The sequence below is a fragment of the Camponotus vicinus genome, unplaced genomic scaffold, assembly GCF_025532165.1.
Source record: "Camponotus vicinus isolate PSW18456_S1 unplaced genomic scaffold, iyCamVici1.0 SCAF_2, whole genome shotgun sequence".
NCBI lineage: Eukaryota > Metazoa > Arthropoda > Insecta > Hymenoptera > Formicidae > Camponotus > Camponotus vicinus.
Window position 1 is genome coordinate 17,465,383 of NW_028141956.1, and position 72,089 is coordinate 17,537,471.

At 34.3% G+C, this 72,089-nt stretch overlaps 2 protein-coding genes and 3 long non-coding RNA genes across 8 annotated transcripts; 3 read left to right on the top strand and 2 right to left on the bottom strand.

Annotated features, from left to right (window-relative positions):
* Positions 1 to 24,356: 24,356 nt before the first annotated feature.
* Positions 24,357 to 25,127, bottom strand: LOC145966909 (uncharacterized). Its single transcript, XR_014437231.1, has 3 exons — positions 25,047 to 25,127; positions 24,588 to 24,776; positions 24,357 to 24,471 (listed from the first exon to the last, which is right to left on the bottom strand). It is a non-coding gene; the product is annotated as an uncharacterized LOC145966909 (long non-coding RNA).
* Positions 25,128 to 30,739: 5,612 nt separating this feature from the next.
* On the top strand, positions 30,740 to 35,130 carry LOC145966892 (ribosomal protein S6 kinase beta-1). Its single transcript, XM_083091323.1, has 4 exons — positions 30,740 to 30,899; positions 31,024 to 31,232; positions 31,881 to 31,921; positions 32,005 to 35,130. Exons 2-4 carry the CDS (start codon positions 31,146 to 31,148, stop codon positions 33,305 to 33,307), a joined length of 1,431 nt encoding a protein of 476 aa, XP_082947449.1. The 5' UTR covers positions 30,740 to 30,899; positions 31,024 to 31,145; the 3' UTR covers positions 33,308 to 35,130.
* Positions 35,131 to 35,857: 727 nt separating this feature from the next.
* On the bottom strand, positions 35,858 to 39,328 carry LOC145966905 (uncharacterized). Of its 4 annotated transcripts, none has more exons than XR_014437228.1 (5): positions 39,174 to 39,328; positions 38,860 to 38,993; positions 38,454 to 38,674; positions 37,760 to 37,964; positions 35,865 to 37,614 (listed from the first exon to the last, which is right to left on the bottom strand). It is a non-coding gene; the product is annotated as an uncharacterized LOC145966905 (long non-coding RNA). The 4 variants fall into 4 exon arrangements; XR_014437227.1 differs by having other exon boundaries at positions 39,118 to 39,328; XR_014437225.1 differs by having other exon boundaries at positions 35,859 to 37,614; positions 38,860 to 39,328.
* A 20,473-nt stretch (positions 39,329 to 59,801) lies between these two features.
* Positions 59,802 to 61,776, top strand: LOC145966907 (uncharacterized). Its single transcript, XR_014437229.1, has 3 exons — positions 59,802 to 60,001; positions 60,080 to 60,325; positions 60,475 to 61,776. It is a non-coding gene; the product is annotated as an uncharacterized LOC145966907 (long non-coding RNA).
* A 513-nt stretch (positions 61,777 to 62,289) lies between these two features.
* Positions 62,290 to 63,216, top strand: LOC145966457 (uncharacterized). Its single transcript, XM_083090513.1, has one exon. The coding sequence runs from the start codon at positions 62,290 to 62,292 to the stop codon at positions 63,214 to 63,216; it is 927 nt and encodes a 308-aa protein (XP_082946639.1).
* Positions 63,217 to 72,089: the final 8,873 nt, after the last annotated feature.

Sequence of the window (72,089 nt, forward strand, 5' to 3'; positions counted from 1 at the left end):
AAAAAAAAAAATTTACAGGTGAGTGAGCGAATGAGAGAGAGAGAGAGAGAGAGAGAGAGAGAGAGAGAGAGAGACAGACAGACAGACAGACAGACAGACAGACAGAGAGAGAATGTATGTGTTCGCATGTGTGTCTGTATGTGTATAGCGATCAGCTGATCGCAGCAGGCGCCCCGCATAAGCTCCCGCGTCTGACGGTGAATCGCACCACCCTTGCCTGCCTCTTGTATTCGACCCGTCATACGTTAACTATCTCCTTTAATAATTCAAAAACTAAGCTTCGGACGAAATTTTGCCGAAGGAAAAATCGTCTTAGAATTGATTCAAGAATATGTCATTTCAGGGACACAGGGGTTATTTTGAATCACCCTGTATATATATATATATATATATATACACAGGGTGTTCGGAAATTCAATCGTCAAATTTTCAGATTGTCGGGGGCACCATAAAAATCATTTTTTGCAAATGAACCTGGGGTCGGAAACGTGTCATTACATCGCTACAGCATACGGAGTATTCGAAAGAGTCGGGACCTCGAAATATCACAAAAAATAGAAGTTTTACAAAAAATTGTTTTCAACAAAAGTTGTAAGGTGTAAAAAGGTCTATTTACTAGCGCCATGTGTTTGACCTTGGATGGCGTCGCCAAGGTCACGACAAGGCCACCTTGAATTTTTGAAGGGCTACAAGAATATGCAATAAAAAGTGGAAAATTCCATTTCAAAAATTCAAGGTGGCTTTGTCGTGACCTTGGCAATGCCATCCAAGGTCAAACACATGGCGCCAGTAAATAGACCTTTTTACACCCTATAACTTTTGTGTGAAACAATTTTGTATAAAACTTCGATTTTTTGTGATATTTCGAAGTCCCGACTCTTTCGAACACTCCGTATGCCGTAGCGATGTAATGACATGTTTCCGACCGCAGGTTCATTTGCAAAAAATGATTCTTATGGTGCCCCCGACAATCTCTGAAAATTTGACGATTGAATTTCCGAACACCCTGTATACATGTGTGTGTGTGTGTGTGTGTGTGCGCGCGCGTGTGTGTGTGCGTGTGCGTGTGTGTGTGTGCGTGTGTGCGTGTGTGTGTGTAGGGTGTAGGGTGTAGGGTGTAGGGTGTAACTGAAAAAGCACTCACGGAGCAAATAGCATTATTCCTGATTAAAAATCGAGTCGAAACGTCCTGAATCATTTTTTCCAATAATGCTTAATAAAATGGTAATTATTGAGTAAAGTTGTGCCAATAAGCATCTTTAGCCTTCTTATCGAAATTTTCTTTAAGGAAACGCTTTTGACGAAAGAAATATGATTCTTTAATGCAATATAAAGTTTTTTCTCATTATTACGATGTATAAGAATATTGCACGATAGCGGCGTGACATAGTGCCGTAGAGGCGGATCGCTCACGAACACTACCAGGCGCGCGGCTCACTGACGTGCGCCCGGTTAAAAATCGGTGCTTATTAGCGCAACTTTACTCAATAATTACCGCTTTATTAAGCATTATAGAAAAAAATGGTTCTGGATTTTTCGACTCGATTTTTAATCAAGAATAACGCTATTTGCTCCGTGGGAACTTTTTTAGTTACACCCTATATATGTATATATATATAGGGTGTCCGATTCCTGAGTGACCAAACGAAAAGTAGTGGTAGATTGGATCAAATTGAGAAGAAAAGTTCTCTACTATTTTGCAAAATTCGCAATAATTATTAAGAAATAAGCAAAAATGTTTCGGCGCATGAGAAGCGATCTGTCTACCGCTTCTTATACTCTGAGACATTTTTGCCTATAACTTAATAATTATTGCGAATTTTGCAATATGGTAGAGGAATTTTCTTTTAAGTTTGACCCAATCTATTACCACTTTTCGTTTGATCACTTAATAATCACACACTACAAGCGGTTTACCGCTTCTCATGTACCGAGACATTTTTACTTATTGTTTAATAATTATTGCGATTTTTGCAAAATGGTAGAGGACTTTTCTTCTCAGTTTGACCCAATCTACTACTACTGTTCGTTTGGTCACTCAGGAATCGGACACCTTGTATATGCAGGGTGTCTAGAAAGGTAAGGTCAATCGAGTAGGAGGAAAGAGGAGCGTGAGTAGAACACATAATGTAAATGAATGTTTTTCGTATTCCCTATGGTTTAGAAAATACAGCGCTTTATAGGGGTGCATAAAAAGTGTTGAAATCCCTTAATATTTCGAAAAGTATGCATTTTCGAGAAAAATCTTTTATACAAAAATTGTAGGGTTTTAAGTGAAGCATTACACAGAAAAATTAGTATGACCTTGAATAGCGTTCTCAAGGTCACGTAAAGATAACCTAGAAATTTTTAATGGGTATCCTCAGTTTTTATTGCATATTATTGTAGCTTATCCCGAGGACTTTCCAAAACAGTATAATGAAATACGTTTTTGTTACTTTTTGAATTATGAGCATGAAAGTTACAGTACTGCCGGCATTAGCATCACCCAAGGTGTATCACGTGGAGGTTGCACGATCGTATTTACACCTCTGGTGTGTGTGTGTGTGAGTGTGTGTGTATGTGTGTTTGTGTGTGTTTGTGTGTGTGTGTGTGTGTGTGTGTGTGTGTGTGTGTGTGTGTGAGTGTGTGTGTGTATCAGCAGAGATAAGGACCCCACGGTTCGTCACTCCCGTAGTATTTATCGACTCCAAACCCTCTCTGCTGTGTGTGTATGTGTTAGGTTTTATAGCTGCAAAATAAGCATACATTATTGGAAGCAGCTTATAATGTTTTGCTTTTATTGGAGCAAGTGTTCAATATGTGCTCCTCTATTGCGTAAGCATAATTCAGCGCGCACTAGGACTTCATGTTTCAGATTGTCACACATTCTGCGCTGTCGTATTTGTGCTGCAGCTTCATGAATCTTTCGTACAAGATGGTCTCCATTTTCTATCACGATATTGTAAACCATTTCCTTCATACAGCCCAAAAGAAAGAAGTCTAATGGCGTCAAATCAGGGAACCGTGGTGGCCATGACAGGATCTCCCCTTCCAACCCATCGGGCTGAGAAATGCTGGTGTAACCATTGGCATACCGGACGTGTAAAATGCGTGTTTTCTTTTTGTGATCACGATACAAAAGAAACTACACATTAGAGGCGTGCAAATCTGCTCTCACTCCCGCTCGTTCCCGACAGCGAGACTGGATTCTCGAGACTCATATTATCGGGAGCGCTGTTATCGAGAATAGAGGATTGGGAACGAGCGAGTCCCGAGACTCGATGCTCTATTAGATGGAGCGGGAGTAGATTTCTACCCTCACTCCATCTAATAGAGCATCGAGACTCGGGACTCGCTCGTTCCCGAGCCTCTATTCTCAATAACAGCTCCCGATAATCTGAGTCTCGAGAATCCAGTCTCGCTGTCGAGAACGAGCAGGAGTGAGAGCAGATTTGCACGCCTCTACTACACATATATATGTGGATTAACAATATTTATTAACTTGAATTTCTTCCTCTCGATCCACACGGGATTCACACGAGACGGAAAAAGTGGGGATACCCATTTTACTGAAGGTTACGTAAAGATATCCTTGAAATTTAAGGTCACGTAAAGGTATCAATGAAACTTTTAAAAGGAATCTACATGTTTGGTCTCGTGTGAATCCCGTATGGATCGAGAGGAAGAAATTCAAGTTAATAAACATTGTTAATTCACATATGTATGTATAGTTTCTTTTGTATCATGACCACAGAAAGAAAACATGTTTAGCAACGAGGAATATCGCGATACGCATTATCTGTATAGACTTTGTGATGGCAATGCTGCTGCCACTGAAAGGGAATACCAGGTACGATTTCCGCGGCGAAGACATCCTAATAGACGAGCGTTTCAAGCCTTACATCGAAGGATGGGAGAGACAGGTGTACTTCAACCACAACATCACGTTGGTCGTCCAAGACATAATGTGGATCAAGAGGAAGAAATTTTCGATATTGTACATGAAAGCCCATCTATCAGTACTCGACATATTGCGTATCATGTAAAAATCCCGCAGACAGTTTGGGAAATATTGAAGAGACAAGGTTTACATCTATTTTATGTACAGCCCGTGCAAGAGTTACTACCGCTAGATCATCAATATCATCGCGAGTACTGTCGATGGCTGCTACACAAAAATATCGACGAACCAGATTTTCTCAACCATGTGTTGTGGACTGACGAAGCGGGATTCACACGAGATGGAATTATGAATATGCACAATCTACATGTTTGGTCTGATGTGAATCCTCATGCAACGCAACCCGCTTCATTCTAACATCGATTTAGGCCGGTATTCATAGTCCGTTCTTATATTTAAGATCGTCTTAAGTTCATCTTTAGATATTGTATGTATCATTTCATTGGCTATGGATTATCTGAAGATGAACTAAAGACGATCTTAAATATAAGACCGGACTATGAATACCGGCCTTAGTGTGAATGTTTGGACAGGTATTATTGGCAATAATTTAATCGGCCCTACAATAATAGAAGACAGAATTAATGGTGCTAATTATCTCAACTTCCTTGATAAAACACTACCTATACTACTGGAAGATGTGCCCCTACATACTCGCCAACAAATGTGGTACCAATTAGATGGCGCTTCAGCGCATTTTACACGTCCGGTATGCCAGTGGTTACACCAGCATTTCTCAGCACGATGGGTTGGAAGGGGAGGTCCTGTCATGGCCACCACGGTCCCCTGATTTGACGCCATTAAACTTCTTTCTCTTGAGCTGTATGAAGGAAATGGTTTACAATACCTTGTACGAAAGATTCATGAAGCTACAGCACAAATACTACAGCGCAGAATGTGTGACAATCTGAAACATGAAGTCCTAGTGCGCGCTGAATTATGCTTACGCAATAGAGGAGCACATATTGAACACTTGCTCCAATAAAAGCAAAACATTATAAGCTGCTTCCAATAATGTATGCTTATTTTGCAGCTATAAAACCTAACACATACACACACAGCAGAGAGGGTTTGGAGTCGATAAATACTACGGGAGTGACGAACCGTGGGGTCCTTATCTCTGCTGATACACACACACACTCTCACACACACACACACACACACACACACACACACACACACACACACACAAACACACACAAACACACATACACACACACTCACACACACACACACCAGAGGTGTAAATACGATCGTGCAACCTCCACGTGATACACCTTGGGTGATGCTAATGCCGGCAGTACTGTAACTTTCATGCTCATAATTCAAAAAGTAACAAAAACGTATTTCATTATACTGTTTTGGAAAGTCCTCGGGATAAGCTACAATAATATGCAATAAAAACTGAGGATACCCATTAAAAATTTCTAGGTTATCTTTACGTGACCTTGAGAACGCTATTCAAGGTCATACTAATTTTTCTGTGTAATGCTTCACTTAAAACCCTACAATTTTTGTATAAAAGATTTTTCTCGAAAATGCGTACTTCTCGAAATATTAAGGGATTTCAACACTTTTTATGCACCCCTGTAAAGCGCTGTATTTTCTAAACCATAGCGAATACGAAAAGCATTTATTTACATTATGTGTTCTACTCATGCTCCTCTTTCATCTCCTATTCGATTGACCTGACCTTTCCAGACACCCTGTATATACAGGGTCATTCACATACGTGAAAGGTCATCTTAAATTTCTTAAATGGAACCCTCTACTTTTCATTACTTATTCTTGTAGCTTATCTCGAGCGCTTCCCAAAACACTGTAATGAAGTATTTCTTTATTGAATACTTTTCGAGTTATGAGGTTTGAAATAATTTCTTAATTTTACATAAACCATAAAATATCTAGTAAAATATTCATTTTTCGATTATCTTACCTTAATACTTTTATGTACAAAATAATGAGAGGAATCAATTGGTGTAAAGAAAAAACAGTTATTTTTAAAAAAAAATGTGAATTGCAAATTACATATTTTTTTTTTTAACAACTGTTTTTTCTTTACACCAATTGATTCCTCTCATTATTTTGTGCATAAAAGTATTAATGTAAGATAATCAAAAAATGAATATTTTACAAGATATTTTACGGTTTATGTAAAATTAAGAAATGATTTCAAGCCTCATAACTCGGAAAGTACTTAATGAAAACTAACTAATTATAGTGTTTTGGAAAGCTCTCGAGATGAGCTGCAAGAATATGTAATAAAAAGTAGGCGGTTCCATTTAAAAAATTGAAGGTGACCTTCACGTGACCTTCAAACGACTTTTCAAGGTCATACCAATGACACCATCTTATGGCCCTCTTCAAGCCATACAACTTTCGTCTGAAACATTTTTTTGTAACTCTAAGTAATATCGAAATATTTGACTGACAAAAATAAAATGGAACACCCTGTGTATATATACAGGGTGACCCATTTTAACTTAGGCAGCCAAATAACTCGAAAAATAAGCAAGATAGAGAAAAATGTTTTAGACAAAAGTTGTATGGTTTCGAGGGGGCCATAAGATGGTATCATTGGTTTGACCTTGAAGAGTCATTTAAAGGTCACGTGAAGATCACTTCAATTTTTTTAAATGGAATACCCTATATATTTTTGTACATTCTTGTAGCTTATTTCGAGAGCTTTCCAAAACACTATAATTAAGTACCTTTCCGTTAAGTACTTTTTGAGTTATGATGCTTGAAATAATTTCTTAATTTTACATAAACCGTAAAATATCTTGTAAAATATTCATTTTTCGATTATCTTACCTTAATACTTTTATGTACAAAATAATGAGAGGAATCAATTGGTGTAAAGAAAACACATAGTTGTTTTTAAGAAAAAATATGGAATTGTTAATTGCAAATTACATATTTTTTCTTCGAAACAACTATGTGTTTTCTTTACACCAATTGATTCCTCTCATTATTTTGTACATAAAACTATTAAGGTAAGGTAATCGAAAAATGAATATTTTACAAGATATTTTACTGTTTATGTAAAATTAAGAAATTATTTCAAGCCTCATAACTCAAAAAGTACTTAACGAAAATGTACTTAATTATAGTGTTTTGGAAAGCTCTCGAGATGAGCTACAAGAATGTACAAAAATATATAGAATGTTCCATTTAAAAAAATTGAAGTGACCTTCACGTGACCTTCAAATGACTCTTCATGGTCAAACCAATGATACCATCTTATGGCCCCCTCGAAACCATACAACTTTTGTCTAAAACATTTTTCTCTATCTTGCTTATTTTTCGAGTTATTTGGCTGCCTAAGTTAAAATGGGTCACCCTGTATATACAGGGTGACCCATTTTAACTTAGGCAGCCAAATAACTCGAAAAATAAGCAAGATAGAGAAAAATGTTTTAGACAAAAGTTGTATGGTTTCGAGGGGGCCATAAGATGGTATCATTGGTTTGACCTTGAAGAGTCATTTGAAGGTCACGTGAAGGTCACTTCAATTTTTTTAAATGGAACATCCTATATATTTTTGTACATTCTTGTAGCTCATCTCGAGAGCTTTCCAAAACACTATAATTAAGTACATTTTCGTTAAGTACTTTTTGAGTTATGAGGCTTGAAATAATTTCTTAATTTTACATAAACCGTAAAATATCTTGTAAAATATTCATTTTTCGATTACCTTACCTTAATAGTTTTATGTACAAAATAATGAGAGGAATCAATTGGTGTAAAGAAAACACATAGTTGTTTCGAAGAAAAAATATGTAATTTGCAATTAACAATTCCATATTTTTTCTTCGAAACAACTATGTGTTTTCTTTACACCAATTGATTCCTCTCATTATTTTGTACATAAAACTATTAAGGTAAGGTAATCGAAAAATGAATATTTTACAAGATATTTTACGGTTTATGTAAAATTAAGTAATTATTTCAAGCCTCATAACTCAAAAAGTACTTAACGAAAATGTACTTAATTATAGTGTTTTGGAAAGCTCTCGAGATGAGCTACAAGAATGTACAAAAATATATAGGATGTTCCATTTAAAAAAATTGAAGTGACCTTCACGTGACCTTCAAATGACTCTTCATGGTCAAACCAATGATACCATCTTATGGCCCCCTCGAAACCATACAACTTTTGTCTAAAACATTTTTCTCTATCTTGCTTATTTTTCGAGTTATTTGGCTGCCTAAGTTAAAATGGGTCACCCTGTATATACAGGGTGTTCCCGGGTTAAATGGCCAAACTTAAAATATAAAATTGGGACTTCAAAACAAGCAAAAATTTCCTCTGGAAGTTTACTCGCAAACGCTTCGTTCAAGAGATATCGACTTGTTAAGTTATAGAACCACAGGAATGAATAATATCGAAATAATCTAGGTTTATCTTTTTTATTGCTTTACAGTAACCAAAATTTATAATTATTAAATATACCATATCAGCATATTCACTATTAGAATATGTACGAGGCATATTGTACTACTTTACTCCACGAAAGTATTCAATGAACTAACAATTACTTGGTACACAGCGCGAAATCGATTCTGTTTGTGAAAAACAGAAGCCTATGAATGACCTTCAATCTTCAAAACAAAAACAAAACAGAAATATTTCGGTATTATTCATTCCTATGGTTCTGTAACTTAACAAGTCGATAATTTGCAATTAACAATTCCATATTTTTTCTTAAAAACAACTATGTGTTTTCTTTACACCAATTGATTCCTCTCATTATTTTGTACATAAAAGTATTAAGGTAAGATAATCGAAAAATGAATATTTTACAAGATATTTTATGGTTTATGTAAAATTAAGAAATTATTTCAAGCCTCATAACTCAAAAAGTACTTAACGAAAAGGTACTTAATTATAGTGTTTTGGAAAGCTCTCAAGATAAGCTACAAGAGTGTGCAAAAATATATAGGGTGTTCCATTTAAAAAAATTGAAGTGACCTTCACGTGACCTTCAAATGACTCTTCAAGGTCAAACCAATGGTACCGTCTTATGGCCGCTTTGAAACCAAACAACTTTTGCCTGAAACATTTTTTTCTAAAATGCACCGTTTGTGAGATATTTAGGGGTTTCCACACTTTTGACAAACCCTGTATATTGTCTTGTTCACTTGACCTTGATATATATTGTCAAAGTCACTGTCCTGAGTCCAAACATCCAAAAGATTTTAGGCGTCGCTAGTTGTTCATTAAAAAGTTATAAACAAAAGAAGTTTTATAAGGTCCACAGAATTTTTGAACACCGTGTACACGCCCCGGCAGGAATGGTGTCCCAGTATGTATGTGTGGACAGTCGACGTCATACGCACACACGCGAAGCGCGCACGTACGTGAGCCAACAATTTATTCTTCATTAAATTTTATCTTTTTATATAATTTGATTATTATTTAATTTAATAGAATGAATGCCGGCCTTAATTCACGCGGTTAAGCCGCATTTCTTAAAGAAAGAAGAGAAAAGTATGCATATTGATACTAGAGCGCACGAGACACGTGTAGAAACAGCGCGGTCTCCCGCGCGGTATATATGTTTCGCTTGCACTTTCTCGTTCGAGCGTTGAGTGAGAGAGACGGCTACTGGACACCTCTAACTCGGTATCACGTCTTGTAATGCTCTATCTCTCGCTCTTGTGCTGTGCGCGACGGACGCAACATCGGAACGCCTCCCACTACTTTACCCCCATTTTCTCCTTCGCTGCCCGGCTCACGTACATGTGCGCTTCGCTTGTGTGAGTGTGACGTCTGTGAGCGTCAATACAAGCATACCGGGACACTATTCCTGCCGGTACGTGTACAATAAGACTTTTCCTATTAAAAGTTATAAAGGAATAAATGTATTGAAGATCACAATTGCTGAACATCACAATTTCTTTGACCTTTGCATATATATCGATTATAATTGAGGATCTCGTTTTGTGTGGAAAGTTGCAAACCTATGTGGAAGCGTACAATAATAGACCTCGCTTGTATGTATTTGTAAACTTTGCTTTGTGTTGCAAAGTACATGCGTGGACACCGCATGTTCCGCCCTCCCTACGGGAGGGCTCCACTTTCGGAAGATATAACCTAACCCAACCTGTGTTTGAAGTGTAGGAAATACCTTGATATATGACATTTCGCTTTACATGGTTTATTTGGTTTATATAAGTTTGCAACTTTCTATGCAAAGGTATATTCCATACTTTAGATACGGGTTGGGTTAGGTTAGATTATATCTAGGTGCGCGAATCTTTGAGGTGAGTGACCGAGCACCAAAAGAAGGCTGATGCGCTCGCAGAGCGCATCAGGGAGGTTCTGGCGGATAAGAAGGGAGTGCGAGTGGCACGCCCCTCCCCGACGGCAGAGATCCGGGTCCGTGACCTGCACGACGTCGTCGACGAGGAGGACATCGGAAAGGCGATTGCTTCTGCCGGCAAGTGCGGACTTGGACCTAATTAAGGTAGGTCCAATAAGGTCGACCGGCCTCGGCACCGCCTGGGTGTGGTCCTCTGGCAGTGGCCAACCAATTGGTCGCTGTCAGAAGACTTAGGGTCGGATGGATCGCCAGCATAGAAGCACTGGAGGCTAGGCCCCTCCAGTGCTATAAATGCATGGGCAAGGGCCATGTGAGAGCCCAGTGCGAGAGCACTATTGACCGCACGGCACAATGCTACCGGTGCGGTCAACCCGGATACATCGCGCGGGACTGTGAGCAACCGGCCAGCTGTCCAATCTGCAGGGACCTTGGTTGCCCGGCGGCGCACAGGGTAGGCTCGAAAGCCTGCAACGTGCCAAAGAGGAGGAATGGTGGAGCAGGAAGCGCCAACCAGCGCAAACCCGCTGCCTCACAGAAGGGGGAAACAAGAGAACCCCTCTCCCGCAAAAGATACGGCAGAAGCCTCCACCCTCTCTCAGAACGGAGAGGGGGTTGTGGAGTGCGACCCCCTTCCGCAAAGGGAGCAGAGAGAAAGGGCGGGCAGCAAACCCGCGAAATGCTCGTCACAGATAGATGTGACGGGCATACCGATGGAGGTGGCGTAGGAAGAGCCGGGTAACCGTGACTAAACATGGTTACACGGCTCCTTTAGGCCAACCTAAACCACACCTGTTAGGCGCAGCATTTGTTTATGCAAAGCTTGGCAGAGCGTGGTGCCGGGTTGGCGATTGTCGCCGAGCCTTACAGAGTCCCCGAGGATAATCCCAATTGGATAGGGCTCGACAGAGACTCGGCGGCAAAAGTGAGGGTTGCGGCGGACTTATCCTCTGAAAGTTATAGAGAGAGGAGCGGCTTATGTCACAGCTGAGTGGGGGCCCATCAACATTGTGTCATGTTATGCCCCCTCCGCTGGGATTTTGGCGCGTTTGACTTGCTCCTGGAGCGAGTGGGGGGGTGATCGTAAATGATATCCGAAGCGTCACACCCGACGCCCAGATAATAGTTGCCGGGGACTTTAACGCAAAGTCCCCGGCATGGGGCGAAACGCGCTGGGACGCCAGGGGAAGGTCCCTGGTGGACTGGACGGGCTAGCTTGGCCTCGAAATACTCAACAGGGGCCAGCACGTGTGTTCAACCACAGGGAGAGTCCATCGTGGACATCACGATGGCCTCCCCAAGTGTCGAACACAGGATGATCGACTGGCGCGTAATCGAAGACATGAGAGGCGAAACCCTTTCAGACCACCTCTACATAGAGGTGGTCATGGAGACCACACGTAGGCCGGTGCCTCGCTCGTCCACTGGAGGGGGCGATAAGGGATGAGCCCTCACTAAGTTAGATAGTGAGAAACTCGAGACCGCACTTCTGGCGGCCTCCAGGAAGGAGAAACGGGGTGGGACATCCACCAAGAGGTGGACTGGCTTCGGGACAAAATGCAGCGCGTCTGTGACGAAGCAATGCTCCGAGTCAAGTCTCCCCTCATCGAGCAACGTACTGGTGGACGGGCGAGTTAGTCGAGTTGCGGCGTTCGTCCGTCCACGCTCGACAGGCTCTCTCCCGGTTCTCGCGAAGCGGGAACGCGGAGGAGAGAGAGGAAGCCCTGGCCGCATACAGGGAAGCCCGTTGCGCGCTCAGCCGCGCAATAAGGAAGTCTAGGGCAAAATGTTGGGACGAGATGCTCTCGTCCCTAAATACGGACCCATGGGGGCGTCCTTATAAAATTATGCTCAAAAGGCAGAGACGCCCTCCGCGACGCCGTCCCTGAAGCCTCGAGTCCTCGAGGAAGTGATGGATATCCTCTTCCCACGCTGGGTGGAGGGATCCACCTTGGAGTGGGATCCAAATTTAGACGGACCCCACGAGCTAACCGAGGACCAGGAGGTATCCGGGGACGAGCTTTCCCGGGCCGTCCGGAGAATAGGGTCACGAAAGGCCCCCGGACCGGACGGCATACCGGGAAAGATCTGGGTCCGTGCCCTAGGCTTCCTGGGCGGACGCCTGAGGCACACGTTCACCAAGTGTCTCAGGCAAGGGGTGTTTCCCCAACAATGGAAGAAGGCCAAGTTGGTACTTCTTCCAAAAGCAGGCAGAGAAGCGGGTACTCCATCGGCGTACCCGGCCGATGTGTTTGCTGGATGAGGTAGGCAAAATTTTCAAGAGAATTCTCGCGAGCCGCCTCAGCCAGCACATGGTGTAAGGAGAAAGATGAACCATTCCGATAGATGCGCAGTAGGTTTAAATAAGTGGGGGACAGTCAGCCAATTACGCTTTGAGCTTTTGTGCGAAATTCAATATGGCTACTATATCTGTCATTAAATGTGCTGAAAATGCCAGTGTGCTGCATTAAAAATTGCAAGAGCTGGACCGGTCGTAATAACAGAGAAAATTACAACGTATTGTTGTATTATTTTCCCAAAGAGCCTGAACTAAGAAGACAGTGGCTCGAAGCTTGTCAAAGAAAAGAAGAGGATATAAAACTCAGCTGTGGTGAGTTTATGTTCCAAATGCTTTCGTTTCTCATGTTGCAAAGATTATTAAGATATCTTATTTTTAGCTGCAGTATGTGAGCGACATTTCGTACCGAATTGCATCGAAGACAAATGGACACAACAACGTTCGAAGAATCAGCCACGAGTGATTCGACGGTTGAAAAAAGGCTCAATACCAACGGAATTGCTGAATATTCCAAAGGAAACAATACCACAGTTTGATGAACCAAAAAAAAAGATATCCCGGTAAGTTCGGAAATATACATGTTACCCATTTAATCTTTTGTATATATTTTTCACAAATTTCTGTTGTGCAGTTTATAACAGTTTCGAAATAATACCGAAAACTGAAAACCTACCTCAAAATTTGTATTAATAAGATTTATTTAATAATGGTATTTATTCTCTCGTATAGTAAATCCAAAATACCATCTTACGACGAACTTGTTGCTTATGCAAGGAGAAATACGGAGATGGATGCTAATGCCGTGAGCACTGAAAATAAATCAGAAAATGATGAACGAGATGAACAATCAAAAAGTATACACGATGGTTTATCAGTGGAACTCGTTGAAGCAATGAATATGTATGTATAAATATGTACATTTAATTTAAATAATTAACAATATACATACAGTATACATATAGTATACATACATACATACATAGTGTTGAAATTGTACAAATGAAATCACTGAAGCATTTTCGATTAATATTTATTAAATATATATTAATATGTGTTTTTTACAGTGCTGAACAATTAGACAATCAGCCGAATAAGGAAACTGAAATGCTCCTGAAACAGCTGGAAAAATTACAAGAGGAAAATAAACAACTTGCTAGCGAGAATATGCAGCTCTCTGTTGCAAATACACAGATCTCTATCGCATTTAAGCAACTTGCCGAAGAAAAAGAACACTTGGAAAAAGAACAAAAGAAACTGCAAAAGAATGTTGAAAAAAATGCAGAAACAATAGCGTTCAACGCATTGCGTATGGTCTTTACATCTGGACAAATCAAAAGGATTATGTCTCCAAATAATAGCCGTATGACATGGTCAGCTGAAGACATTTCTTCTGCTATTGCCCTGCGATCAGTAAGTGCCAAAGCATACAATTATTTACGGACGGTGAAAAACGTACCTTTGCCTTGCGTGCAAACTCTCCGAAATTGGAGTGCTCATTTTAATGTCAAACCGGGCATTCTGAAGGATGTTATACAAATAATGCAGAGTAAGGGACGAGACTTGTCTATGATAGAGAAATTGACTGTATTGTCTTTTGATGAACTTTACATTTCTAATAAAGTAGACTTGGAACGTCATGAGGAAAAGATATATGGACCTCATAAAACAAGCCAATTTATAATGGCTCGAGGCCTTATCGGAAACTGGAGACAACCGATCTTTTACGACTTCGACCCATGACAAAAGAAATTTTAATGGAAAACATAACACATCTACAAGACGCAGGTTACACTGTTGTTGCGGTTACGAGTGATTTGGGACCTACAAATGCACGTTTATGGAGATCAATGAACATTGGAGTTGAGATCTCAACTAATAAGAATTCTGAAGTGATAGGAAAACCAGACGAAGGGAAGCGATGTTTCTTTTTGCACCCATCAGACAAAAATTTGAAAGTGTTCGTTTTTGCTGATATTCCGCACATAATTAAATTATCTAGAAATATAATTTGTTTGATTCAGGATTTATTATCGACGATCAGTTAATAAACAAGGAAATTTTGGAAGAGTTAGTTGCGCTAAATTCCGGTGATTTAAAAATTGCCTTTAATCTCAGTAGACTTCACTTAGATGTTAAAGGAAACCAGCGACAATCTGTAAAATTAGCTGCACAAGTTTTTTCTAATCGCAATGCAAAGGCAATTGAATATTGCGGGAAACAAAAATTTCACACAATAATTGGCAAGTAATGTCAAAAGTCTTAAGCCTTTTTAATGACTGGTTCGACATATTTAATTGCCATTCTAAATTTGGCAAACACAGTGGTTTGCGTGCGTACGGAGTTGATTTGCAGAAACAAGATATCATTCTTGATCAAATGGATGAACTTGTTAGCAATATGCGAACTCCAAAAAGATCGACATTACTTCCATTTCAAAAAGGAATCTTATTGAGTAACCGTTCATTAAGGCAATTACTTCAGTATGTGAAGGAAAAATATTCGACGGATGCATTAACAATTGATTTCATCGAGAAGACTAAATCAGGATATTCTCGAAAATTTTTTTTCATACATAAGAGCTATGGGATATGCAAATGATCATCCTTCGCCGGTGGAATTGCAGAACCGTTTAAAATGGTATATCCTTGGAAAGCATTCTGGGCATGCTTTATCAAATAAAAAGAATACGGCAAATGCTCTGACGTCGGTTTCCTTCATGGATATAGAAGATGTACACGAAAATGCTTCTTGGACATCTGACTGCTTAGACATTCAAGAAGATGATCTCGCAAAAGAGGCGAAATTGTTTATGCAAATTGATAACGTTGAAACATTTACAGTAAATGAAGACCACGAAGAAAAGGTTGATGAGGAATATGAAGGTACTTGAATCAATATATAGTAAATCTGTTTTTTTGGCTGAAGTGGCTGCACTAGTTTAGAATTTATCTCTTTTACTACACATTGGAAAAAGATACTCTGAACTAGTGCAGCCAGTTCAGCTATAAAAAACAGACCTGATTTTTATTTCTGACTTCATGCCTCATTAATCTATAATTGTCATCTCCGTCGTCTGTGACGTCAGAAATTATTATTATATACAATATACAACAACGTAAACAATATACAATAAGAAATTCTACAAATATTTAGTTATACACAAATAATTAGAAATAAATGAAAGAAAATATTAATAAAAGAATACAAAAAATACTACTATTTTGTTTTATATTCCTTTCTCAGGAACCCAGATAGTTTATACTACTCCAAATATTAATGAGTTTAGGTTGCTTCAAGAATTTGAAACTTCAATAGGTAATCTAACAATTGAAACAGAAGCTTTGATTTATATAGCTGGCTATGTTGCACATAAGTTTCGGCATAAATACCCGGAGTTAGGTGTTCCTACGAAGACTCTTCCTCTGGCAGATAACTGGCTATCTTTCATATCTAGAGGAAACTGTATATATCCCTCCAAAGATTTGCAGACAGCGGCCAGTATTATGAACGAAGAATTCATAAAATTTCATGGGCGCTCATTTAGTAAAGAAAGTGGTATATTTGATAAGTTAACAAACATGATATGTACAAAAGTTTCTTTTCCCGCTTGTGTAATCGCGTGCCTAATACGAACCCGCATGTATATACGCCTGCGTCAGATTAATCTAGAAATTAAACAACAAAACTGTACTAAAAAAGAAAAAAGAAAACTCAAACATATGTGCAATAAACAATCTGTATAGTAATACTTCGCTTCTGTTAGTATTATTATAAATATTTATAATAAATACAACAAATTTTTAACCAAATAGCGTTAGATACAATCTCATTTCATTTTTGAAACTTTCAAATAGCGCGCTGCATAAAAGCTCAAGTTCTGATTGGTCAAGATCTCAGACCTCCGCCATTATGCGCAATGGTTCACCTTTCTACTTACACCATGATCCAGCATATGTCCCGGAACGAAGACCTCCACGAGGAGCAGTATGGCTTCCGCGAGGGGAGATCGACTGTAGACGCGATCAAGCGTGTCAGATTCCTCGCGGAGGCCGCAGTATCGGAGAGCAGGGTGGCTATCGCTATATCATTAGATATAAAAAATGCCTTTAACACCCTGCCCTGGGACCTGCTTTGGGGGACGCTCTGCGAAATCGCGGGGTCCCCCACTACTTCGTGGGGATCATCCGAGAGTACTTCCGGGACCGAGAATTGGAATATATTGGTCGGGACGGGCACCTACACCAGAGAAGTATCCGCAGCGAGGTCCCACAGGGGTTTGTTTTAGGCCCCCTGTTGTGGGACCTTGCTTACGATCAAATTCTCTGCCTGCCCCTCCCTCGTGGCTGCCACGCCATCTGCTATGCAGATGACACACTCGTGGTAGCCACGGGGGACAGTTGGGGGAACACCGTGGCCAGGGCGAAAACAGCAGTGGCACGCGTGGTACAAGGAATCACTGATATGGGACTCAAAATGGCGGCACAGAAAACCGAGGCTATTTACTTCTACGGGAGAGCCTCCGGGGTGCCGCCACCGACCTATATCAGTGTAGGAGGTACCTCCATCCTGGTAAGAGACCGAATCAAATACCTCGGTCTCCTATTGGACGGCAAATGGACGTTTGGGCATCATTTTGATGCCCTCGCCCCCAAGGTGGAGAGAGTTTCGGCGGCGTTAGGCCGACTTCTCCCTAACCTTGGGGGTCCAGATGGTCGGGTGCGCCGGATGTACATGGCCACCGTAAATTCGGTAGCGCTGTACGGCGCACCCGTGTAGGCAGCAGACCTGACGGCCAGGAGATGCGCGAAAGATAAATTTCGTCGCATCCAGCGTAGCATGGCCGCCAGGATCATTAGAGAATTTCTTGCCGCGATGTACGCGGAAAGATACCGCAGAGAGCGGGAAATCCGGGGCGGCACGGAAGGACAGCTGCCCACAAGAGGAAGATCATCCGGATCCAAGCCCGGCAGTCACTATTAGACAGATGGAATGCCCATCTCTCAGACCCGCACACTGCGGGTCGTCGGACTGTCGGGGTCGTCCGGCCCTGTTTATCGGAGTGGGTAGACAGGGCTCAGGGGGAGGTAACATACCGGCTGACGCAGGTACTGACGGGGCACGCGTGCTTCGGGCAGTACCTGTGTCGCATAGGCCGAGAATGTACTACGGCGTGCCACCACTGCGAGGAGGCATGCGACATCGCACAACACACTCTCGCCAAGTGTCCGGCGTGGAGCGAACAGCGTCGGGCATTGACGGGAGTAGTGGGAGGAGGCCTCTCGCTGCCGGTCTTAATCACCCGTATGGTTTTGTCTGAAACATTTTTGTTTGCTGGGCTTAGTTTTTGAGATATTTTACTGTCCAAGTTAAAATGGGACACCCTGTATATATATATATATGTTATATGTATACCCACACGGAAAAATTTATCTAATATCTAATAAATGTCTCAGACAAAAGTTGTATGGTTTTGAGGGGGCCATAAGATGGTACCATTGGTTTGACCTTGAAGAGTTATTTGAAGGTCACATGAAGGTCACCTTCAATTTCTTAAATGGAACCTACTATTTGTCATTGCATATTCTTGTAGCTTATCTCGAGAGTTTTCCAAAACACTATAATTAAGTACCTTTTCGTATTATATCTAATAAATGTCTAAATGTCTATATAAGCATATCCTCTATAGATAACTAGTAGATGTACATATAACATCCACATATCTATATCCATTAAGTAGCTACCAGAAATATCCACTAGATATACACATGTTATCCACATATCTACATTCACAAACAAAAAATACGGGCTTTTAAATTTTAGCACAATTTTTTAACATCTTTCAATAACAATAATTCAGCGAAAAATCATCGTATTAAGATGAAACAAAACTCAAATTAAAGCTTGAACATTTCTTTTAAAAAGCAAAAGCACAAATTTGAGTTACAAAAAATATTTTACAAAAAATATTTTAAAATGACGTTGAAGATAGACTTTGAGAAGTGAGAAACAAATTTCTTTTTTAACTGGTACAAAAATTTTACAAAAATCTTTGTTTCCCGGTACAAAAATGTATGAGTTTTTAAAAAAGCTCATTTATTTCCTAATAAATTCATATTTTAATCAATTTTCTACGATCTTTTTTGATAAAGTTATATCTCGTTTTGAGGAAAAATTTAAATCTGACCGTCTATCTCTATGTGAAGCATCTTGGAATCAAGTTACACTTAAATTCCTTTTTTGAAAAAGTTTTCCATGATAATTTGTTTCTGAATTGCAGATTTTACAAGGAGTTTCATTTTGTAACATTTTCTTCAAAATGGTATAACTTTATCAAAAAAGGTCGTAGAAAATTTAGTAAAATATGGATTTGTTAAAAAATAAATAAGCTTAAAAACATTTTTGCGCCAGGGCGCCGATTTTCCTGAGCAATGCAGCAGTTTAACCCTTTCGTACCTCCGGCTTTTCCAAAAGAGATGTCTTTCATATGAAGATAGTTTTACAGGTTTTTGGGGATGCTGATTCCAAATTTACCATCAAAATTTAAATTCAAAATGACAGATTCAAGATGGCAACAATAAAAAGCTTAAATCAATATATCAATATATCAATATATTTAAAATATAAGCTTTGATTTTATTTTGATTTTTTTTAAAATATATATGTTTTTTCCTGAATATACACACACATGTTCGACTCATAGCGTTGTTATACATTTCTTTTTGCAAGCCGCGCATCTGCCGCGAGACTTGGATGCCCGTCGCACGCGTCGTCTTACTTTGATTACACATATAAATTATTATAATATTTACCATAATAAAGTTGTAATTACATTTAAATAAAACTAAGTTTATAATTAGCGCATAAATTTTATGATTTTTCGATTAATATACGGTTAATCTTCATCCTCTAAAAGTTTGATTTTTTGCAAAGTTTAGATAATTATATTGTACTGTAAACATTACATTTCAAAATGCGCGATTTTTTTACATATAGCTTGAACCTTTTTTTTAAAACAAGCCAAGGTAGAAGTCGATAGGATTATTTGTTTAAAAGTTACGAATTTTTTCGTAGGTGGGACATATATGTCCCGGAGGTACGAAAGGGTTAAGAAAAAATTGTTTTCTATTTCTCAAAGTCTATCTTCAGCATTCGTCATTTTGTAAAACATTTTTTGTAACTCAAATTTGGCTTTTTAGTTTTTAAGAAGACTGCTTAATTTGAGCTTTATTTCATATCAATACGGTGATTTTTTGTTGATTTGTTGCCTTTAAATATGTTAAAAAATTTTACTAAAATTTAGTAGCTTTTTTTTTGAGTGTGAGTGTATATTCACCAAGTAGCTACCAAAGATATCCAATGGATATTCATATATTTTCACGCCTTGCCGCTAGGTGGCGAAAAGGAAAACGCCTAGCCCGAAAGTGAGATCCATTTAAGACAATATATAAGGCACAGATCCCGCGAGTCATGGCTTATCGGTCAAAGAGCGCATTTGCTCGAAGACTGTTATAGCCGTATCTCTTCTGTCTTTTGTGAAAGGAGCCTCAGAGCTCCAAGAATTAATCGCAGACGATTAATTTTTTTTATGGCAAATTCCGTCATATATGTATCATAGACGATAGAATAAATATCCGTGCAAAAATAAATATTAATACATAATAGTAAATGTATCTATATTAATAAATATATCTGTATAAATATCCACTGAACGTTGTACGGATATCTACAGGATATTGATTTACATATCTTGTAGATATTTATAAAACTTGGAATTGCAGACATTTGGATATCTACAGCATCTCTAATGACTGTTTTTCTTATATTCATGGATATCCTTAATGCCCAGGAAGGATATCTAGTGGATATCTAATACCAATTATTTTCCGTATGGGTAGTTATTATTATTATTCTTATTATTATTATTATTATTAAGGCTTAAAAATAAAACATTAATTTATAATTACCCACACAGCACAAATGGCTATTTGCCGACTGATAGTCGACATTTTTTAGTCAACTTGTTGAAGTCGTCTCTTTAAGTCGACATTTAGTCAACTATTTCTGTAGTACGGTTTATTGTCGACTTTAACTAGACCATGAATCGACTTAAGGTCGACCATTTTCAGAATATTAAAAGTCGCCTTTCGGCAAAGCGAAAAGTCGATTAAATTAGGCATTTTCAATTAAATTAGACATTTTCAAAGACTTGATTGATTTAATTTCATTATTCTTTAATTGTATTATATGTAACAATATTATATAATTAAAGTATTTACATCAGGGAGCCGATTTTCCTGAGCAATGCAGCAGTTTAAAAAAGAATTTGTTTTCTATTTAAAGTTTATTTTCAGCATTCGTCATTAGTAAAACATTTTTTGTAATTCAAATTTTGTTTTTTTAGTTTTTAAGAGGACTGTTTAATTTGAGTTTTATTTCATATTAATACGATTTTTTTGCTGATTTGTTGCTATTGAAAGATGTTAAAAAATTTTGCTAAAATTTAGCGGCCTGGTTTTTTTGTGTGTGAGTGTATATTCATTAAGTAACTACCATATATCCAATGGATAAATAAAAATATTCATATAGTTCCACGATCTTCACGCCTCGCCGCTAGGTGGCGAAAAGGAAAACGCCTAACTCGAAAGTGGAATTCATCTAAGACAGTAATATAAGGCCGCGGCACACGGCCACAAATCACGGCTTATCGGTCAAAGAGAGCGGACTATTATAGTCGCATCTCCTCTAGCTTTTGTAAGGAGCTCCAGAGCTCCATGTAATTAACCGCAGATGATTATATTTTTTAAATTCCATCATATATGTATCTATATACAGAACATTAAATCGATCAAGTTTTTGAGAATTGACATAAAAATAAAAATTTAGTAGTTAATGGACATGATATTAAATTGACTGAAAATTGACTTATAATCGCCATAAAGTTGACTTCTAAGTCGACTTATTAGCTGACTGACAGTCGACTGACTCGACTATAGTCGAGTCATTTGTCGGCTGTTAGTCGACTTTAAGTTGACATTCAGTTTGACTTTGAAGTCGACTTTAGACTTCTTCTGCCGACTGACAGTCAACTAACAGTCGACTTGGTGCTGTTTGGGTATACATACATATAAGAGTATGAAGTCCCCCAGCAAACACAGTTAAATAACTATTATATTGTCGTAATAAAATGGAAAATAACACAGACGTATATATAACATACAACACGTAGACAGACATATACAGGGTGTCATAAAAGTGATCATTATTTAAAAAAGTTAAGGTAGATTGGCTCAAAGTTAGAAGAAAAGTCTTGTACAGTTATGCAAGATTCGCAATAACTAACGAAAAATAAATTAAAGAAAATCGGCCAATGCGCGTGGTTAGAAGTGCGTGGCGGTGAAGGCGGTCTCACTGTAACATAATGGCGGCGCGCGGCGAAACGGTGATTGGGGAGGGGAGGAGCGATGAGTGTGTAAGCACGCGGCGAAGGCTCTTCCCCTCTCCAATCACTGCTTCACCGCGCGCCGCCATTATGTTACAATAAGACCGCCTTCACCGCCACGCACTTCTAGCCACGCGCATTGGCCGATTTTTTTAAATTTATTTCTCGTTAATTATTGCGAATATTGCATAACTGTACAAGACTTTTCTTCTAACTTTGAGCCAATCTACCTTAATTTTTTAAAATTATGATCACTTTCATGACACCCTGTATAACACGAATATAGCATAGACGAATATAACAAACGTATATAACAGACGTATATAACACGAATATAACATAAACGTACCATGTTATGTACACGTTAGTAGTAATTTCCCACTCATATATATTATCACTATATAACGTTAATATAACTATATAACGTATGTAACATGTTACATAATCTTAAAAAAGTTACCGAACAGTTAAATAACATATATATAACCGTGATGTAAATTATGCAATTATTATATTACTAATATATTTCTTATTACTGTATAGTTACAATTAACTTTAGAATGAAAAATTGTAACTGTTGTATACTTATTACAAATGTGAAAACATATCAAAATACTCAATAAATATCAAGCATTTATTTAATTTTGCTTAGAATTAATTGAGCAATTTGATAATGATATTCACATTTGTAATAAGTATGCAACAGTTACAATTTTTTGAATCCTTATAAAGATTTCCAGTAAGCAAAATGTTAGCAGGTTGGCAGCAGATTGGCAGCAAATTCGATCAGATTTCCATATCAGAACCGTAGCCATCTGTGTCCGCATTAAGCTTTTGTTTTGGCGACAGAGTCTGTAAAATATAACCTGTCAACAGACTGTCGGCAGAATCTGTAAAACCTAACCTGACAACATATTGTCAGCAGAATCTGTAAAACATGATCTGACAACAGATTGTCGGCAGAACCCGAGCAGAATCTGTGCACGCAATCTGATGGCAAATTTATAGCAGAAACCGAGCAGGATCTGCGCGATGCAATTAGATGTCAGATTGCCAGCAGAAACCGAGCAGAATCTGCGCATGCAACCTGATGGCAAATTGACAGCAGAAACTGCACAAGATTTGCGCTTACTTTTATTAATATTATATAAATGCAACAAAATTGATTATTACAAGTGCTAAATAAGAATATTATCGGCAAGTTAATTACAATTTTCTTCTAAAATGACATATGTCATATGTTATATCGTAATATATGTTAATGTAATATATGTTATATCGTAGTTATATCTCATATAGCGAAGGACTAATTTAATTTAATTAAATTAATAATAAAGTAAATGATAAAAGTAAATGTAACTTGTAAAACTGGAGATGTAATTTATTTAGAATTAAATTCTTGCTTTATGCCTCAAATAGGCAGTACATGAATAATTTTCCATTTATCATATTGATTCCAATCAGTTTAATATTCTGAATCTCATCTGCTTGTATCAGATATCAGAAATTAAAGTGATAGAAATTAAAATGATAATTACTATATTTTTAGTCTTTTCTTCATATTCGCGATTTTATATATATTTCTGACAGAAATTAGATTACGAGAAAGTACAGCTCACGTAGCGGTAAGTGAAGGAACTATCGAATCATGCAAACTCTGTTCCGTTTCTGCCGTCAATTTGCTATCAGAGATTGTGTGCGCAGATCTTGCTCGATTTTTGTTATCAATTTGTTATCAAATTGCGCCTCACAGATCCTGTTAAATTTCTGCTATCAATTTGCCGTCAGTTATATCTGCAGGCTTTACTCGATTTCTGTCGATAATTTGACATCAAATTTCATTGCGCAGATCCTGCTCGGTTTCTGCAACCAATCTGATATCAAACTGTGTTGCGCAAATCTTGCTCGATTTCTGCCACCAATGTGCCGTCAGTTACATCAGCAGGCTCTACCCGATTTCTGCCGACAATTTGATATCAAATTTCATTGCACAGATCCTGCTCGGTTTTTGTTATCAATCTGCTGTCAAAATTGCGCCGCACAGATCCCGCTCGGTTTCTGCCATCAATGTGCCGTCAATTATATCAACAAGTTCTGATCGGTTTCTATTGACGATCTGTTGTCCAGTTATGTGAATAGATTTTGTTGTATGTCTGCTGACATGCTGGCAACATGATCGAATATATCAATTCCTCTGTGCAAACTGTAGTCTTTCTGCCTTTAAAATTTGTAATGGGTGTTTGACGAAAATCTGTTTTAACAGATTTGGCTATCTGGGTTTATATTAATAAAGCAGAACTTTTTAAATTTTTTTGTACAATATTTTATTGTATTATTTTATTATACAATTCCCATAAAAAACATTAGATTAGTTCTTCCTGTCTAACAGATTGTATTCTGTATCCTGTCGAACAGATTGTACTAACTCTAGGTGAGGCAACAGTTTTTGGAATACTGCGGAACACTGTAACAGAAATAAAATCACTTAAATAATTTAATAATTAATATGCTTGCAGAATATTATTATTGTTATTAAAATTTAAGAGCAAAACATTATAATTAATTTATAATTATACTTACCCAGGAAGCAAGCACACGTCATTTTGACGTTTCAAATTGGTCATTCACTGTCTATTCTTGACGTCACAAATTGACGTTTTTATGACGTAAAAGTGACGGTCTGATGTCACAGATTCTTGACGTCATGATATGTACCGCTTTTTCTTAGCATAATAATATATTTAATAGTGTTGTCGAATAAAGCACTCTCTAAAAGTGAATCTGTGTATTATCATTGAAAAACAGTAAATAGTCACTGATTACAGCAGTTATAAGTACAGCACTGTAAATCAGTGATATTTTATTGAAAAAATCAGTTAATAATTTTGACTATTTCAATCAGTAATATCTCAGTAATATTTCTCAATATCAGTAATATTTCTTTCGTTATTGCCAGTAATATTAAACTACAATTCATCTCTCTATCTATTTCATAAATACAATATTATATAATTGCAGATATTTGTATCATTTATTTACGTGTTTGCAAATTTGTCTTCAATAAAATTGTTGAAACAGCTCATAAGAGACCAGATTAGCAAATAGCTGTTACGTAGCTGCAAAACGCTGTAACAAGATATTTAAAATATATTAACGATAGTTACAGGCAATTATGATTTATGATTTTAAATGTTTTATTATATAAATAGACATAGTGATAATGTCTATCACTATAATATAATTGTAAACTAAATTATAAATTAAGATATTAATTGCTATTTTTTTTAATCATCCTAATGCTTCATTATTAATCCAATAAACAATATTATTAACATATATGATTTCTGGAACATATTTTTACTTCAATTAATAGATTTAAATTAGTGACTAATGTCTTATATGTAAATTAACGAAACACATCGATAGCATCATTTACCAGTCAACCGGTAATGAATCGGTCTGTTCTTTTTAGCTGCACTGCTGTACTAATGCAATAAGTTGAAAGAGATAAAGGGTACTTTCCGATTCACGCATGATGCGCATGAAGTGACAGAAAATGTATAGTTCATGTCACGCATATTATATTTTCTGTCACTTCATGCGCATCATGCGTGAATCGGAAAGTACCCAAACATACTTTCTTTCACTCTAACTAATTGCACTAGTGTAGCAGTGCAGCTAAAAAGAACAGGCCCAATATCTATTCTTATTCCATAGATATAATAAAGAAATAAGATAGGTAAGCGAATCGCAACAAAATCTAGGAATTTTAAGATGGCGGGACGTCACAAGTGACTTTAGCAGTGAATATATCAGAATACAGCCTATGTCTATGATTTAGGTATACTATGGTCTAGTTTCCACCGAAGCGTTAATTCGCATCTAGTGCGGCGTAGAATCAAATTTAAGTCGATGGAAACGCGACTAACCGTACTCATTTCACTCCCGCTTCGCTCTACAAGCTACGATCATATAGTTAGCAGACAAATTTGATATTCCCTATTATCTATTAAACCAATCGCTTGGGAATCGTTTGGGCACATTTAGGAATAGATTCTCATAGTTTAGGAAATAATAGTTTATTTATAATTAATTAAAATAAATTGAGCGTATAGTTAACAGACATAAATATTTAAAAAAAAATTTTTTTTTTAATTAACATGAAATTATTTGGGAAACATGTAATGTTTTTAACGTTTGGGAAATAATTATTTCATCTGAAAATCGGTAAATATGAAGGGAGCTCGCCTCGATTACCTTGACCTTGACATGTTGTCAAGGTCACTGCCCTGAGTAACATTCAAAAAGTTTTAGCCGTCGCTCGTTGTTTATTAAAAAGTTTATTAAAAAGTTATTAACAAAAGAATTTTACAATTTTAATGCTTTTTATCTCCGAAAATATTGATTTGAGAAAAAAATTTTAAGCAGAAAATAAAGCCGCTGAAAGACTACAAAAAAAGTTATATGCATTTTTTTTCATAAACCTACTATTTTAGCTGTTATATGAAAAAATAATAATTTTAAATACATTTAATACAATTTAAATTTATATAGAATTTAATACAATTAAAAAATATTACAAATGTATGTGTACACACACGCGCGCGCGCGCGCGCGTGGGGGGTGCAAGGGGGGCCTTCGGTTCCCCCTCCCGCAACCACCCCGCCGGTAGGCAAGGTGGACCTCGCTTTACAACTTACAGCATATGTCCATTGTGATTGAACTCTTCGCAATGCGTCCCTTACCGGCGGGGTGGTTGCGAGAGGGAGGGCCGAAGGCCCTCCCTTGCATCCCCGCGCGCGCGTGTGTGTGTGTGTGTGTACACATACATTTGTGATATTTTTTAATTATATTAAATTGTATTAAATTCTATATAAATTTAAGTACATGCGTGGTCGGAGAAAGAAAAATATTCAAATTTATGTTTATATTTATATTTTATTCAGCAATATTATTATTAAAGATAAGAAACTAATTTCTCGTAATTATTAGTTAAACGGAGAAACTCGTGAAGTCTCATGTTCACGTATTAAGAGTTCTGCAAGTACTAAATACAAGGAATATTTCTACAGCTTAAGTCTGTATTATTGTTATGTTTATATATTTCGGACTATAAGCATACTTTGCGTGGAAAATACTTTCGAACTGTGTTTTCATACTATAGTTCTATCTACACGGTGTCAATAAAATCTATATTCTCTTTCTAACTTCTTTTACTAATAACTTTTTAACGAACAGCGAGCGACGGCTAAAACCTTTTGGATGTTACTCAGGGCAGTGACCTTGACAACATATGTCAAGGTCAAGGTAATCGAGGCGAGCTCCTTTCATCGACATATTTATCGATTTTCAAATGAAATAATTAATCCCCAATAATTATTTCCCAAACGTTAAAAACATTACAAACATGTTTCCCAAATAATTTCACGTTAATTAAAAAAAAATTTCTTTTTTAATATTTATGTCTGCTAACTATACGCTCAATTTATTTTAATTAATTATAAATAAACTATTATTTCCTAAACTATGAGAATCTATTCCTAAATGTGTCCAAACGATTCCCAAGCGATTGGTTTAATAGATAATAGGGAATATCAAATTTGTCTGCTAACTATATGATCGTCTACAAGCTTTATCGGAGCGGCAGCGAACTGATACCAAATTTAGTCCGTGGAAACGCTTGATAATAAATAGTGCCAACCTTTACTTTTTATGTGCTAACCTTTAGCACACACATACTGTATTACATTCAACAAAAGTTAAGTTGGCTGCACTGAAATTTAGGGCCCTCACACACGAAATTGCATAGCTGCATATGCATAGCATAAGACCATATGGACCAATGAGCATCGAGTATTAAGTCGCCATTTATATGGTTGGCACTATTTATTATCAAGCGTTTCCACGGACTAAATTTGGTATCAGTTCGCTGCCACTCCGACATTGAACTATAGATTCGTATTAAGTTAGCCGGAAATTTTTCAGCCAACCAAAAATCTCCTTATGGAATCGTTTGTATTTCGTATGAAGATGTTTGAAGTGTGATTAAAAACGTTTGTGAGTAATTAGAATAATTATAAAAAATTAATCATTTTTACAGTATGTAGTTAGCCAACATAACTAAATATTAAAAATTCTCCTTATGAATCGTTTGTATTTCGTATGAAGAGTTTTGAAGTATAATTAAAAAGGTTTGTGAGTCATTCGTTTAATTTTAATTAAATTTTTTTATATTGTGAAGTTAGCCGGAAGCTATATAAAATGGACGCCGTCCTGTGATTGGTCGATTTGCTTATGGTAAATACTAAAATTTTCTCATGTGTACTGACTTTAAGTGTAAGCAAAACGAGCAAATTTATCTCTTTTGTAACTTTTAATCCATGACTAATTTATTATTAATTCCGCATAATCGCATAATATATCATGGATCGTGGATAAGCGTAGATAATTGAAATATGTTTTTCTACCAATAAATAAGTAAATCTTTTATAATTGTTTTATAATGTAGTCATCATTCAGAAAATGATCACAATTTGTGATTATGTATTTAATTGTTATTTTATATTCGCTTTCAAATAATAAACTATATAATAATAAAATTTATATAAAAAGATGGTAATATATGTAATCCAATTAATTATAATTGACAAAATAATTTCTTGTGAAAAAATAAAAGTAAAAAATATAGAAGAATTTTTTTTATAGCTTGTATAAAAAATCAGTTTTATGCTAAGTATATTATAATTTTCTGGACTGTAGTAATATTTAATATATAATTTTTGCTATATAAATATATATTTCTGATATAAAATCTATTTCTACAGATAGTAAGATCGGCTGAGTTATGTCACAGAATATCGGAAGGCTTACATCAAAATGCGAGAGAGAGGAGATGGCATATATCAATATGAATCCATTGCTGATGTTGTAAGAGCAAAAATAGATATCTCTGTAGATTTTATTATTTTTGCATCCGAAAACTTGAAAGTTGCCCATGCCTTATCGGAAATAAGTCTTCTTTTGTATTTTCAAATATAAATAAGCGCACATTTTTAGCATATTCTTTTATGTTATCATTTTTTTTGTTAATTATTATTGATTACTTTGTTAATTATTGTCAATTAAGAAGAAATATATATTTATATAGCAAAAATTATATATTAAATATTACTACAGTCCAGAAAATTATAATATACTTAGCATAAAACTGATTTTTTATACAAGTTATAAAAAAAATTCTTCTATATTTTTTACTTTTATTTTTTCACAAGAAATTATTTTGTCAATTATAATTAATTGGATTACATATATTACCATCTTTTTATATAAATTTTATTATTATATAGTTTATTATTTGAAAGCGAATATAAAATAACAATTAAATACATAATCACAAATTGTGATCATTTTCTGAATGATGACTACATTATAAAACAATTATAAAAGATTTACTTATTTATTGGTAGAAAAACATATTTCAATTATCTACGCTTATCCACGATCCATGATATATTATGCGATTATGCGGAATTAATAATAAATTAGTCATGGATTAAAAGTTACAAAAGAGATAAATTTGCTCGTTTTGCTTACACTTAAAGTCAGTACACATGAGAAAATTTTAGTATTTACCATAAGCAAATCGACCAATCACAGGACGGCGTCCATTTTATATAGCTTCCGGCTAACTTCACAATATAAAAAAATTTAATTAAAATTAAACGAATGACTCACAAACCTTTTTAATTATACTTCAAAACTCTTCATACGAAATACAAACGATTCATAAGGAGAATTTTTAATATTTAGTTATGTTGGCTAACTACATACTGTAAAAATGATTAATTTTTTATAATTATTCTAATTACTCACAAACGTTTTTAATCACACTTCAAACATCTTCATATGAAATACAAACGATTCCATAAGGAGATTTTTGGTTGGCTGAAAAATTTCCGGCTAACTTAATACGAATGAACTATAGAACTAACTGGAACGAGCGTTGCCTTTGTTATTGCCCGGTGACCTCGAGCCGAGGGAGACAGTATCTATTTGGTATTGCCGTTTCTCTTTTTCATGTATTACCTTAGCTAAAAATATACGTCTGCTCATTAAAGTGGCGTACAGAATTTTTTTACCAAAAATTTAGCAAAATAAAGCATTATTTTATTTCGTTTATTGTCGTCATTATATTTCCTTAAATAATCCATTTCATTACAATAATATTTTTTGTATATTCATTGTTCAAACATATACTGACTAAGGTATGGGCACAGATAGTACATCATGAAACTATAGGAGAAATATCCCAGCAAACACAGAATATTACGGCAACATTGCGACAATATTACAACATTGCAGCAATGTTGCTACAATATTCTGTGTTTGCTGGGATACTATAGCATGTTAGTGTAACAGAGAAAGCGATTCCGAATAGCGATGGCCTTCGTCGCACAGGCAGGCTCGGCTCGTAACAAAGGAGCGCTCATTCCAGTTAGTTCTATAGTTCAATGCACTCCGATAAAGCTTGTAGAGCGAAGCGGGAGTGAAATGAGTACGGTTAGTCGTGTTTCCATCGACTTAAATTTGATTGTACGCCGCACTAGATGCGAATTAACGCTTCGGTGGAAACTAGACCAGTTACGGCCTCTATAAATCAGCCTTTAATCTTCCTCACTTCTATTCTACTTTCGATGGAAACAGTATGTTAAATCCGATGCGCACCGAAGCAGAATCGGATTGAAGACTTCGGTGGAAACTAGACCTATGTCGATGTGTATAACTCTATATTGGAACGTTACGTCGAATTTAATATCAATCTCAAATACAGGTTATTTTCATGCGTGTATTTGCAATTATATATGTGATTTTTAGAGGACTTCTTAAAACTTGGTACTTTAATTTTATAATTGTGCGTCTTAAAAATGATAAATAAGATTTGAAATAATAAAAAGGTTTATCGTACATCATTTCTTAATTTGTAGTGAGCCTTCTTTAAACTCGCTTCAATTTTTAGGCTAGACGTATATTTATAGAGCTTATGTACAAATTTTCTCACATAATATTGCCTGTAGTAAAACATGGCGAATTAAAAACACGTCTTCTTTGTAATTTTCCGATGACTTTGACATATTGAGAATGGCAGGAGTATTTGACATTGAATTGCACGAAGGAGATGCCACAAATCAAGACGAATCAGATGATGAAATAATCGAAAACAGAGAGGTAAAATGTATCCGTCTAATAATATTTGAACTATGTAATAATACTTAATTTTCTCTCTCTCTGCCCCCCCTCCCCCTTTTCTTTGCTCTCATATATATAGAATGTATAAAAAATATAAAAAAAATTCTTAAATGGAAAGAATTTCATTGTAATTTGACAAAAATTTGACAAAAAAAGTTCAAAAATATCGTTCAAAGTCATCAATATAGATTTGAATTCTAATTATAAAATATAGTCTACAGAAAAATTCTCTTAAAAATATTTAATCATATTGAATCTCTAACTTAATATCTTTTCTCTCTTTGAAATGATTTTATATGAAATAATTGAGTTTGACTAAATAATGTTCAATAATAAATGTATTTTTTTTTCCTAAGTAATGTTTACATTTAACATTTACGTGTTTATAAGATGAGCTTATGAATATATGTTTATAAAATATAATTGAAATATAATTATAAGATTATAGTTGAAATATATAATTGAAATATGAATCACCAAATGTCATATTATATGTATGTATGTTTGTGTGTGTGTGTGTGTGTGTATGTGTGTATGTGTGTGCGCGCGCGTGTGTGTGTGTGTGTGCGTGCGTGCGTGCGTATACACATAATATGAATAATATATAATATGAATATTTATTTTTAGGAGGAATATAATCATGCTGCAACTGTAAGCACTATATTAGAGTAAGTATTTTAGTTGTATATGATTTTAGAATAATTATTCTTTTTTAATTATTAAAAAATAAAGTTATTGAATTACTTTTTAGATCCGAAAATTTGGAGAGAGTTCAGTTATCTGAACAAAATGTAAATCCTGGTCAAGAAAAGGCTGGTCCACAGGATTTTGAATTATGCAAAATCTTAGGAGAGGGTGGTTATGGAAAGGTCTTTCAAGTTAGAAAAGTTACTGGAAAAGATAAAGGCAGTATTTTTGCTATGAAAGTACTGCGTAAAGCATCTATTATACGAAATCAGAAAGATACTGCTCATACTAAAGCTGAGAGAAATATTTTGGAAGCTGTAAAACATCCATTTATTGTCAATCTTATGTATGCTTTCCAAACTGGTGGTAAATTATATTTGATATTGGAATATCTATGTGGTGGCGAACTTTTTACATACCTCGATCGAGAAGGTATTTTCTTAGAAGACACAGCCTGTTTCTATTTATCTGAAATTATACTAGCGCTACAACATCTTCACAATCAGGGAATTATATACAGAGACTTGAAACCAGAGAATATTTTATTAGATGCTGAAGGTCATGTTAAATTAACAGATTTTGGTCTTTGCAAAGAACATATACAAGAAGGCACAGTGACACATACATTTTGTGGAACAATAGAATACATGGCTCCAGAGATCTTAACTCGGAGTGGTCATGGTAAGGCAGTGGATTGGTGGAGTTTAGGTGCATTGATGTTTGACATGCTTACAGGAATGCCACCATTTACTGGTGATGACAGGAGAAAAACTATCGAAAAAATTTTACGAGGAAAACTAAGTCTTCCACAGTACCTAACACCAGACGCTCGAGATCTTATACGAAAACTCTTGAAGAGGCAAGTTGTTCAAAGATTGGGCTCTGGTCTAGAAGACGCCGAGCAAATTAAGAACCATAACTTTTTCAAGCATATCAATTGGCAGGACGTAATTGCACGGAAATTGGATCCGCCATTTAAACCGTCATTGAAAAGCGCTGACGATACGTCGCAATTTGACGAACAATTCACAGCGACCGTGCCGGTTGATTCACCAGTTGAAAGTACTCTCAGTGAATCTGCGAATATGATATTTCAGGGGTTTACATATGTGGCACCGAGTGTCCTGGAAGAAATGTATGCGCAACCGAAAGTCATAAACGCTAGAAGTCCGCGTAGGACATTGTTGAATAATACTGGCTTTGGTGCAGCAACTGGTTTACAGAGTTTCTCTTCGTCTAAATTGATGGACGTTCATCTGCATCCATCGTTAGATTTTCAACAGCAGCACAGACAACATATAATGGAGTCCAATAGTATAGAAGACACTGAAATGATAGATCTCGGCCAGCCACCAAATCATTTATAGTGCTGCAACGCATTGTGCACAAACTATCAACTTTCTGGTGTGAATTATGAACGGAAGAAATATAGTCCATAAATCTGTTATATCGTTCACGCTCACGTGACGATAAATGACGAACATAATTTAGAGCACAAATTCACAATATTATATATAGTAAAAAAAAAATAATAAATTTAGGCGGCCTCCTAATATCGCAATATGTTTGCACATGCGACTTAAGCTATGTTCCGATATACTGTCAATACAAAAAATCTATAATATACATAATACATACTAATATATATAATACATGTGAACTACAGATTTTTCCAGTACTAGCAATTTATATAGAAACCCTGATATATAGATTATTTTGGAATAGCCAAATGTTTGCAATACAAGAAAACGAATATCTTTTTGTTATGTAAATACATGTCAAGAACAAGTACATTCTTTAAAAAACAAATTTATAGCATTAATGAAATATTTACAAGCAAAATGCAGTTTAAATCCAAAGATTATATTAATAGTGTAATGCAAATACCATATCATATCACTCATTATAATTGGCTAACAATAGAATTTCGAATAGTACAGGAACAAGTTTATATAAAATGACGAGTGCTTCTAACATATTAAAATAAAATATATATTTCAGAGATAAACATTTTTTTTCGTCAATTTTTCTTTTTTTATGTCAAGAACATTGAATCTTTTTTTGTTTTCAAGTGAAAATAATTTAGTTTTTTTTTACTTTTAGTACTTTGGTACGCGTTTACAACCTTTTTATTTCAAATAAAACACTTGTACTTTGGAAATGTATTTTCTACTCTTTCTTGAGTAGCTTTCTTTTTCATGCAATAGATATAAAAACATATAATATATGTAAAAGATAAGCTATATTTGTTCAATTCTAATTAAAATAATTTTACATTCCGATTTTATATTCTGAATATTACAATAATTCATATTTATATATTTATCAGGGAATCTTAGAAATGAAATCCGCGTTTTTTTTCATCCTGCAATTATATATATGCAATGTAAATATATATTCAATTTATTATGTAAAGAGTATCCTGTTTTAATAAAAACAAAAATTATATTGGATAGAAATTCTATATTGTATCATATATGTAAGACTAAAGTCGATTTTTTCTAGAGATTTTCTAGAGCACCTGTGTTATTTTAAAAAACGACGTTTCTCTAATAGGATTACTTATGATTGTTATATCATTTTAGGCAATATGAAAAAGATGAAATGTTTCATTTATAATATAATGAGTGTATTCTCCTTTTATCAACCTATTCACACATACATATATACATTCAAGTGTCATTATTAAACAATTAAGTAAATTAATTGTATAGTTGTGAATTTCCAACATTACTTTCTAAAATTATAATATTGTATCACATTGAAAATGTAATTTATTTGCAAGAAATGTATGCAAGCTGGTTAAAATGCCCAAGTGTTCAAGGCCAATATGGCTACATTTTATACACAATACACACACATATATAATATACTTTGGTATATTATATGTATAGCAAGACAGAGGAGGAATTGTTATTAAACTAACTATATTATAAAAAATAAAATAAATTATTATTTATATGATTTTTGAAAATAATACATGCTACATAAAAAAGGAATTCAATTAACATTTGTAATATACATATATGTACATTGCCCGTGATTTTATGTATTATCTTTGTGGAAAGGAGAAAAGGATATATTACACTATAATTACACACAATTGTAAGAATAATATGTGAACACGCTTCATTGATTTGTAAAAATAAAATGTGTTATAAAACTTATTAAATGTTTGTATTTAGAAATGTTTCAGTCATAAAATTTTAATTGATTTATTTGTGATTTTCCATTAATATTAATTTATTAGTAATTAATTTATAATCTTCAATTAATATATACACATAAAAAATATTCTACCTCGAATGCAACAAAATGTTTAATAAAAAACGTCCTTAAAAATAATTTACAGTAATTTTCCCGCACGAAATCATTTTTATAAAAAACAAAACCTCAATAAATAATTTTCATAAAAAAATATTAAAAAATAAAATATCAAAACTAAATATAAAATCAATAATTACTATTTATAGTCAAGTACTTAAGAGCAATTTGTAAAGGAAGAGGGCCCCTAAGGCCTATATTCCGCCCCCTTGAAATTTTGATCCAAATGATTGAAATCTATTTCCTGACAAAGAAAAAGTATATTTTTAATGATTTTAGGTGAAACGAGGGTGTTTTGGGCAAATTAACCCTTAGATTAGTAGGGGTTTGTTTAAAAAAAGGTCAAAAATATGTTCTGGAAAATATTTTCAAATTGTCAAGTAATTCGCTTGAAACTCGTTACTCGGAGGTTTTCGGGGTCGCTGATTACGAATCTGTTGTCAGATTTCAAAAATTCAATTTTAAAAACGAGTAAAATCTTTTTTTGGTTAAAAAAGGATAATATAGAGTGGAACGGGAGTGTTTCCAGCAATATGTTTTCTATAGAATGTGAGTTCGAGTCTAACTCACATTCTATAGAAAACATTGCTGGAAACACTCCCGTTCCACTCTATATTATCCTTTTTTAACCAAAAAAAGATTTTACTCGTTTTTAAAATTGAATTTTTGAAATCTGACAACAGATTCGTAATCAGCGACCCCGAAAACCTCCGAGTAACGAGTTTCAAGCGAATTACTTGACAATTTGAAAATATTTTCCAGAACATATTTTTGACCTTTTTTTAAACAAACCCCTACTAATCTAAGGGTTAATTTGCCCAAAACACCCTCGTTTCACCTAAAATCATTAAAAATATACTTTTTCTTTGTCAGGAAATAGATTTCAATCATTTGGATCAAAATTTCAAGGGGGCGGAATATAGGCCTTAGGGGCCCTCTTCCTTTGATATAATATTTGCCATGAAATATATCAATTTTACATTGTAGAAATATTATACATAAATCTTAAGAAATTAAAACGCATTTTATATTTTTTTCAGAGAAACTTGATTTTTAAAATATTTAAAATCAACACTAAATGAGAATTAGGATTCTTTTAATTCCTAAAACATTTTTTATATAGCCTGCGTTCCAATATTCACTGCCAGTACTGAAAATCTATAGTTTACGTGACGTACACTATAGATTTTCAGTACTGGCCGTGAATATAATGTATATAATTTAAAAAAAAAACGTTTTACGCAAATTTTAAATCACACAGTCTTTAAATCAAAGTAAGTTATGAAAACTTGGCGTTCTGGATCATATAAAAAATACAGATTAAATATTTAATTATATATAATGTCTAAGATTTTACATTTTATTGAAGATATATTTATTTATAATGTAAACGATCCAGGCACATCAAATTTTCATAACTTACTTTGATTTAAAAACTGTGCGATTTAAAACTTGCGTAAAACGTTTTTCTTAAATATATACATTAGATAAAAAATGCTTTAGGAATTAAAAAAATCCTAATTCATTTAGTGTTAATTTTAAATATTTTGAAAATCATGTTTCTCTGAAAAAATATAAAATGCGTTTTAATTTCTTAGGGAGAATTTATGTATAATATTTCTACAATGTAAAATTAATATTTCATAGCAAATATTATATCAAATTTATAAATTGCTCTTAAATACTTGACTAATAGTAATTATTGATTTCATATATAGTTTTGATATTTTATTTTTTAATATTTTTTTATGAAAATTATTTGTTCAGGTTTTGTTTTTTAGAAAAATGATTTTGTGAGCGAAAATTACTGTAAATTATTTTTAAGGACTTTCTTTTATTAAATATTTTGTTGCATACGAGGTAGAATATTTTTTATGTACTTGGCGTATCTTTTTTACCTTTGTAAAATTTTTAGAGGAGATTTCACACCTTTTTGTAAAATTTTATATCCTTTCCGCAAATTACTTTTTGGGCGAAAATATTTGTAAATTATTTTTAGGGATATCCTTTTATTTTTGAAAATTGTTACTGTACGCTTAATTAGTCTTTCTATAAGCCATAACTAACAATATAGGTTTTATATTTTTATGGTGCACCGTTTATGAAATATTAGATTTCACCCCTAAGGAGTGATTTTTAAAAATTGTTATTATACTGTTTGTTTTCCAGCAAGGTGACACAGTGCGACACACTCAAACACTGTGCATGAGTGTTTGTTGGAACCACTGATCTATATATAACTGGATAGCCGATCGCCTTTGTTCGTAGTATTCAGAAGCGTCCCCAAATGGACGGCCGCCATCTTACCCGGCAATTTGGATCCGAGGGCGGGAAATTCAAATGAATTTGACTAAAATTTACGTTATAACATTTTTTGTGTTATTAATAATAGAATCAGTATTAAACGATGAAATAAATAATAAAATTATTCAAAATATTACAAGATGTAAAGCTTTAGGACTAATGTCGAATAATACAACGTTTAAAAAATATACCTGAAGAATCCCACACGGAACATGACATCCATTGGAGGTCCATATAACCTCCATACCTCCATGTGATCTCTATCTCCACGGTGGATGTTCAATGGATCTCTAATAGAAATCCATATTATCTCCACGGTAGATGTCGTTTGTAAATTCATCATGGATGTCCATTAGACGTCGGTTATGGATGTATGATAGATGTGTACACATTTCTCTTAACATAAATAATTTTTATTAATTATTTTTCCTAGTATTGGTAAATATTATTTTTTGTTACTTTATCTTATATCTCACTAATAATTATAGTCAGTGGAAGTAAAATTTCACTGTAAAATCAGTAATCGTGCTAGTTCGTTCGTTTACCGCAATAGTGCGCTATTTTTCTCGTACTTGAGTTTTAGTCATGAGAATTATATAAAGCTTGCAAAAGGCGACAGATAAAATTTAAAGTATTACTTCGATCTAATTTCTGATACAGTTTCAATAGAGGAACTTCAGATATTAAATCGATTTTATAAGTCGGACAAGTAAATGTCCGGCCAATAAACGAAAATGATCCGTTCATTATCTATTTGTTACTCTATATAACGTACATATGACATCCATGAAAGCTCGACAAAATATCTATAATTACTCCATATAACGTACATATGACATCCATGAACGCTTCATTCAATATCTATAATTACTCTATATAACGTACATATGACATCTATGAATACGTCTAATGGAGGTATGAAATGCGGAACTGTGGATGTCTAGTAGATGTTTACGGGACGTTTCATGGACATCTAATGGAGGTTTCGAATCTCCATGGTAGACGTCTAGTGGACATCCATTAGAGGTTTTTGCTCCGTGTGGGATGAATAAGGAGATTGACGTGAACGTTTGCGCTTGCATATTATACAGACTGCCGGGGAATCTCTAAAATAAGTTGGAACATTATTAAGCTTCAAGCGTACTCTAAATTCAGATCTATCAAAACAGTCTTCAGTAAAATGATCTGGGAGTCAATTGTGTATCACATTATTAAGTGAAAATTACAAAAGTGAGCAAATTTACTAGATATTGACTAATGAAATTATAAATATTCTAGTACATTTGCTCACTTTTGTAATTTTCACCAAGTTGTGTGATACACAATCGACCCCCTGAACACAATAAACTTTCATTGGTAGGTTTCCAATATTTCAATGGTATATTGTTGACCCATTGTTCCAATAAGAATTTATCTGAAGGAAACCTGTAAAAGATGGATCGCACAGAATAGAACAAAATGTTAAATATTCGAATAACTAGTTTTCTTTAGCTATCTATTCTATGAAATATGAAAATAATTGACTTAATGATCAACTCGAAAACATAACCTGTAGTAGTCACATTTCGTAAATGCTGTGTATAATGTATAGATTATTCAATTTACTTATGATATGTTCGTCCACAATTTTTTTTGTGAATGCTTCAACAAAAACAACACCTCATCATGGCAAATTATTTATGAATAAACCTGATTTTAAACTTTTACGCATTTTAATCTGCAGTGCCACGGTGGACAGAGCACTGTACGCATGCGCGAACCTCGGGCGTGTAAAATGGCGGACCTTCAATTGGTACCTCGCTCGGAGGCCTATCGGCTATCCAGTTATATATAGATCAGTGGTTGGAACGCAAAACTCGACCATTGCGAACTACATTAATATTTTCACTAGAATTTTTCACTAGGATAATTTTAAAGTGTGAAAGCAATAAAATAAGGTAATGATAAAAACAAAAACTAATGCTGATATAAAAGGTTATTAGTATTAAAGTATTACAATAACAATTTACACGGATAGTTTTAAAAAATATTATTCAATGACTAGGGAACACACTCAAACTCTACACCGATGCTGTGTCGAGTTGTGCCTCGCTGTGTCGTTGTTGGAAAGTAAAGTCACTAGATATACAAAGTACCGCAATCCATAAGACTCAATGTATAAGGGCCTGAGCAGAATGGCTGCCTTAAGATTTTAAGACTATGTTTTATGCCTTAGGTCTTTGTCTTAGGTAACGCACAATATTGTGTGTTATGTCTCGAGCACGGTCTTACATACAGGTCTGGAAACTCAGGTCTTTTTTAGTGGTGGGGGAGGTCTCACTTAGTGTGTCCGTTTTTCGACTAGAAGTCGCAATACGAGCGAGAGAGACAGAGATAGACGGCAGTAGTCGTTCTCTCTCTAACATACGTCTAAAATGACTTCTAGATCGCAGCGAACCTAGCAGGCAAGCCGTGAACTTCCGAAAAACGGACACACTAAGTGAGACCTCCCCCACCACCGGAGTTTCCAGACATCGGGACATAACACACAGTATTGTGCGTTACTTAAGACAAAGACCTAAGGCATAAAACATAGTCTTAAAATTATAAGGCAGCCATTCTGCTCAGGCCCTAAGGATTTGGAGCCAAAATGGCCTCCTAAAAGTACAAGTGCACACTTTTGTTACGTATGTATGTACACTTTAAGTGCAATTTTCTAACCTGTATGTGAAATCTGAGAAGCATTCGTGACTAGGTTGTTGCGTAAAAGGCTATAGAAATCAAAGCGAAAAAGATTTTCGTTTATTTCGCATCCCAAAAAGCGAAAATAACAACAAAAAATGCAAAAAATGGCTGAAATTAATTGCCAAAAATACATTATTATTAAGGGGTCATGTAAATATATAATTTGAATGAACCGCTTATTGGAGCCAAAATGGCGAATGATTGCGGTACTTTGTATATCTAGTGACTTTATTGGAAAGCACTGTGTCTGACACTGTGCCACACAGTGTCGCCTGTGTTCCTTGCTGGAAAGCACCCACTGTAAATTAGTCTTTCTACAAGTCTTATTTAACGGTATAGGTTTTATATTTTTATGGTGCACCGTGTCTGAAATATTAAATTTCACCTTTAAAGGATCCCACACGGAAAAATTTATCTAATAGATATCTAATAAATATCTAAATGTCTATGAGATCCATATCCTCTATAGATAACTAGATGTATATATAACATCCACATATCTATATGCACTAAGTAGCTACCAGAAATATCCACTAGATATACATATGTTATCCACATATGTACATTCACACACAAAAAATAGTGGCCACTAAATTTTAGCACAATTTTTTAACATTTTTCAATAATAATAAATCAGCGAAAAATCATCGTATTAAGATGAAACAAAACTCAAATTAAAGCTTGAACATTTCTTTTAAAAAGCAAAAGCACAAATTTGAGTTACAAAAAATATTTTACAAAAAATATTTTAAAATGACGTTGAAGATAGACTTTGAGAAGTGAGAAACAAATTTTTTTTTTAACTGGTACAAAAATGTATGGGTTTTTAAGCTCATTTATTTCCTAAAAAAATAAATTCATATTTTAATCAATTTTCTACGATTTTTTTTGATAAAGTTATATTTCTCTCTCGTTTTGAGGAAAAATTTAAATCTGACCGTCTATTTCTATGTGAAGCATCTTGGATCGAGTTACACTTTAATTTCTTTTTTGAGAAAGTTTTCCATGATAATTTGTTTCTGAATTGCAGATTTTACAAGGAAAGTTTCATTTTGTAACATTTTTTTTAAAATGGTGTAACTTCAAAAAAGGTCGTAGAAAATTTATTAAAATATGAATTTGTTAAGAAATAAATAAGCTTAAAAACATTTTTGCGCCAGGGCGCCGATTTTCCTGAGCAATGCAGCAGTTTAAAAAAAAATTTGTTTTCTATTTCTCAAAGTCTATCTTCAGCATTTGTCATTTTGTAAAACATTTTTTGTAACTCAAATTTGGTTTTTTTAGTTTTTAAGAGGATAGTTTAATTTTAGCTTTATTTCATTTCAATATGCTGATTTGTTGCCGTTAAAAGATGTTAAAATATTTTGCTAAAATTTAGTAGTATTTTTTAATGTGAGTGTATATCCACCAAGTAGCTATCAAAAATAGGGAGTGCCTCGTTTGACCACTGTTGTGCCGAAAGCGGCACGGGATGTGGGGTGCCGCCGTGAGGTTAAGGAGTCTCGAGCCGCCGGATTAAAGGATATGGAACTCTAGTTTTTTATGCTGTATTTTATATCATATGTTTATTTCTTCCCAAAATATATATACATATATATATGCATATATATCACGGTCTTCTTAATTTAATGTAAGTCTTTATCGTTAGATATTCTCAGTCTCGTCCCTTATTTTTTCAGATATTGAATACAAACAGATATTGTTAACAAACTTCTTTAGCGTTCAATGCGTAAACTAGCAGTTAGCCCCGGATTCGCACTCTTCATTAATTGATTTTTTATTAATGACTGTCCGCCGCGGACTCGCGGTGGACGGTTTTTAACACCTCGTTTTTGAGGGTATTTTGGAGGGGATCGCCTAGCGACATGACCATATACGTCATGGAAAATTTTTCATGGCTGTCAAGTCTAAGGCCCATATTCTGAATCCTCTTTTATCGATAAAAGTGCCTCTAAAAGTGGCATATAAGCCTTCTGATTGGCCTTCTGACAGGCTACTTTTAGAAACACTTTTATCGATAAAAGAAGATTCAGAATATGAACCTAAGTGCAAACGAAGGAGGTTCAAAATCGAAACCCTTCGTTGGCATTTTCGCGTTTCCGGCGAACTCGCGCGTGATTCGCTGAGGTGGCGGTTTTTTACGCGGTTCGCGAACGTTCCATCGCATTTTAATAATAAAATTTATGTAAAATAAAGTTATAGTCTTTCGGACTATAACATTGCGTTGCGATTGACTAATTATATCGACCTTTGCCTAGGGTAACCAGCAACGATTGACCAATCAGAGAGTCCTATTTTGAATTGGCCAATTGGCGACGTGGTCAATCGGGTGTCACCCTCAAAGATATCCACAATGGATAAATAAAAATATTCATATACTTCCACGAGCTTCACGCTTCGCCGCTAGATGGCGAATAACCCGTAAGTGGAATTCATCTAAGACAGTAATATGATGAGGCCGCGGCACAGGTCCCACGAATCACGGCTTATCGGTCAAAGAGAGCGGACTATTATAGTCGCATCTCCTCTAGCTTTTGTAAGAAGTTCTAGAGCTCCATATAATTAACCACAGACGGTTAATTTTTTTTTAATTCCATCATATATGTATCTATATACAGAACATTAAATCGATCAAGTTTTTGAGAAATGACATTAAAATAAAAATTTAGTAGTTAATGGATATGACATTAAATTTACTTGACTGAAAATTGACTTGAAAATTGACTGAAAATTGACTTATAATCACCATAAAGTTGACTTTTAAGTCGACTTATTAGCTGCCCTGGCGAAAATAAAATGTAAACCGAGCGTTAACAAAGCATGAATTGGAGAGTAAATCTAATGAAACGGAAAAGTGACGGAAGCGTAAACGAAGCTATTAAAAAGCGTAAATTGAAACATCGGAATTTAAAGAAAGCGGCTATGAAGTGTTAGAAAAGCGTTAACGAAGCGTCATCAAACTCTCCGACAAGCGTGAACGAAATATCCTTCAAATGTAAACGGAGCGTCATCAAACTCCTTAAGGAACGTAAATAAAACGTTATCGAACTCTCCGACAAACATGAAATGAAATATCTAATATAATTTTTAAAGAACGTAAATGAAATATCATCAAACTTATTGGCGAATACGAATGAAATGTTTATACTCTACTATATTTATACTGTACCGTTAATATTGCACTTTACATTTTAAATAGGTAATAAACGGATTATTTTCGTTTATTTGCCAGACATTTACTTGTCCGACTTATAAAATCAATTTAATATCTGAAGCTCTTGCATCGAGATCAGAAATTAAATTGAAGTATATCTTTAATCTTATTTGTTACTCTTTGTAAACTTTATATAATTCTCATAACTAAACTTAAATACACGAGAAAGATAGCGCATCGCACGTCGCGTAGCGGTAAACGAACGAACTAACAGATCCTTGCGTGCTCGCGCGAAACTTTGACGTCCTTAAAAATATTTCTTTAAATTGTTAAAGTGTATGGAAAGTATTTCATACATGTTTTGTGCAGTGTTTAAGCGTTGAAGAAATGTGGATGAAGAGTTTCTAAGTCAATCAATCATTGAAGTGTATAGGAAGCGTATTGGAGTGCTTCGTTCACATTTTATGGAGCGTTTAGGAAGTGTAAATGAAGAGTTTCTAAAATGTCAATCATTGAAGTGTGTGGGAAGCGTATCGAAGTGCTTCGTTCACATTTTATGGAGCGTTTGGGAAACGTAAAGAAAAACATGAAATATTAAAGCGTAAGGGAAGCGTAACGGAATGCTTCATATACACTTTATGGAGCGTTCGAGAAATATGCACGAAGATTTAAAATCGCGAAGAGGTAATGGGAAGTCAATGAAGCTTCTAAGAAGCGTTTATTCTGTTCGTTTACGCTTCTTTGACACTTCGAGAAGCGTTTAATTTTCACCAGGGTGACTGACAGTCGACTATAGTCGAATCATTTGTCGGTTGTTAGTCGACTTTAAGTTGACATTCAGTCTAACTTGAAAGTCGACTTTAGACTTTTTCTATCGACTGACAGTCAACTAACAGTCGACTTGGTGCTGTTTGGGGTAGTTTGTTACTGTATGATAAATTAATCTCGCACACGTACATATACATATACATATTATATGATGCACGCACATGCACACATATGATTTTGTCTCTTAAAGCATTTGCACATCGAAGCAATAATCGTATATGGTGTGAACGCTGCTTGAGGGACAAACACGCTTTGCGTGTATGCGTACGAGCATATGTATGTGAGTTTGAACCTGGAGAAGAATGAAAATGTCACAATTCTGATATTTGATCATCACTTCTCAGGATTGACTGCATCGATTTTATTCAACCTGATCACAACTGAAAGTTTATATTCACCTAGACAGCACACAAATATCCGAAGGACATCCATCAGAAGACCGTTAAGGATATTGAGGATATCCACAGATGATCCGTTTTACGTTCTTCAGACATTCAATGGACGTCCGTGGTATATCTGTTTATGAAATTGGTGGACATACTTTAATCCCTAAATAATAATATAATTTATCTATTTCATATAAAATTTTACGTAAAAATTTCATATAAAAATTTTATTTATAATTTATACTTGCATATTGCACTTTACATTTTAAATAGATAATAAACGGATTATTTTCGTTTATTCGCCGGACATTTACTTGTCCGACTTATAAAATCAATTTAATATCTAAAACTTGTGATTTAGATCAGAAATTAAATTGAACAGTATATTTTTAATCTTATTTGTTACCTTTTGCAAACTTTATATAATTCTCATAACTAAAACTTAAATACGAGAAAGATATCGCATCGCACGTCGCGTAGCGGTAAACGAACGAACTAATACATCCTTGCGTGCTCGCGCGAAACTTTGACGTCCAAGACCGGACAGCTTGTGGACGTCCAAATATTGACCATTAACGGATGTCTCAAATCGGATGTACGATGGATGTTCATTTCATGTCCATGGACGTGTGGACGTAAAATGGATATAAAATGAATATCCATAGGATGTCCTGTGCTGTTTGGGCATTATATTATAAAAGTGTCATTAGATTTTTAATTACGTCTTTAGTTTTTAAAATATCTTAATCGAAAGTTTACATGAGGTGAAATTCCAGATAAGCTACTTGGTAGCGCCGCGTGGAGAACAGTGACTCTCAATGTTCGGATTCTGTTTTTTATTTTTATTTATTTTTATGTACTTGGCGTCGCGACGCTACCGCGTCGCTTGATAAAGATATACGTATATATATATATATATATATATATATATATATATATATATATATATACAGGGTGACCCATTTTAACTTAGGCAGCCAAATAACTCGAAAAATAAGCAAGATAGAGAAAAATGTTTTAGACAAAAGTTGTATGGTTTCGAGGGGGCCATAAGATGGTATCATTGGTTTGACCTTGAAGAGTCATTTGAAGGTCACGTGAAGGTCACTTCAATTTTTTTAAATGGAATACCCTATATATTTTTGTACATTCTTGTAGCTTATTTCGAGAGCTTTCCAAAACACTATAATTAAGTACCTTTCCGTTAAGTACTTTTTGAGTTATGATGCTTGAAATAATTTCTTAATTTTACATAAACCGTAAAATATCTTGTAAAATATTCATTTTTCGATTATCTTACCTTAATACTTTTATGTACAAAATAATGAGAGGAATCAATTGGTGTAAAGAAAACACATAGTTGTTTTTAAGAAAAAATATGGAATTGTTAATTGCAAATTACATATTTTTTCTTCGAAACAACTATGTGTTTTCTTTACACCAATTGATTCCTCTCATTATTTTGTACATAAAACTATTAAGGTAAGGTAATCGAAAAATGAATATTTTACAAGATATTTTACGGTTTATGTAAAATTAAGAAATTATTTCAAGCCTCATAACTCAAAAAGTACTTAACGAAAATGTACTTAATTATAGTGTTTTGGAAAGCTCTCGAGATGAGCTACAAGAATGTACAAAAATATATAGGATGTTCCATTTAAAAAAATTGAAGTGACCTTCACGTGACCTTCAAATGACTCTTCAAGGTCAAACCAATGATACCATCTTATGGCCCCCTCGAAACCATACAACTTTTGTCTAAAACATTTTTCTCTATCTTGCTTATTTTTCGAGTTATTTGGCTGCCTAAGTTAAAATGGGTCACCCTGTATATATATATAGTCTGAAAATTTTTCGCGGTCCCGAAGTGTGAAGGTAGATTGGCTCAAATTAAGAAGAAAGGTCCTCTTCCTCTACCCTCTAAGGAGGGGAGGAGCGATGAGTGTGTAGACGCGCGGTGAAGGCTCTTCCCCTCCCCAATCACCGCTTCGCCGCGCGCCGCCATTATGTTACAGTGAGACCGCCTTCACCGCCACGCACTTCTAGCCACGCGCATTGACCGATCTTCTTTAATTAATTTTTCGATAATTATTGCAAATATCATAAAACAGTATAGGACCTTCCTTCTTAATTTGAGCCAATCTACCTTCACACTTCGGGACTGCGAAAAATTTCCTGTATATACAGGGTGGACCATTTTAACCTTTAATGGAGAATAACTCGAAAACCAAGCCCAAGAGAGAAAAATGTTTCAAACAAAAGTTGTTTGGTTTCGAGGGGGCCATAAGATGGTATCATTGGTTTGACCTTGAAGAGTTATTTGAAGGTCACCTTCAATTTCTTAAATGGAACCTATTTATCATTGCATATTCTTGTAGCTTATCTCGAGAGCTTTCCAAAACACTATAATTAAGTACCTTTTCGTTAAGTACTTTTTGAGTTATGAGGCTTGAAATAATTTCTTAATTTTACATAAACCGTAAAATATCTTGTAAAATATTCATTTTTCGATTATCTTACCTTAATACTTTTATGTACAAAATAATGAGAGGAATCAATTGGTGTAAAGAAAACACATAGTTGTTTTTAAGAAAAAATATGGAATTGTTAATTGCAAATTACATATTTTTTCTATTTTAAAATTTTGATTATATATACTTAATTACATTTATCCGATTGATACCGTGTTTGATGTTATTTTAATCACAAAATTTTCATTATTCCATTAAAATTACTCGCATACCCTTATAAATATATCTTAAAATGATTAACTTATTTATTTGTCACAATTTGTCATCGGCCGCTTGCCAGCGGCAGATTTGATAACGAGATGAGCATGACACTATATGAGTATGTAAGAGCGAGTGAAACAATAAAAGAAGCGAGCGAGATAGTAAAGGGAGCGAGCGAGAGAGAAATAGTATGCCAGGCTGCAAGAAAGACTCGATTTCCGAGTCTTCGTTGCTCGTGCTATTGCTATCTCGCTCGCTCTTATTGCCATTTCGCTCTTTCTTATTACGTTCTCACTTGCTCACATAACTCCCGTATACGCTACACACACACACACACACACACACACACACACACACACACACACACACACACACACACACACACACACACACACACGCACACGCACACGCACGCACGCACGCGCGCACACACACACACAACTGCTCACTTGAAATATCTACGCTATTTTTACAGATATGAAAAAATTGTAATTACGAAAATTGTACGATTAAAAGGACATGATATGCTAGTAATATTGTTTTCGTAAGTAGAAGCGTTTCAGAGATTTCAAGATTATCTTCATATTTTTTAATGGAACCATCCTAATTTTTTTATATAAATCGATTCCTCGCAATATTCTGTGTAAAATGTTATAAAGATAGGATAGTCAAAAATTGAATAGTTAATGAGATATTTGATTCTTTAAGTTGACATAATTTTATATAAATTATAAAATATCTGATAAAATATTCATTTTTCAATTATTTTACTTTAATAATTTTATGCATAGAATAATAAGAGGAATCAGTTAATGTAAAGAAAACATATAATTGTTCTTAAAAAATATGTCGCTGCTCATTGCACATAAAAAAAATATATATATAAATATATATATATATATATAGAGAGAGAGAGGATCGCAAATTCGTCATTTCTCATTTATATTAAAATTTATTTGATATACGTTAGCACCTTGCTATACAGCACTGGTGCTACCGACATTTTGTGCACATAGCACGGAATAGAACCAGAAATTGTGCACCTTATATGTTACCCTCTGAGAACATTCGTGCACCTTGGCTTCGTAGTTTAGGTGCACGTTTTTAAGGTCCACAGAGGGCGTATCGCTTTCAGGGATCACCTAAAAGCGGGCCGTGACACCGGAAATAACTTAGCGCTGGAAGTGCATATTTTTTAATAAACTATAGCTCAAACGATTGCTCCGTAATTGCTCCGTCCGAATCTACAATTGCTCCTCTTCTAAAATTAATAGTTTTTTTTAATATTTGCAAAAAACGTAAAATTGACCATTTTTACTGAAAAACATATTTCTAATGGTTTTCGGCAATTATATCCGGTATAAAGCGATTGCTCCCTAATTGCTCCCTATTGCTCCATCATTAGTTTAACGATTATTGCATTATTTTATCGAAAATTAATAAATTAATCATTTCACTAGTGACGACGTCGTCACCTATCGGCCACTTATCGAAATTAAATATTTTAATACTTTTCAACAATTATATACAACATAAAACGATTGCTCTTTAATTGCTTTACATTGCTCCATCATTATAATTAATAATTATTGCACTTTTTATCGAAATTTAACAAATAAGTCATTTCACTAGTGACGACGTCGCCACCTATCGGCCACTTATCGGAACTAAATGTTTTAATAGTTCTCGGCAATTATATCCAACATAAAACGATTGCTCCTTAATTGTTTTACATTGCTCCATCGTTATAATTAATAATTATTGCATTCTTTATCGAAAATTAACAATTTAATCATTTCACTAGTGACGACGTCGTCACCTATCGGCCACTTATCGGAATTAAAAATTTTAATAGTTTTCAACAATTATATCCAACATAAAACGATTGCTCCTTAATTGCTTTACATTGCTCCATCGTTATCATTAATAATTATTGCATTTTTTAATCGAAAATTGACAAATTAATCATTTCACAAGTGACGACGTCGCCACCTATCGGCCACCTAACGGAATTAAATATTTTAATAATTTTCGGCAATTATATCCAATATAAAACGATTGCTCCTTAAGTGCTTTACATTGCACCATCGTTATGATTAATAATTATTGCATTTTTTAATCGAAAATTAACAAATTAATCATTTCACTAGTGACGACGTCGCTACCTATCGGCCGCCTATGAAAAATAAATGGCTCAACGTCCAATGGCGCGAATATTCAAACATAATGTATTAGCCCTATTGCTTAAAACTGTATCTGTAAGAAAATAATCAACTTTTCTTATTGACCTTTTGGTAGAATAATTGCACCTCCATTTCTTTATCAAAATATTCAATCGCTCCATTTGTGTTATTAATATTTTATAATATATTAGCAAAAAGCTAATCATTTTATTGAAAAAACATATTTCTCATAGTCTATCGCAAATATATCCGACATAAAACGATTGCTCCTTAATTGTTTCGCATTGCTCCATCGTTATTTTAATAATTATTGCATTTTTTATCGCAAATTAACAAATTAATCATTTCACAAGTGACGACATCGCCACCTATCGGCCACCTAACGGAATTAAATATTTTAATAATTTTCGGCAATTATATTCAATATAAAACGATTGCTCTTTAAGTGCTTTACATTGCTCCATCATTATAATTAATAATTATTGCATTTTTTAATCGAAAATTAACAAATTAATCATTTCAGAAGTGACGACGTCGCCACCTATCGGCCACCTAACGGAATTAAATATTTTAATAATTTTCGGCAATTATATCCAATATAAAACGATTGCTCCTTAAGTGCTTTTGCATTGCTCCATCACTAGTGAAATGATTAATTTGTTAACATATGCCTATATTGCTCGGATATAATTATGTATACAGCTATTAACTCTCTTGAAAATGCAGTAGAGAACATAGCTAATTGGCTAGAGAATTTAGGACTAAAGATTTCACCACATAAGACACAACTGCGCACGTTCTGCGTCTTCCGAAAGACGACTCCAAAAGCCCGTAACAGAATTGAAGTTATCCGTATCAGAAATACTTCTATATTCGAATCTCCATCTGTCAAATTCTTAGGAGTTACGCTGCAAAATAATCTTAAATGGAACAAACATATCGATAATATTTGCACAAGTTGCGTTAGATCTCTCAATGTAATTAAATTTTTACGCAACACTTGGTGGGGCTCGGACATTTCTCTTCTTTTAAACATCTATAAATCAATCATTAGATCTAAAATTGAATATTGCTCTTTTATATGATACAATGTACCAAAATACTTGTGGAATAAAATACAATCTATTCAGGTACAAGCCTTAAGGCTAGCTTTGGGATACAGGAAAAGTACTCCTCTAAATATAGTTTTGACTGAGTCTTGCGAACCCATTTTTAAAGATAGAGTTGAGTTTTTGGGACACAATTATAGCACAATATATTTGGCAGACAATTGTTTTTTTTCTTTTTATAAGTATTTCTAATCGTTTGGAAATCATTTGGAGAAATTTAGAAAATCATTTTTATAATTTGGAAAAGAGTACCTAATTAATAATTAATAAAAATTATTTAAGCATATAGTTGGCAGACATTAACTGATTTTTTTTTTCTTTTTTTTTAGATTCAAAATGATTTGGAAAATCAGTTCCAAGATATTTAATTATTTGGAAAACAATTTTTATTGATTTATTAATAATTATTAGTACAGGGCCTAGAGGCAGAAGGAGACGTCCCTGACCTACATCATGTACATGCTAACCTTTCCTTTTCTCTGCCATGTCATAGCATATAGCCGTATAATAATATGCGTAGTTAAAAAGTTTGTGATAAAATTTTTATAAAATAAAAACATTCTTTATTTAAAGAATGTATTAAGTTCAACATGTGAAAACCAGAAACATAAATTTCTATTACCATAAGTTAAAATATGTAAATTACAATGCATCAATCAATTTAGAATAAATCGTTGGCTTATGCTTCAAGCGTAACAGACTAAAATTTAACTTAATTTATTCAAAATAATTTGCAGAGACTGAATTCATTAAAGAATCATCGAGAAGAACATCCAGAAAACTAATTCAGTTAAACAGAAATTGGTAAGTCTATTTTTAAAATTAAAGAAATGTTTCTATATTTTATAACAATTTTCATTTTTCAAGGATAAAGAAAGGTTGGCGATGGATGATAGACAATCTCTTAGAAAAATGGAGCGACAGAAAATGGGAAAAGAACAAAAGTGCTTATTGAAGGATAAAAAAATGAAATAGTAAATAAAGTAAGATTTTAATTCTTTTTCTATTTGCCAAGAAGTAATGTAGCTGGAAAGGTTAAAACATGTACTATTAAAGTGCACAAATACAATAAAAATTTTAATTGGTAAAGAAAATAATTGAACTATAAATTTTAGAAATGTAACTTTTTATTTGAAATAGAAAAGAAAACTTTCTACTATTTTTACAGTGGCAGCTCATGAGTCAGCACCAATCTTTTAAATCTGATGCGAAATTGCTTCCCTCAAAGTATAATAAGGGTATTAAATTATTATAGCTGGAAATTGAATCAATTAGTTGGGTTGAATCAGTACTATACTTATCAAAAGTAAAATTGACGATAAAGTCTTAGTTTTTTTTTATGGACAACTGTCATCGAATGCTGCTTACGATGACTAATTCCATTAATGACAATGTTTTGTTGGTGCAGTCAATTGAGGTAAAACATCGAATAATTCTTATATTTTATTCAATATATTTTTTCTTAATAAATTTTAACTTGAATGTTTTTATATTAACAGATCATTTTAGAAATCTTCAATTTGGATGCAGCATTGGAGTCCATGAAGTTAATTCTCATTAATAAATTAGATGAGGTGAGAAGAATTTTAAATAGTTACCTACAGATTGTAGCTTGTTTTTATTCTGATCTTTGTTTAACTTTCATTTCAATAAAATTATACTCGTAAAAAATACGTGTATAATTTAGTTCTTGAATTAATTACATCGATGCTTGTTTGCAAAACATTTGACTTTATTTATTGAACATTGAATTACTCTTATTCAATTTATTTTTAAATAAAACAACCAAATAATTAAAGTATACCGGCAATTAGAAAATAATTTCTAAATAGTCATATAGTTATAAATTTGATAAGCACAATTAAATTTCACCAATCTGAAATAAAAAAATAAAATGATTTTTAAGTTCAATATTTTTTATTTGCAAATTTAGTTATTAAGTTTTATTCGTTAAACTTTAACAAATGAAACGATATCTCTTTACTTTAATAATAACTTTTTTTCGTTCAATCTATGCATGTCTCAGTAAAACATAACCTTATTTATTGCACTCCAGTGCACAAAGCAAAATGTTTCCGGATTCAATTCAAGTATTATGGTAAAAGATAATTTACTTTTCTCTAAAATAATTTGTTGGGAAAAATGGTATAAATATTTCTTTAAAATAATTTTAAGAATGGAGACGATAAAAAATTGCAAAGAAAATACATTTAAAAAGAGCGCGGTTTTCTTATTCAAAAAATCATCTGGTTAACTTAATTCATTGTTTTCGACTGTGAGACAAAAGATGGTTGCAATAAATTATAACAAAGAAAATATTTCTTGAATCAGTTTGTTTTATCTCAAGAAAAAGTAAAAAAGAATGAATGTAGATTTTTTATGGCCGTTTATTTTGAAAAAGTTTCGATTAATTGTTATTTTTTAGGTACGTAAGAGACGTGCAGGAGATACAGAAAATACATCTTTTTTCCATCTCTTTTTTCCATCTTTTTTCCATCTCTATTAAATTTATCGATCTTTGTACAATTATTGAAAAAAATAAAAAGGTAATCATGTTAATCGAAATATTTTTTAGAAGTTTTATAAATGTTGTAAACTTATTTTTTTCTTTCATTTTTAGGGGTTTGACAGAACAATGGGTCGAAAACCGAACGTGACACAAGAGGAAATAATTAAAATTATTGAAAAATATATCGATCATTTCACAACCAACAATTTTCCATCATTCAGCGACAAATTATGGACACAAATGAGTCAAGATCTCAATGGTAGGTGGTTACCTTGCACTGTGTATACCCATGTGAGAAGTAATAAACGAGGTAATCTTTCACAAGCTCGACGGAATCAACGTATTCTAACGTCTTCAAAATTAAATGCTGTTCTAATTGAAGATATCTCAGAATTCGACGAAGAAGAAGACTGTGATACAAATGTAGACGATGATTATACTCTCAAGTGTCAACACGATGAAGAAAAACTAGAAACATTTGATTTGTTAATTTCAAATGCAGAATAGGCACTAATTAAACCAGATGATTCCATAGATAATCTTAACAAGAGATTGAGGAAGAAAACATGGGCAGCAGTCATAACAAGAGCGTTTTGGAATAGGTATAATTTTAACTGTGCATTTCTAGCAAAGTGGTCTTGTGTTTGTCCTGATTTCGAACCTGAGAAAAACAAATATTTCTTAAAGTTTGTAGCCTATTGCAAAGATGATCAAAAATATAATGATTGGTACAGCATATGAGAAACCCAATGACAAAGGATTAAGACTACTTATTAAAACTCGTGATATACGTGGAGAGTACCACAAAGAAGTAAAACGACCTCTTAATAGTGCTGAAAGGAAACAAGTAAGGTCAAAATTACAAAAACAGAGTGCTGCTAACTATCGAGAAGAATTATTGAAAGAGAATATGGAGTTTGGACAGGATATTCCATATTTTATTCAGGAAAATCATATTTACAGACAAGTTAAAATGGAGATGTACAAAGAAAAAGCAAATATGAAGCCTAATGAAAAATTGGATGTAATAAAAGCTCTTCAAAAGTTGGCTATTGATTCTCGATACATAAATAATATCCACAATGTAGGAAGTATTAGATTTTATGTTTGATATTGCACTCAAGAACAATTACATGTTTTTAAAGAATACGTTCGAGTGCTGAAAGAAACATCACAAATCTCCATCGATGCCACAGGTCGAGTGATAAAAAAATTTGAAATTTTTCCAGGGAAAATAACCGGTCATATATTTTTATACACTGTAACCATTAACTTTGAGGGCAAAACAATTTGTGTTTATCAAATGGTATCAGAAATTCAAACTCAAGAATTCATTGAAGATTGGCTGAAATTCTGGATGCGACTTGGTGCTCCAGCTCCAGGTGAATCACTTTCTGATTACGAACGTGCGATACCAATGTCCTGTTGTTTAACTTTTAATAACATGAGCTTAAAAGATTATGTCGATACTTGTTTTTTATGGGCTACAGTTGAAAAAAAACGTAAACATCGTCCAGCAAAAACACTTATTCGAATTGACGTTGCTCATCTCATGGCTCTTGTATCCAAATGGAAATGCCTGACACATAAGGATCACCCATACATAAAGAATTTCTTCCTTCGTTGTGTTGCTTTGTTAGTGGACACTCAAAGTGTGCAAGAATTTCAAAGAATTTTTTTTCTTATCTGTATCGTTGCATTGCACCCTTATGAAGATACTGAGATTTCAACATCTAGTATTCAAATAACAGTTTTAGATGCTCGAAAGGAACTGGAGCAGTTTATCAGCGTTCGAAAAATAAATATCGATGATCTTGAAGCTTCAATGACATGTTACCAGGAAATAAAAGGAGATACAATTCCATCCTTTGAAGAAGGTGAAAGTGGAACACTGACACATCAATGGATTAAAAAATTAATAACATTAGCAAAAACTTTTACTTTCAAAGGATCAGAGGTATTAGTAAATGCTTTTTATTTACCAGATTATATCAAAGAATTAGAGCGAATCGCAAAGGAATTCCCATTATGGACCGCTGCAGCGATTCCTGGTAACAAAAATCATGCTTCAACTGCCTATCAAGAGGGCTATTTTGCACACATGCGAAGAAGAATTTTTGAATTTACAAATTTACCATGCTCAGCACCTCGATTTATAATTGAACATCTGGACAGTTTAAAAAATGGTAGTAATCTACTCGCTGCAAAATTAAAACATTTTAATCATCAACAGAAACAGTTTTCACCTCTACCTCAGCAAAAAGAAATTCTTGAAAATAATACAACAGATGAGACAAATAACTCAAAACTTTCACAAAAAAAAGCTCATGTGACAGATGATTCGGACGTACTAGCATATGAAAAATGGAAAGGACTTAAAAATGAACAAATTTTTATTGTAAATAATGAGAATTCTGATGAGGAACCTGCAGTGGTGCATAATTTCAAAGTAACAACGGAACAAGCTCCAATTCATGACATTTCAAGTCTTCCTTCTGAACTTCCTGATTATGAAGCTCAGAAACCTTTTTCACCTCCTCAGCAAGAAGAAACTGTTAAAGATCATACAGATGGAAAGAGAATTTATAATACTTCAAGTCTTCCTTCTGAACTTCCTGATTATGAAGCACAGAAACCTTTTTCACCTCCTCAGCAAGAAGAGAGAGAAACTGTTAAAGATCATACAGATGGAAAGAGAATTTATAATACTTCAAGTCTTCCTTCTGAACTTCCTGATTATGAAGCACAGAAACCTTTTTCACCTCCTCAGCAAGAAGAGAGAGAAACTGTTAAAGATCATACAGATGGAAAGAGAATTCATAATACTTCAAGTCTTCTTTCTCAAATTCTTGATTATGAAGCACAGACAAATAATTTCGTTGATGATAATTTCAATTTAATAGTGAATGGAACTGTAAATAAACCGGAAAGTAATCGAAGATAAAGTAACCAATTGTGAAGAAAATCCTTTTGATATTTCTATTAGTGATTTAGAAAAATATAAAAAATTAAATTTAGAAACATCAAAAACTAAATCACAATCGTATACTACATTTTGCAGACATTTAGGGTACACAAGTACACCACTGACTGACCACACGTATGCTACTATTTTGATATCAACTGATGAGGAGAAAGCATTAGAAAATAATCAAATAAAAACTACTGCTGAGATCGTTGAAGAGAGAAAGGAAGAAGAACCCGATAATCAAAAACATGATAATGATGACATACATTCTCCTGCATATCTAACAAGTGATGAATACAAACAAGAAATTCTCAAAAAGCAAGACAGACCAATAAAAAGAAGAGAAGAATATAAGGTAAAAGCTCAGAAAATTATTAAATCAAAAGGATTTTACTTTCAACCATTTCCTGAAATTAAATTATTAAATGAGAGAAAATCATCGCGAAAGAAGGGATTTATATTAATCAATGGATTAATCAGCAATGTAATAAAAATCAAATGTTCTCAATTCTCATGGAATTTCAATTTGGACGAACCTGAAAGACATCCACAACAGTATAATGAAATTAAAGTTTTTGTGAAAAATACTTGTGTCTTTGATGCCTTCTTTCATATCATACAATTCAGTGCACTAGACAATCCCCTCTATTATTCGTTTATTCAAAATTCAAAGAACAGTACTCTACAATTTATTACCAAAGTGATGAAAAAAGGACTTACCACACAAATTTTTTTTGAACATTTGAAGATTCTTAATGAATTCTATCCAATCAAGAAAAGTAGTGCCTGGACATCTCTGTCACCCTATGAAATAGACGCAGAGGATTTTATTATAAGTGCGTGGAATAATTTGTTCAGAAATGAGCCAAGTGGATTCAAAATTTATCACTGTAGCAATGTAAACTGCATTGGAAAAGCTAACGAGAAAATATCATTTTTATCTGTAAATGATAAAATCATAAAAAAATGGGTATCAAGACTTACAAAAAGCGGTTCTTTATCATCCTCAGATTTTTAATATAGAATGTACACAGCCTGGATGTGTGGGGCTTATTACAGAAGAAAACAACTTGAACATTCACGTATTAATAGAATTAGATGTGAGAGACTCTTCTAACATGGCAAACACAATGGAATATCGTTTAAATGATTTCCCTACTTCTCTAGAGTTGGGCAAAAAATATCGGTAAATCGAGTTTATCTGCGACTTTTATAAATTTTTATAATTAATATCTGAAAATGTTTGAATAGTTATTAAACTTCGAATTTCAGACTTGCCGGTATCATTCATTATTACTCTAGACATTTTACTGCCTACTGTTTGCGAACCTCAGGATTATGGTTATGCTGTGATGATTTGAAGGACAAGATTAATAGCGTTAAAGGAACTACGCTTGTAAAACCAAATGCTGCACTTTATGTTCTTGAATTAACAAATTACTTTCCAAAGGTATGAATAAATATAGAACATTACAGACTTCTAAAAACGTTATTTAAAGAAATGTTTTCAATCATTTAATAAATTTAAATGGAAAACAGAACAAGACATTAAAAAAAGAAATATTAAATTGATTTACATTTGATATATTTTTTCATTGAATTTAATTAGGACTTATATCAATTTTTATTTTCACGATTTCTATATAAACTTTCTCTATATAAATCTGTAATATTTTTTCTTTTTTTCAATTTTTAGTTTAAAAGATTTTAGAAAACATTACAATTTTCTATATATATCAATTATTAAATATTTCGAATCAACCATTCTTTTCATTATTGAGATTTTTTAAATTTTTTGTAGTTAAGCAATCGATAAAATTTGTTGATAATTTGTAGTAAAGCAATCGATAAAATCTGTTTTATTTATAATTTGATAAAGTGAATATAATTAAATAACTAAGTAATAACTATATATATTCAGGATACTCAAGAAGCGGTAATTATGCTTATAAAATGTTCTGTTTGTTAATAATCATTTTTTAAAAATGTAATTTGTTATTGATGACGTTAGTAAGATCATAAAGAAAGCAATTGAAGTTTTAATACAGTCAATGTAGTGGTGGAGATATACATATATTAACACACAAAGTCAGTTCCCAGTGAGAAATGTTGTCGAATCGATGTCGAATCGATGTAGATTCGACCAACATTTCTCACTGGGTTAGCGGATGTTAAACGTCGTGGAAGGATTTCTAGCAAACTTGACCAAATTACAAAAACCTAAATATATTGGAAAAATTTTTTAAACTTTACATTGAGACATTATCATTATTAATACTTTAATAACTATTTTTCAGTGACGTGCATCATTACGCAAGAAATGGAACAGGTTTTACATGTAGCAAGCTCTTGTTTCTTGGACAATGCAACTGATAGCTGTTGCACAGTTCGTTGGAAAAATAAAACAATGTATTACATTATTTCCGTCTTTAGTTTGGCCATTTAAATATTTCTAGTCAGCTTTCAAGCAAATGGCTATAATTGTCTTTACTACTCTGCGAGGTGCAATACTTATTAAAAATAATTCTAATTTATAGCCCTGTCTAGACTGAAGGGTGATCTTACTTGTAGCTCATTCTAGTGAGTAATGTAAACGAGTAAAAATAGTTAGCTTTTAAAAACTGTTTGTTTTATAGGCTAGATACTAAAATTATTATCGGTTTTATTTAAGGTCAATGATACTAATATAACATAACACAAAAATTGTGCAGTGTAAACAGACGAAAATATAAGTCGGATAAGCCACAAGTAAAATCATCCTCCAGTCTAGACACAGAGCATATATACTACAGAGATATCATTTCCTTTTCTAATTGCAAAATGTTTTTTGTTCTTTTAATTTCGTTTCCATTAGAATTCTTTATTTTTTGATGTTAATAAATACATGAAATTTTAATTTATATATATGAAACAGTTTTTGGATTATTAAGTCATTCCATTTGTGCTTAATAAAATTATATCTATTCCAAAACGCTCTTGTTACAATTGCTGCCTATGTTCTCTTCCTCAATCTCCTTTTAAGATTATCTGTGAAATTATCTGGTTTAATTAGTGTCCATTCTGCACTTGAAAATAACAAATCAAATGTTTCTAGTTTTTCTTCATTGTGTTGACTTTTGGGAGTATAATCATCGTTCACATTTGTATCAGTCTCTTTCTTCGTCGGATTCTGAGATAGCTGTAATTAGAACACCATTTAATTTTAGAGATAAAAGGAAGAGGCTCTGCGCACAATAGGAAAAATATTAAATATTAAATATTAAATTTATAGAAAAAGAAAAAGAGAAGAGAAGAGTTCTTTTCTCTTTCTCTCGTTCTATAAATTTAATATTTAATATTTAATATTTTTCCTATTGTGCGTAGGGCCTTAGCATGTACATGATGTAGGTCAGGGACGTCTCCTTCCGCTTCTAGGCCCTGTACTAATAATTATTAATAAATCAATAAAAATTGTTTTCCAAATAATTAAATATCTTGGAACTGATTTTCCAAATCATTTTGAATCTAAAAAAAAAAAAAAATCAGTTAATGTCTGCCAACTATATGCTTAAATAATTTTTATTAATTATTAATTATGTACTCTTTTCCAAATTATAAAAATGATTTTCTGAATTTCTCCAAATGATTTCCAAACGATTAGAAATACTTATGAAAAGAAAAAAAACAATTGTCTGCCAAATATATTGTGCTCACAATTATGTAGCGAGAACTTTTTCCCAGCCTAACCATCCATTAAACACTATTTTTAACAAAATGGACGACCATCTGAACAATCCTACTCTGATAAAAAGAATATCTGCACCTCTATTGTACGAATGTCACTCTTCCTTTTCTCAGGTTGCGCACCTTTTTCATCAAAGTAATGTTCCTACTTTTTGTCTATATGATTATTCTCTCAAATTTTTCTGCCCACAGGTTCCTTTGAAGAAGGAATACTTCTTAATGAAGATTCTCAGCCATCTCGTTTATTTAACTCATTATTCCCATTGCTCTCAAATCAAAACCATTATTTTATGGACGGATTTAAAATTGAAAATTTACCGTTTTCGGGATTTGCTGTTTATGACAGAAATAACAACCTGAGCCTCAAAAAAAGAACTTCGGACAGAGCGTCTATATTCACTTGTGAGGCCATGGCCATTCTCACTGCCCTTCGAAGATGTGAGTCTGACATAGTTAACCTGATTTTCATTTTCTCCGATTCAAAAAGTGTGTTAGAAGCTATTTCTTCTAACAAGAATTTTAAAAAAAGAAACCATTTAATTTGGGAAATTATTCAATCTATTTATAAACTTTATTCTATTAACAAGGAAATTAAGCTTTTCTGGATATCTGCACACGTGGGGATTGAGTGTAACGAATTAGTTGATAAGTTGGCGAAGGAAGCGGCTATCTCTGGTGTTGACGTACAGCTACCCCTACCTATTAGTGACGCAAAAACTTTATGGAAAAAAGATCAATATAACAAATTATGGACATGGGCCCAACTGGAAGGCGCTCATAAAGGAATTTATTATTTCCAAAACTTTTTTAAACCAAAAAGAAAGCAATGGTTTAACGGTCTAAAACTAAACCGGAAAGCTACTGTCTCCATTAATAGAATGAGATCTAGACATACATCCTTAGCGAAGAGCCTATGGCGCCACAACATAATTGACTCGCCCAGCTGTCCTTGCGGAACTGCTGAACAATCCACTGAACATGTATTTGTAGAATGTCCAATGATCATTAGGGAAAGAGAAATACTTTCCCAAAACACTATTATTTTAAATTCCATGAATGTATTTAATTTAACACTCTTACTACAAGCCGACAATAGTCAATTTTTATCAGCTCTAGAAAAATTTATCTGCTCTATTCCGTTTCGTATATGATAAATTCTGTTCTGCCCCTTTTATCCGTATTTTTTAGATATGTCTAACTGTGTCTATTATATATTCCTGATCATTTTTCGGACCTTTGCTCCAATTTCCACTACTCAATACAGTGATATGATGCAAGATTTCTAGATAGATATGCACGTCTGTGGGTGTGTATGTTTATTTATGTAGATTAGTGCATATATATATATATATATATATATATATATATATGTGTGTGTGTGTGTGTAAATGTGTAATTAAGTTAGTCTGTGTATATAGATATAAATATATATATACATATTTATAAGCTGCGTTTTGTATAAGTTTCATATAGCATATAGCGTATCTGTTTTACTTGAGTAAAAACACTCCCCTGGCGAAAATAAAATGTAAACCGAGCGTTAACAAAGCATGAATTGGAGAGTAAATCTAATGTAACGGAAAAGTGACGGAAGCGTAAACGAAGCTATTAAAAAGCGTAAATTGAAACATTGGAACGTAAAGAAAGCGGCTATTAAGTGTTAGAAAAGCGTTAACGAAGCGTCATCAAACTCTCCGACAAGCGTGAACGAAATATCCTTCAAATGTAAACGGAGCGTCATCAAACTCCTTAAGGAACGTAAACGAAACGTTATCGAACTCTCCGACAAACATGAATGACCCTGGCGAAAATAAATATCGGAGCGTAAGTCGAATGTAAGGAAAGAGTAACAGAAGTGTAAACGAAGCTTCTAGGAGGCGTAAATTGAAACAACGAAACGTAAATGAAGCGTTAACACTTCGTTTACGTTTCGTTGTTTCAATTTACGCCTCCTAGAAGCTTCTTCTACACTTCTGTTACTCTTTCCTTACATTCGACTTAGGGTGGGGTCCCATGGAGCATATTACGATACGCGCGTATTGTGGCGTCCCTCCATCTGGACAAAATACAGATGAATGGGTTTACGAACGCACTAGCGCCATCACATACCTCGCCCCGATTCATCAAAGACATAGAGGCACTCACTCTAGTGTGTCTCGTCGTCCGAAGCGGACGCAAGTTACCAAAGACTGAAACCATAGTTGTAAATTCCTTTGTTGTAAAATATATTTTTATAAAGACAAACTGAATGTATCAATCCACCCGGCATCGAACGACAGTTAATAGGAGGTCTTTAATAACCTGACTCCCTATAGTGGTAACCACCGACGTGAGATATATTTTTTTTCCCTCCTCGCACCACGTGGCGAACGAAAACACGTGGCGATATTTAGGCAAGAGGTATGCCGATTGAACATTCGCCAACAAGACTAGTCAAAGGAAACAACATCGAGCACACGACGTCCGTCGAGGAAAAACCATTCGACAACCCTTATCCGAAAGCTATGAATAACGACGGAGAGGGATCAAAAAGCGCAAACATCGACGCAGTCCAGGCAGTGCGCTTACCACCATTTTGGAAAGACAATCCGGCATTATGGTTCGCACAAGCCGAAGCAGCTTTTGCAATACACCGAATAACAAGTGACGAATCAAAATTTCGCTACATAGTACTCAATGCTGATCAACCCGTTCTTCCCTTCGTGGCGGATTTGATAACTAACCCACCTGAGCAAGACAAATATCAAACCTTGAAAGATCGCATATGCTCGATTCTGGGAGAGACAAGTGCAACGAAGATCAGAAGACTTTTAGGCTCACATGAACTAGGAGACGAGAAACCCTCCATCTTCCTACAACGTCTACGGAATTTGGCAGCAAATCAGGTAACGGATGAAATTCTAAAATCTATATTTATGGAACAACTCCCAGAAAGTGTGCGTACCATCCTGGCAATTAGCGAAGTTCAAGATTTAGCAAAGCTAGCGGCCCAGGCAGATAAGGTGGTAGAAATGGCCAGACCAGCAGCGACAGCAATCCAGACTATCACCGAAAAACAGACAGACGCAGACAACCAGATCCTGCAGGAGATTGCGGAACTGAGGAAACAAGTCAAGAAACTCTCCGTAAGAGATAAATATAGGCGACGCAGTAAATCGCGAGGACATTCCAGCGGCCGAGAACGAGCAGACAACCGCGAATGTTCACATCACCGTCAAGACCGCGAAGGTAACGCCGAGTACTGCTATTATCACAACAGATTCGGCGACAAAGCGTTTAGATGCGCACAACCTTGCACATTTAATAAGCCGAAGGCGGTGGAAAACTAAACCCGCCGTCGCGAGTACAGGCGGTCGTCGACGGGGTGGTTAGAAATAATAAACGCCTGGCAATAACCGACAAGAAGAATGGCATTACGTACCTTATAGATACGGGAGCAGACATATCAGTAATCCCGAAGAGGATGATGAGAGGAAAGCTCACACCCGTAGATTTTCAACTGTTCGCAGCAAACAACACAATCATAAATACTTACGGCAGCAGCTCACGAGTAGTGGATTTAGGACTACGACGTTCATTTAGATGGCAGTTCATCATAGCTGATGTCCGACAGCCGATCATAGGCGCAGACTTCCTGGCGCACCACGGGATTCTACCGGATCTAAAGAACAGAAGACTGGTCGACGAACAGACTCTACTGAGTACCAAGGCAAGGATAACCACAGGAAAACAGCCCACCGTTGCCACAATAGACAAAGGATGCAAAGTCAAGGAACTCTTACGCAGGTACATCGAAATCACACGTCCTACAGCGCTCAAGAAGACCGTACACGATGTGAGACATCACATTGTGACCAAGGGACCACCATTGGCAGAAAGACCACGCAGACTGCCCCCAGAAAAGTACACAGCCGCGAAACGAGAGTTCGAGACGATGTTGGCACAAGGAATATGTCGCCCCTCTTCATCACAATGGGCAAGTCCGTTACACCTAGTACGTAAAAGCAACGGAGAATGGAGACCGTGCGGAGATTTTCGTAAATTGAACAGTGTGACGATTATGGATAAGTATCCTCTACCTCACATACAGGACTTTACATACCACTTAGCTGGATGCACCGTTTTCTCCAAAATAGATCTTGTGAAAGCATACTTTCAGATTCCAGTAGCGGAAGAAGATTGCCATAAAACTGCAATAACTACACCATTCGGATTGTATGAATTTTACAGAATGCCATTTGGTTTGCGAAACGCAACGCAAACTTTCCAAAGATTTATTGACGCAGTTCTAAGAGGACTCGACTTTTGTCACGGCTATATCGACGATCTGTTGGTAGCATCAAGAGACGAAGAGGAACACCGAAAACATCTCGAGCAAATATTTCAACGTTTAAAGGAGCACGGACTATCTATCAACGTGACAAAAAGCGAATTTGCGGAAAAAGAGGTCGAATATCTCGGATACACAGTCAACAAAGAAGGAATACGTCCGACGAATGATAGAGTAAAAGCCATCGTTGATTTCAAGAAGCCGAACAATATAAAAGAGCTTAGGAGATATCTTGGGATCATCAACTTCTATCACAGATTCATCAAAAATGCAGCAGCCATTCTAGCTCCATTAAACGGATACCTGACAGGAGCGAAGAAACGTGACAAGCGGCCAATAGAGTGGACTACACAAGCAGAGGAAGCCTTTCATGAAAGTAAAAGACGTTTAGCAGAGACTACCCTACTGGTTCATCCACGAGGAAACGCCAAACTATTCCTCAGAACAGACGCTTCCAACGTAGCCATGGGAGCGGTATTGGAGCAGTATCAAGAGGGAGAATACAAGCCATTAGGATTCTTCTCTAAGAAGTTATCTGAGGCACAACAAAACTATAGCACATACGACAGAGAACTCCTAGCAATTTATTCCGCATTAAAATTCTTTCAACACATGGCAGAAGGACGAAACGTAGTTGTGTTAACGGATCACAAACCACTACAATACGCGTTCTCACAAGCTTCTAATAAAGCCTCTGAACGGCAAAGGAGACAATTAGACTTTATAAGTCAGATTACTACTAATATTGTCCATATTGCAGGGCATGAAAACCAGGTAGCGGATGCACTGTCACGAGTAGAAGCAGTCAACCTACCAGTTATCGTCACAACAGACGAACTTTACGAGGAACAGCAGAAAGACGAGGAACTCAGAGCTCTACTGGAGACTGAGACATTACTCTCACTAAGGCCACTACGGTTAGACGGAGGAGACAAAACCATATACTGCAGTGTCGACAAGGAAATTCGAATATACGTACCGAGAGTATTACGGAAGCAAATTTTCGACAACATACATAATCTGTCACACCCAAGTGGAAGGACAACAAAGAAAACAATCGCACAAAGATTCGTTTGGCCAGGTATGCAGAAAGATATTGCTAACTGGGCCAAGACATGCTTACCGTGTCAGAGAGCGAAAGTCCACAGACACAATCACAGAATTCCAGAGCGAATTCCAGTCCTGGACGATAGGTTCCAACACGTACACCTAGACATCGTAGGACCGCTACCCAACTCTAAAGGAATGAGGTACTGTTTAACCATGATCGACAGGACAACAAGATGGCCGGAAGCTACACCAATAACGGACACATTAGCGGACACTGTAACAGACGCATTTTTTAATACATGGATCGCACGATTCGGAGCACCATACATGATTACAACCGACAGAGGAGCGCAGTTCGAGTCAGCAATATTTGAAGCGATGGTCAAGCTAATAGGAAGTCGGAGAATCCGAACGACAGCGTATCACCCGCAGGCAAATGGGATGATCGAGCGATGGCACCGATCGCTCAAGGCAGCAATCATGTGTCACGGCACCACGGATTGGACTAATGTACTTCCTATGGTACTTTTAGGATTGCGAAACAGTTACAAGGACGACATTAAGACATCTGCAGCAGAGATGGTCTACGGAAAAACACTACAGGTATCCGGCGAATATTTCGCAGCCGAGGAGCCCACTGGATGCCCGGACATGTTCCTGCAGAAACTACGCGAGCGAATGCGGCGAGTAGGACCGAAGCCCACAGCGCATCACATCAAACAAAAGGCCTTTGTTCACAAGGAGTTGGAGGACTGTACACATGTCTTCGTCAGGGTCGATCGAGCGACCAGATCCCTAGAACAACCATATGAAGGACCTTTTCCCATAATCAAAAGACTGACTGATTTTTTTGTACAGGATCAACTACAAGGACCGATCGAGATCAACATTGACAGATTGAAGCCGGCGTTCATTGAAAGGGCTAGGGAGAACCAACAACTATCTGAGGATAATTCCCTTCCAGAACCTTCGCCAGCTGAGACAGAGAAAGGACATCTTGCACGAAAAATTAGATTCGCGACTCCATGAACGGAGTCACTAAGGGGGGAGTGATTGTGGCGTCCCTCCATCTGGACAAAATACAGATGAATGGGTTTACGAACGCACTAGCGCCATCACATACCTCGCCCCGATCCACCAAAGACATAGAGGCACTCACTCTAGTGTGTCTCGTCGTCCGAAGCGGACGCAAGTTACTAAAGACTGAAACCATAGTTGTAAATTTCTTTGTTGTAAAATATATTTTTATAAAGACAAACTGAATGTATCAATCCACTCGGCATCGAACGACAATTAATAGGTCTTTAATAACCTGACTCCCTATAGTATCGGGCGTATTGAAAATCTGAACAATCGCAGACGTAACTTTCCCGTATCACAAACAGCGGAACGTTTGCGATTGGTCAGATTTTCAATACGCCCGATACGCGCGTATCGTAATACGCTCCATGGAACCCCACCCTTACGCTCCGATAATTATTTTCACCAGGGGAAATATCTAATATAATTTTTAAAGAACGTAAATGAAATGTCATCAAACTTATTGGCGAATACGAATGAAATGTTTATACTCTACTATATTTATACTGTACCGTTAATATTGCACTTTACATTTTAAATAGGTAATAAACGGATTATTTTCGTTTATTCGCCAGACATTTACTTGTCCGACTTATAAAAATCAATTTAATATCTGAAGCTCCTACATCGAGATCAGAAATTAAATTGAAGTATATCTTTAATCTTATTTGTTACTCTTTGTAAATTCTTTATATAATTCTCATAACTAAACTTAAATACGAGAAAGATAGCGCATCGCACGTCGCGTAGCGGTAAACGAACGAACTAACAGATCCTTGCGTGCTCGCGCGAAACTTTGACGTCCTTAAAAATATTTCTTTAAATTGTTAAAGTGTATGGAAAGTATTTCATACATGTTTTGTGCAGTGTTTAAGCGTTGAAGAAATGTGGATAAAGAGTTTCTAAAGTCAATCAATCATTGAAGTGTGTAGGAAGCGTATTGGAGTCCTTTGTTCACATTTTCCCTGGCGAAAATAAGAAACTTTATAAAGCGTTAACAACCATTGAGTGAGGGTTTTCTGAGAGTTTATATGCTTTTCAAACTTTGTAAGAGCACTTACATAACGCTGTTGGGTTTTGAATGCTTATCAAACGCTGCAGTGTTGCAATTTTTGTTCTACAAACTCTTTATATAATGTTACATGAAAGTTTTGCAATGCTGAGGTAACATTTTTCAGAGTACGTTCAGTAAACGTTGATACATCTTCGTGTACAGAGTTTACTCAGACTTTTCAAACGTTTACGTTTACGCTATAACGTACAAACGTCTTTTAAACGCTGCAGTGTTGCAATTTTTGTTCTACAAACTCTTTACTAATCGTTTTTAAACTCTCGACGAACTTCCACAAACGTTCATGTAAACGCCAAACAAACGTCTCATTTTTGCCAGGGAGGTGACGACGTCGTCAATGATTAATTTATTAGTTTTCGATAAAAGTGAAATGATTAATTTATTAATTTTCGATAAAATAATGCAATAATCGTTAAACTAATGATGGAGCAATAGGGAGTAATTAGGGAGCAATCGCTTTATACCTGATATAATTGCCGAAAACCATTAGAAATATGTTTTTCAGTAAAAATGGTCAATTTTACGTTTTTTGCAAATATTAAAAAAACTATTAATTTTAGAGGAGGAGCAATTGTAGATTCGGACGGAGCAATTAAGGAGCAATCGTTTGAGTTATAGTGTATTAAAAAATATGCACTTCCAGCGCTAACTTATTTCCGGTGGCCGTGACATCTCTCATTCTTCTCTCTGTCGGTAATCTCCCGCATGATAAAAGGATTGACACAACCATTAAAACTCACCCTGTATATATACAGGGTGAATTTTAATGGTTGTGTCAATCTTTTTATCATGCGGAAGATTATCGACTGCAATTGTAATAAATTGATCGGTACATAGATGTCAGATAATTGGATCGGCCGTATCGAAGGCCGGGATATAATGTGTACAATTAAAGCAAGTTAAAAGCTGAAATTATGTGTGTAGTATGGATTTATTTTTATTATTAAAGCTACGTATTTATTATTACCCATACAGCACAGAAGCTTGCATCAACATTGCTGCAATGTTACAAAATTGCTCACTGCAGTGTAATATTGCAGAAATAATGCAGAGACATTATTTTGTAATATTACTTTGGCAATGTTGCAGCAACGTTTTAACATAGCGAAAATGTATAACATGTGTTTCTTTACTTGCCGCTACGCGGCGACACCAAATTTAACTAACTCGTATTCGAATTCATCTAAAGTGGATATAAGGTCTACAAAGGACTAATGTAGTAATTATATTTCTTGTCTTGTGTCAGTTTAATTTCTGATAAACTGACTTGGTTTATTTAATATTCTGACTCTAATGAGGGATCTAGATTATTAAACAAATAATTTGTTTAATAATTTGGATCTCTCATTGAGTTTCAGTAAGAATATTAAACAGATTTTTCTCAATTGAATGAGTAAATAGGAAATAGTTCATTTATTGCACGTATTAAAATATTCTGGTGTATTCGAATGTATGTAAAATAATTGTATGTATATATTGAGATAAATATTTAAGAAACATCTAATAAAAAACACTAATAGATGTTTTTTTAAAGGCATTTTTTCCTATCTTTCTTAAACATTTTTTTATATTTTCAAAGTTTATTTATTAAATTTAAAACGGTGTCTGCATTTGTAGCAAAACGCGTTTTAATATTACAAATACGTTGCACCGTAACATTGCTACAATCTTACATTGCAATATTCCTAAAAGCGGACATTTTAACATTGCAATCCCACAACAATGGTGCAGCAACATTTTGCAGTGAATTTGCAACGTTACAATATTGCGGTGAAAGATTGCTGCAATGTGTATGCAATCTTTGTGTGCTGTATGGGTATTATTATTATTATTATTATTATTATTATTATTATTATTATTATTATTATTATTATTATTATTATTATTATTATTATTATTAAAGCTACGTATACATATTCGATATATTAAAGCAGTAAGAATACATATTTAAAAATTCAGTTCAAATTTAACACTTTAATGTTTCATGTAAAACTTTATTTCAAATTCCGCATTTATTTTTATGGTAAATTTTTATTATTGTTTATATGCTAAAAATACGCAGCAAAAAATTTTCTTCCTTCTTAAATTAAAATTACGCAATTGTTTCATAAGAATGTATTTCTCATGGAACAGTTGCGTAATTTTATTTCAAGAAGGAAGAAATGCTACATATCTTTAGCGTATAAAACAATAATAAAAATTTATCATAAAAATAAATGCGGAATTTGAAATAAAGTTTTACATGAAACATTAAAGTGTTAAATTTGAACTAAATTTTTAAATATGTATTCTTACTGCTTTAATATATCGAATATGTATACGTAGCTTTAATAATAATAATAATAATAATAATAATAATAATAATAATAATAATAATAATAATAAATACGTAGCTTTAATAATAAAAATAAATCCATACTACACACATAATTTTAGCTTTTAACTTGTTTTAATTGTACACATTATATTCCAGCCTTCGATACGGCCGATCTAATTATCTGACATCTATGTACTGATCAATTTATTACAATTGCGGTCGGTAATCTCCCGCATGATAAAAAGATTGACACAACCATTAAAATTCACCCTGTATATATACAGGGTGAGTTTTAATGGTTGTGTCAATCTTTTTATCATACGGGAGATTACCGATCACAATTTTAATAAATTGATTGATACATAGATGTCAGTTAATTGAATTGACCGTAACGAAGGCCGAAATATAATGTGTACAATTAAAGCAAGTTAAAAGCTGAAATTATGTAGTGTGGATTTATTATTATTATTAAAGCTACGCATTTATTATTATTATTATTAAATATATATGTTATTATATTTATTATTATTATTATTATTTTACTGTGATCAAATTAGGGATTTATTATTATACATATTCGGTATATTAAAGCGGAAGAAATACATATTTAAAAATTCAATTCAAATTTAACACTTTAACGTTTTATGTAAAACTTTATTTCAAATTCCGCATTTATTTTTATGATAAATTTTTATTGTTTTATATGCTAAAAATATGCAGCAAAAAATTTTCTTCCTTCTTAAAATAAAATTACGCAATTGTTTCATAAGAATGTATTTCTTGTGGAACAATTGTGTGATTTTATTTCAAGACGGCAGAAATACTACATACCTTTAGCGTATAACAATAATAAAAATTTTTATCATAAAAATAAATGCGGAATTTGAAATAAAGTTTTACATAAAACGTTAAAGTGTTAAATTTGAACTGAATTTTTAAATATGTATTCTTACTGCTTTAATATATTAAATATGTATACGTAGCTTTAATAATAATAATAATAATAATAATAATAATAATAATAATAATAATAATAATAAATATAATAATATTTATATTTAATAATAATAATAATAATAATAATAATAATAATAATAATAAGTGCATAGCTTTAACAATAATAATATATCCATACTATATAATTTCAGCTTTTCACTTACTTTAATTGTACACATTATATTTCGGCCTTCGATACGGTAGATTCAATTAACTGACATCTATATGTATCGATCAATTTATTAAAATTGCGATCGGTAATCTCCCGCATGATAAAAAGATTGACACAACCATTAAAATTCACCCTGTATAATGTATATATATATATATATATATATATATATATATATATATATATATACACACATATATATACAGGGTGGACCATTTTAACCTTTAATGGAGAATAACTCGAAAACCAAGCCCGGGAGAGAAAAATGTTTCAGACAAAAGTTGTTTGGTTTCGAGGGGACCATAAGATGGTATCATTGGTTTGACCTTGAAGAGTTATTTGAAGGTCACATGAAGGTCACCTTCAATTTCTTAAATGGAACCTACTATTTGTCATTACATATTCTTGTAGCTTATCTCGAGAGCTTTCCAAAACACTATAATTAAGTACCTTTTCGTTAAGTACTTTTTGAGTTATGAGGCTTGAAATTATTTCTTAATTTTACATAAACCGTAAAATATCTTGTAAAATATTCATTTTTCGATTATCTTACCTTAATACTTTTACGTACAAAATAATGAAAGGAATCAATTGGTGTAAAGAAAACACATAGTTGTTTTGAAGAAAAAATATGTAATTTGCAATTAACAATTCCATATTTTCTCTTAAAAACAACTATGTGTTTTCTTTACACCAATGGATTCCTCTCATTATATTGTACATAAAAGTATTAAAGTAAGATAATCGAAAAATGAATATTTTACAAGATATTTTACGGTTTATGTAAAATTAAGAATTATTTCAAGCCTCATAACTCAAAGAGTACTTAACGAAAAGGTACTTAATTATAGTGTTTTGGAAAGTTCTCGAGATAAGCTACAAGAATATGCAATGACAAATAGTAGGTTCCATTTAAGAAATTGAAGGTGACCTTCAAATAACTCTTCAAAGTCAAACCAATGGTCATACCATCTTACCCACACAGCAAAATATATCATAGAGCGATCTAAGAGATATCTAAATATCAGAATATCTGATTTAAATAATGCTACTCAGATATGACTGGGATATCTATAAGATATCTTCCAGACTGCAAAAATGTATGATTTTTTCATCTGAGATATGATATCTGATCTTGCAACAAATCAGATAGAAAAGATTATATTTTCGTAAAAATATTATTAG

Excerpts from the sequence above, each read along its gene's own strand:
- LOC145966892 (XM_083091323.1), top strand. The coding sequence starts at position 31,146 with ATGGCAGGAGTATTTGACATTGAATTGCACGAAGGAGATGCCACAAAT. Across the intron at positions 31,233-31,880 it reads AAATAATCGAAAACAGAGAG|GAGGAATATAATCATGCTGC; the intron begins GTAAAATGTATC and ends ATTTATTTTTAG. Across the intron at positions 31,922-32,004 it reads ACTGTAAGCACTATATTAGA|ATCCGAAAATTTGGAGAGAG; the intron begins GTAAGTATTTTA and ends ATTACTTTTTAG.
- LOC145966457 (XM_083090513.1), top strand. The coding sequence starts at position 62,290 with ATGCCGATTGAACATTCGCCAACAAGACTAGTCAAAGGAAACAACATC.